General features: G+C 42.5%; 3 protein-coding genes across 8 annotated transcripts; all 3 read left to right on the top strand.

Moving 5' to 3' along the window:
- Positions 1–750: 750 nt before the first annotated feature.
- On the top strand, positions 751–22519 carry LOC120064366 (high affinity cGMP-specific 3',5'-cyclic phosphodiesterase 9A-like). 6 transcript variants are annotated; one of them, XM_039014904.1, is made up of 16 exons: positions 751–862; positions 1134–1188; positions 1498–1568; positions 11491–11575; positions 12052–12112; positions 13122–13196; positions 13399–13485; positions 13638–13742; positions 14347–14429; positions 14614–14770; positions 14946–15059; positions 15285–15389; positions 21633–21761; positions 21867–21962; positions 22080–22137; positions 22238–22519. In XM_039014904.1, exons 3-15 carry the CDS (start codon positions 1547–1549, stop codon positions 22125–22127), a joined length of 1167 nt encoding a protein of 388 aa, XP_038870832.1. In that variant the 5' UTR covers positions 751–862; positions 1134–1188; positions 1498–1546; the 3' UTR covers positions 22128–22137; positions 22238–22519. The 6 variants fall into 6 exon arrangements, with proteins under 6 accessions (XP_038870832.1, XP_038870831.1, XP_038870828.1 ...); XM_039014903.1 differs by having other exon boundaries at positions 813–943; XM_039014900.1 differs by lacking the exon at positions 751–862 and having other exon boundaries at positions 1012–1188; positions 14350–14429.
- A 16894-nt stretch (positions 22520–39413) lies between these two features.
- Positions 39414–48255, top strand: LOC120064364 (ATP synthase-coupling factor 6, mitochondrial-like). Its single transcript, XM_039014895.1, has 6 exons — positions 39414–39523; positions 39949–40054; positions 40631–40733; positions 47539–47602; positions 47705–47829; positions 47916–48255. Exons 2-6 carry the CDS (start codon positions 40010–40012, stop codon positions 47945–47947), a joined length of 369 nt encoding a protein of 122 aa, XP_038870823.1. The 5' UTR covers positions 39414–39523; positions 39949–40009; the 3' UTR covers positions 47948–48255.
- Positions 43076–47532, top strand: LOC120064363 (fibrous sheath CABYR-binding protein-like). Its single transcript, XM_039014894.1, has one exon. The coding sequence runs from the start codon at positions 45663–45665 to the stop codon at positions 46248–46250; it is 588 nt and encodes a 195-aa protein (XP_038870822.1). The 5' UTR covers positions 43076–45662; the 3' UTR covers positions 46251–47532.
- Positions 48256–53011: the final 4756 nt, after the last annotated feature.

Below are 53011 nucleotides of genomic sequence, written 5' to 3'. Positions count from 1 at the left end.
CTCCGTTTATGGGAAATGTCACCTAGTAAACCTGGCTGATTTAACAGTGTGATGAGAACCAGTTCCCCAGTGCAGGGAAGGAAACAAAATAACATCCTTATTTTCAGTCATCACTCACACACAAGAGTACACAGACAGGCCAGCTGAACATCTGGGAAAAAATCCATGAACAGCAGCTTGTGTCTGTGTTCCACATTTTTTTAAAGCTTTATTTTATCAGGCCCAAGATCTCTTGGACAAGGGAGCCCTGCACTTACACTTTTTTACAAATACCACATAATACAAATATTAAACATTCAAGAGAACCAATCACAGAACCAAGAGGTCCTCAATCAACAATGTGAACTGCCCAAGAGGCACCAGTACATCTAGTGGTAGGGTGGTACGGTGTACAATAGGACAGCATTAATGTGACACGGTATACATTAGGACAGCATTAATGTGACACGGTGTACAATAGGAGAGCATTAATGTGACACGGTGTACAATAGGACAGCATTAATGTGACACGGTGTACAATAGGACAGCATTAATGTGACACGGTGTACATTAGGACAGCATTAATGTGACACGGTGTACAATAGGACAGCATTAATGTGACACGGTGTACATTAGGACAGCATTAATGTGACACGGTGTACAATAGGATCAGTCCAACAGGTGCCAGATGGTTTTACTAGTTCACATACCTGCACTTTTATTGGCCTCTCAGGTGAACTTTGGCCATAAGTCTGCACTGCACCAATAGCAGAGCTTTGTTTTTGTCGTTGAGTTATTTTCCGTGTGTGGGAAGGGATATTACAAGTGCCTTGTTAACATATCAAGCTGGTACCATCTCGAAACGCGACTACTGCGTTCAGTAGTAAGACAGAGAAAACACTCTCTCTTCTTTTGCCATCTGTTGTGTTTGTTTCATTCTCTTGTTGTTGCTGGTTTACATAAGGTGTGTGTGTGTGTGCATGCGCGTGTGTGTGTTTGAGTGTGATAAAAGGGGCACTCGATATCTGTTACACCCCCAGGCTATGATATAATGAAATGCTTCAGACGTGTGCAGTGTTGTCGTTACAGCACAGAGAGACGTGTACGAGTTGTGTTTTTCCTGTGTGTAACGCAGCACCATCTTTTTCTTCCAGATAAAGAGGAACTCTTCCAGAATGTATTGACACAGGTGGCAGAGCAGTTTTCCAGGTAAGAGCACTGATGTAGCTTTCGTGGAAATGTTGCCTCTGGCTTGGTAAATGCTTTTTGTTCCCTTGTTCTCGTAAATGTATGCTATTTGTGTGTCACTGTATTGTTGAGTGTGCTGCTTTCAGATAATGATTGCTCTATGTCCCTTTTGCTCTCTCTTTCCCTCCCTCTCTCTCTCTCTTTATCTCTCTCTTCCTCTATCTTATTTTCTCACTCTCTTTTTCTGTCTCTTTCCCTCTTTCTATCTCCCCTGTATTTTCTTTCCTCATCTCTCCCTCTCTCTGTCTGTCCTTCACTCTTTCTTTGCAGAGCGTTTAAAATCAACGAGCTGAAGACGGAGGTGACGAACCGCTTGGCCATGTTGGAGAAGAGAGTGGAGTGTGAGTACTGTGTCTGTCTGTGTGTTTATTTCTCCCTAGAGAGGAGACAGCCTCTGCTTAAATCACAGTATTGTTACCTATCATGGGGAATACTAAGGGGACTACAGAACAAATACACTGAATGCAGAAAATATAACAATACAGTATGGTCCTTTAACAGATGATTTTGTTCTAAGGTGACTTTTAGTTAAAGAGTGACATACAATGGCTAACCCTAACCCTAACCCCAAAAATCAAATCAAATCAAATGTTATTGGTCATATACCCATGGTTAGCAGATGTTAATGCGAGTGTAGTGAAATGCTTGTGCTTCTAGTTCCAACCATGCAGTAATATCTAACACGTAATCTAACAATTTCACAACAACTACCTTTTACACACAAGTGTAAAGGAATGAATAAGAATATGTACATATAAATATATGGATGAGCGATGGCCGATTGGCAGAAGCAGGAATCACTTTCAGTATGTTTATGTATGGCCCGTGTATGAGGCAATCAAACCCTCACTGAAACTGTGCAATAAAGCGTGCAGTGAACATTGTTCTACTACTGTATGTGAGCAGGCATATTTTAATTGGTTTAATCGCCACTCATTAACTTGGCTGGATGGGAAATATTCATAGAAATGGTAGCCCTGGGAGATTGAGTCATAAAAAAATGTCCCTTTAACATCATTAAAAAAAAGGATGTTAAAGGGAAATTTCAACCCTGCTCTATTTCACTATTCACTGAATGTACAAAACAATAGGAACACCATCTCTTTCCATGACATAGGCTGACCAGGTGAATCCAGGTAAAAGCTATGATCCCTTATTGATGTCACCTGTTAAATCCACTTCAATCAGTGTAGATAAAGGGGAGGAGATACGTTTAAATAAGGATTTTTAAGCCTTGAGACAATTGAGACAAGGGTTGTGTATGTGTGCCATTCAGAGGGTGAAATGGCAAGACAAAATATTTAAGTACCCTTGAACAGGGTATGGTAGTAGGAGCCAGGCGCACCTGTTTGAGTGAAACATTGCTGGGTTTTTCACACTCAACAGTTTTCCGTGTGTATCAAGAAGGCAGGCCAGTGGTCGAAACGGGTCAATGATGAAAGGGGAAAATGAGGCTGACATGAATTGTGCAGAGCAACAGATGGGCTACAGTTAGTCAACTGACAGTCCAGTACAACAATGGTGCCCAAAGACCCATAAAAGAATGCACAACTCATCTTACCTTGACACAAATGGGTTATGGCAGCCGACGACCTTACAAAGTTCTACTTCTTTCAGCAAAAAACAAACTGTGGTTGCAGTGAGCTAAGGAACGAAAACACTGAACACTGGAGAATTGGAAAAACATTGCCTGGTCTGATGAATCCCGGTTCCTGCTGTTTCACGCTGATGGGAAGACTAGGGTATGGAGAAAACCACGAGTACATGCGTGTCAACATTGAAGGCTGGTGGTGTGTTTTGATGGCACGTATTGGGCCCCTTGATAAAAGTGGAGCAAAGTTTGAATGCCATAGGATATCTGAAAATCATTTCCAATTAGGTGCATCCCTTCATGGCAGCAGTGTATCCATCTGCAAAATATTTTTTTCAGCAGAATGCTAGGATTGTCCAGGAATGGTTCCACGGACATGACAGTGAATTCAGCTTACTGCAGTGGCCTGCCCAGTCACCAGATCTCAATCCAATTGAGCATCTGTGGGATGAGATGGATCGAGCTATTCGGAGTAGAAGCCATGGAGTCAACATGGGCCAGCATCCCTGTGGAATGCTTTCTACACCTTGTAGAGTCCATGCCCCGACCAATTGAGGCTATTCTGAGGGCAAAATGGGGTGTAACTCAATATTAGGAAGGTGTTCCTAATGTTTTGTATACTCAGTCCATTAATATGTTGTTAATATATTATATGTGTCATAAACATTTTGAATTTCCTCACTACACGCAAATACGAGCGTTTCTGCATTTCATCAGTTGAAACAGGACAGCTAAATATCCTGGTTGTAAGCAAACCACAATATCCGGAATTTGTAGTGATTCCAGGACGTGCATGACCGCCCCGTGGAGGTGTATGTGTGTAATTTATCCTGGTCCAGCTGGTCTAGGCTGCTGCCGCTTCTTGCTGGTCTTGTATTTATTTTTCTCACTGTCTCAACTCCTCTTCAGTGTATTCCAGCTCAAATGAATAGGGCTGTATGTTCCTATGTAAAAGAACATAATTTTTTTTAAATGTCATCCAGCACTTCTTGGAAAGAGGAATCATCTGAATTTGCCATTTGTAGGTAATTATTTAGCAATCTCAGATAGACAGTGCACGGTAACATAACTCCTGTGAACCTGTAAACTAGTATCACACCCGTTTTGAAAAGTCTGCCTTCGAGGGTGTGAACAAGGAAGAATGGCTCCTGTCAGGCTGTAGTCTTTACAATGCCAGGGAAAATGAACCCTGATATCCTGCAATGTTCTGACAGATAGGAACATCGTATGGACAAGTCCAATGGCTCTATTGAACAAGGACAACCATATCTACTTGTGCGATCGGCAAAACACAAAGGCCACAATAATTGCTAGATCAGACAGCAGGCTCAATCAACCAATGACTTCATTAGTTGAACTTTCCCAGCGCAAAAATTCTGAAATATATCTATAGTGCATAATTATCTCTGAAACACTCTCTCATCCCTTATAATCAAATCAACATACACATATTTCACATACACATATTTAGAAGATGTTATTGCGGCTGTAGCGAAATGCTTGTGTTCCTAGCTCCAACAGTACAGTAATATCTAACAATTCACAACAATACACACATCTAAAAGTAAATAATGGAATTAAGAAATATATTAATATTAGGACAAGCAATGTCGGAGTGGCATTGACTAAAATACAGTAGAATAGAATACAGTATATACATATGAAATGAGTAAAGCAGTATGTAAGCATTATTAAAGTGACCAGTGATTCTATGTATATAGGTCAGCAGCCTCTAAGGTGCAGGATTGAGTAACCGGGTGATAGCCGGCTAGTGATGGCTATTTAACAGTCTGATGGCCTTGAGATTGAAGCTGTTTTTCAGTCTCCCGGTCCCAGCTTTGATACACCTGTACTGACCTTGCCTTCTGGATGATAACGAGGTGAACAGGTCGTGGCTCGGGTGGTTGATGTCCTTGATATTATTTTTGGTCTGTGGTGAAGAAGGCGCTGTAGCGCCTTCTTCACCACACTGTCTGTGTGGGTGGACCATTTCAGATCGTCAGTGATGTGTATGGCCAGGAACTTGAAGCTTTCCACCTTCTCCACTGCGGTCCCGTCAATGTGGATAGGGGCGTGCTCCCTCTGCTGTTTCCTGAAGTCCACGATCAGCTCCATTTGTTTTGTTGACATATTGTTGTGAATTGAGAGGTTCATTTCCTGGTACCACTCCGCCAGGGCCCTCACTTCCTCCCTGTAGGCTGTCTCGTCATTGTTGGTAATCAGGCCTACTATTGTTGTGTCGTCTGCAAACTTGATGATTGAGTTGGAGGCGTGTGTGGCCACGCAGTCATGGGTGAAGGATCAGTGAAGTGGAGGTTGTTTCCTACCTTCACCACCTGGGGGCGGCCCATCAGAAAGTCTAGGACCCAGTTGCACAGGGTGGGGTTCAGACCCAAGGTCCCAAACTTGATGATGAGCTTGGAGGGTATTATGGTGTTGAAGGCTGAGCTATAGTCAATGAACAGCATTCTTACATTGGTATTCCTCTTGTCCAGATGGGATAGGACAGTGTGTAGTGCAATGGTGATTGCATCGTCTGTGGATCTATTGGGATGGTAAGCAAATTGAACTGGGTCTAGGGTGTCAGGTAAGGTAGAGGTGATATGACCTCTCAAAGAACTTCATGATGACAGAAGTGAGTGCTACGGGGCGATAGTCATTTAGTTCAGTTACTTTTGCTTTCTTGGGTACAGAAACAATGGTGGACATCTTGAAGCAAGTGTGGACAGCAGACTGGGATAGGGAGAGATTGAATATGTCCGTAAACACTCCAGCCAGCTGTTCTGCGCATGCTCTGAGGACGCTGCTAGGGATGCCGTCTGGGCCGGCAGCCTTGCTAGGGTTAACACGCTTAAATGTCTTACTCATGTCGGCCACAGAGAACGAGAGCCCTGGAGCTGTTGAATTGCGACTCCACTTTCTCTGTACTGACATTTTGCTTGTTTGATTGCCTTACGGAAGGAGTAACTACACAGTTTGTATTCAAACATATTCCCAGTCACCTTGTCATGGTTAAATGGGGTGGTTCGCGCTTTCAGTTTCGCGTGAATGCTGCCATCTATCCACGGTTTCTGGTTAGGGTAGGTTTTAATAGTCACAGTGGGAACAACATCCCCTATACACTTCCTGATGAACTCAGTCACCGTGTCCATGTATACATCATTGTTATTCTCAGAGGTTACCCAGAACAAATCCCAGTCCACGTGATCAAAACAATCTTGAAGCATGGATTCTGATTGGTCAGACCAGTATTGAATAGACCTTAGCGCGGGTACTTCCTGTTGGAGTTTCTGCATATAGGAAGGGGGGAGCAAAATGGAGTTGTGATCTGATTTGCCAGAGGGAGGGCGGGGGAGGGCCTCGTAGGCATCCTGGAATAGAGAATAGCAGTGGTCGAGTGTTTTCCCAGCGCGAGTACTACAGTCAATGTGTTGATAGAAATTCAATAGTGTTTTCCTCAAATTTTCTTTGTTAACAATCCCCAGCTACAATAAATGCGGCCTCAGGATATGTGGTTTCCAGTTTGCATAAAGTCCAGTGTAGTTCCTTGAGGACCGTAGTGGTATCGGCTTGAGGGGGAATATACACGGCTGTGACTAAACGAAGATCATTTTCTTGGGAGGTAATACGGTCGGCATTTGATTGTGTTCTAGGTTGGGTGAACAAAAGGACTTGTGTTTCTGTACGTTATCACAGTCACACCATGAGTGGTTAATCATGAAATATACACCACCGCCCTTCTTCTTCCCGGAGACTTCTTTATTCTTGTCTGTGCGATGTACTGAGAACCCATCTGGCTGTATGGACAGGGACAGTATATCCGGAGAGAGCCATGATTCCATGAAACAGAGTATGTTACAGTCCCTGATGTCTCTCTGGAAGGAGATCCTCGCCCTGAGCTCGTCTACTTTATTGACCAGAGACTGAACATTAGCCTTCTGAGTCAGACTACAAGTCCACTCTGAATACCTCTTCTCTGCCGGCGGCGTCTTGGAGCATGTCACGTTCCTGACCTGTTTTCTGTTAGTTTTGGTATGTGTTTAATTGGTCAGGGCGTGAGTTTTGGGTGGGCAGTCTATGTTTTCTGTTTCTATGTTGGTTTTGGGTACCTGATATGGTTCTCAATTAGAGGCAGGTGGTTTTCATCTCCTCTGATTGAGAATCATATTAAGGTAGGTGTTTTCACACTGTTTGTTTGTGGGTGGTTGTCTCCTGTGTCTGTGTTTGTCGCGCCACACGGGACTGTCTCGGTTTGTTTGTACGTTCGTTCTTTTGTGTAGTCATTTTCCTGTTCGTGAGTTCTTCGTTTTATGTAAGTTCGCATGTTCAGGTCTGTCTACTCCGTTTTGTTATTTTGTTAGTTATTCAAGTTAGTTCGTTTTTTGTCTTGTCAAATAAATCATTATGAATTCACACCCCGCTGCACTTTGGTCGAATCACTACTCCTCCTCTTCGTATGAAGAGGAGGAGGAATTCCGTTACAGAGCAGCCTCTGGGATAAGTTCAATTGCCCAGGAAGGTGCGAACAAAGGATCCAATTCGGGAAAGTCGTATTCCTGGTCGTAATGCTGGTTACCGCCGCTCTGATATCCAAAAGTTATTTCCGGCTGTATATAATAACACAAAAAAACATTCTGGGCTAATTATGTAAGAAGTAACACCCCAAAAAACGAAATACTGCAAAGTTGCTTAGGAGCTAGAAGCAAAGCTGCCATGTCTGTCAGCGCCATCTGTATGCTTTGTAGGGAGACTGGAAAAACACCCCAAATAGTGTCTAGCGGGAAAGTTTCCCTTTAAGGTCAAGAAAAGTAACGTGCACCCCTGAAGGAGGGGGATTTAACTATTTCGTAGGGTTTGAATGAGGTGTTTTGTCTTGAGCTATTTAGCAATGCAAATTTGTTCAGCTTTAAAACGTACTTGTGTCTCGTGGTTGTTATACAGTGTTTTTACATTTCAAATAGTCTACAAAACTGTCTACTAACCAAGTTTGGAGCTTTGATTTGATATGTGACCTTTTTGTTTAACATAATAGACTGACATACCATACATTCTCTATTCACCTGTTATACACGGGGTGGGTCTAATCCTGGATGCTGATTGGTTAAAACTGCGTTCCAGCCAGTGTCTATTCCAAAAGTTACTACTGGCTAAGGCTATGACGTTGAAATGCCCATTTACTGTTCCATCTCACTCTGCTATCCATCAACCCAACCAGGCAATTTATAAACTTTATAAAAATTTCCACTGTAAAAAAGCATCTTAGACATGATCTCCCCTTTCTTTTGGACTAGAATTTGGTTTTCAACAGTGGAGATTTGTATAAACCTTGCTAGCTGTCTCTGTGACATTTGCAACATTGTTTCAATATTGAAATCTCCAGCTGTCCCATAGTAATGAACGAGTCGGGTGTCGGGACGAGACAGAGAGGCATGCAGCCTTTCTCAACCAGCCGAAATCATGAATTAGCATAATTTTTATGGATATGTATACAAAGAAATGTCAATAGAAAAACAGGTAAAATGAAATGCAGCTAGTTTGCTGTCTTTCCAGCTTCAGTCTGAATTGATTGTGTTAGCTGTGTTGTTGACTAGCTCCTCTAAACAGTGTCCTGACGAGAGAGCACATTTTCATTAGCTCATTGTTATAGATGTATCCTAATACATGTCACTAGAAAACAGCTTAAATAAATGCAAATGATGCTACTTTTCTGTTATTCTGGTTTCACTGTTTGACGTGACTGTGTTAGCCCAAGTTGGCTGGCTAGCAAGTAAGGGGATACGAACTGGCAATGGAGGGGCCTCCCGAGTTGTGTAGCGGTCGAAGGTGTTGCAGTGTCACTACAGCATGGGGTTTGATCCCAGGCTGTGTCACAACCGGCCGTGACTGGGAGTCCCATAGGGCGGCACAGAATTGGCCCAGCGTCGTCCAGGTTAGGGGAGGGTTTGGCCGGGGGGGCTTAACTTGGCTCCTTGCGCTCTAGTGGCAGGTCGGGCGCCTGCAAGCTGACCCTTGTCGTCAGTTGAACAGTGTTTCCTCCGACACATTGGTGCAGCTGGCTTCCGGGTTAAGCGAGTGGGTGTTAAGAAGCAGCACGGCTTGGCGGGTCATGTTTGGAGGACGCATGACTCAATCTTCGCCTCTCCCAAGCCCGTTGGTGAATTGCAGCGATGAGACACGATCGTAATTGGGTCACAATTGGATATCACGAAATTGGGGAGAAAAAGGGCTTCTGAAGTTTGACATTTCCAGGTTGAAATTTCTGACTTGATTTTCCCTTACGAAAAATGTATCAGCCTCTACAAAAATGTCCATTAATTATAATCAACATAATAATTCACATTTCCTGTTGCAGCAGGATTATTTTCCTGCTGTAGCAAACTGGCTCAAATTAAGCTCCTACATTAAGCTCCTAGTATTATTTTCTCTACTCTAGTTTAACCTCCTATTATTATCTGACCTCATATTATTCACCTGGACATTGACCAAAGAGAAATCACATAGAAAAACTATAGACTAGGTGGGAAATATGCTTTATCATAAACTTGTACAATGCTAGCTGTAGCCTTGACATGGATAGCCACCGTTAGACACTATACAGTTGAAGTCGGAAGTCTACATACACTTAGGTTGGAGTCATTAAAACTCGTTTTTCAACCACAATTTCTTGTTAACAAACTATAGTTTTGGCAAGTTGGTTAGGACATCTACTTTGTGCATGACACAAGTCATTTTTCCAACAATTGTTTACAGACAGATTATTTAACTTATAATTCACTGTATCACAATTCTGCCTATGAGAGATGAACGTACTTTGGTGCGAAAAGTGCAAATCAATCCCAGAACAACAGCAAAGGACCTTGTGAAGATGCTGGAGGAAACAGGTGCAAAAGTATCTATATCCACAGTAAAACGAGTCCTATATCGACATAACCTGAAAGGCCGCTCAGCAAGGAAGAAGCCACTGCTCCAAAACCAGACTACGGTTTGCAACTGCACATGGGGACAAAGATCGTACTTTTTGGAGAAATGTCCTCTCGTCTGATGAAACAAAAATAGAACTGTTTGGCCATAATGACCATCGTTGTGTTTGGAGGAAAAAGGTGGAGGCTTTCAAGCCGAATAACACCATCCCAACTGTGAAGCATGGGGGTGGCAGCATCATGTTGTGGGGTGCTTTGCTGCAGAGGGACTGGTGCACTTCACAAAATAGATTAAATCATGAGGGAGGAAGATAATGTGGATATTTGAAGCAACATCTCAAGACATCAGTCAGGAAGTTAAAGCTTGATCGCAAATGGGTCTTCCAAATGGACAATGACCCCAAGCATACTTCCAAAGTTGTGGCAAAATGGCTTAAGGACAAGAAAGTCAATGTATTGGAGTGGCCACAAAGCCCTGACCTCAATCCTATAGAAAATGTGTGGGCAGAACTGAAAAAGCATGTGCGAGCAAGGTGACCTACAAACCTGACTGAGTTACAACAGCTTTGTCAGGAGGAATGGGCCAAAATTCACCCAATTTATTGTGGGAAGCTTGTGGAAGGCTACCCAAAATGTTTGACCCAAGTTAAACAATCTAAAGGCAATGCTACCAAATACTAATTGAGTGTATGTAAACTTCTGACCCATTGGGAATGTGGTGAAATAAATAAAAGCTGAAATAAATAAATCATTCTCTACTATTATTCTGACATTTCACATTCTTAAAATAAAGTGGTGATCCTAACTGACCTAAGACAGATGATTAAATGATTAAATGTCAGGAATTGTGAAAAATTGAGTTTAAATGTATTTGGCTAAGGTGTATGTAAACTTCCGACTTCAACTGTACATATGTAGAATCTTAATTTAAGACAGTTTGCAACAGCAGGAAAATAATCCTGCAGCAACAGAAAATTTGATTTATTATATGGGTTATAATTAATGGACATTTGTGTAGGGGAGGATACATTTTTCGTAAGGGAAAATCAAGTCTGAAATTTCAAAGTGGAAATTAAAAACTTCAGAAGCCTTTTTAAACATCAAATACACTACACATTTTAAATTACCTGCATTGCAGGAAAGTTATCCTACGACATGGTGATCGAATTAAGATCCTACATCTATGCTAGCTGTCCTTGACCCTATAGTTAATCATACTGCTGCCTATTTAATCTATTTCTGTCCATTTTGTTGTGTGCAAGGAAGTTTGTTTACACTGTCCCACTCTATGCTCGCTGGCTTCCCTTTGAGCTTTGATTTGACGTGTTAGATCTCTCATCAGATTGTAAAAACAGCTATAAAATCGAATTGATATAGATGGCTTGATATGCCTCATTCCGTCAAAGTACCGGTAGTACATTGGATTTCCTCCAGGTTTTGCACACTACTGTATGTTTAAAAGGCCTTTATGGCCTTCAACTGTTCTGTCACAATTTGTTCCATACACACACGGTGCCCCAGCCTCACTGTGCGGTCCAGTGGGAACATTTAATCAGTAATCAATCTTTAATCATTACATCGTCCTTCACTGTAAAGTACTGCTACTGTGATGGCTGGGGGGTGTTTTGAGGTTAATTTGTTCCGGGTGACTGACTGCTTCAGGCCGAGGTCACCTGATTTTTGGTTATGTAGAATATATTAACCTCTCTCTCTCTTTTTTCTTTCTTTCCCTCTCTCATTCTCTCTCTGCAGTGGAAGGGATGAAGGTGGTGGAGATAGAGAAGTGTCGCAGCGACATCAAGAAGCTCAGGGAGGAGATGGCCTCCAGGAACAACAAGTTAGTCACATGGTTATCTTTGAACCTTGACCTCTAGCTTTGACTTGAATCCTGATAACGATTCATCTTGACCTTTAGCTTTGACCTGAATCCTGATAAAGATGTCCAATGTAAGCCTGAATGGTGTTTGTTTTCTGCGTCTTACATTGAATAGTCTTTCTTAGCTCCTAGTTAGAGGAAGTTAGTAGAGGACGTATTGGAGGAGAAATTCCTCTCCCCTGTCTGTCATTAGCAGGGCTTTAAAACGACTGCCCCCAGATCAGTAAGTAGCCTTGCATGCGCCTCGGCTTGTGCGACCAGTAAGGGCTCATACTGATATTGTTACAGACACTTACATTCTGTTATATAGGCCTACTGATATTGTTACGGAGGCTATCTTATCTTAATATTTAATATTTCATTACAGTCTTCTCACTATGTTGTGTGTGTCTATGGTCGGATTCTATTAATTGGTTACTGCTTGCTTTGTACTGTAGTCATTTCCTGGATGACAACAAGAAGCTGACACCTCGCAGAGATGTGCCCTCTTACCCCAAAGTAAGTGAGTGGTCTGCAAATTCCTCCTACTTCATTGTCACCGTCAGTCTGTGTTTTGTCATTGTCAATGAGCCTGTTATCAGGTATTGTATGTCCATAGCGTCAGAATACCACCTTTGAATGTCCAGAGTCAGTTGTGTGATCCTTTGGTCCTCCGTAGCGCAGTTGGTAGATCATGGTTCTTGAAACATCAGGATAGTGGGTTCGATTCCTGGAAACACCCATACGTAAAAAATGTATGCACGCATGACTTAAAAGCATCTGCTAAATGGCATTCAAATTAAAATAGTGTGAAAGATGCACCTCCTGTTATCAGACACAGCATCAAAGATGATTTCCATTCAAAAAATGGTCAGGGTTCATGTCTGTGTAAGTGGGCGTTCTCTCTCTTGCGTGAGCATGATTTCCCGTGTGAGCTCACGGTTCCTCTGTAATCTCTGGCGTGCTCATACGATAGAGGGAACGCCCACTTACACAGACAAAATTGTTTTCAATGGGAAACTGCCCAACAACAGCCATCTCTGGTCTACTTATTCCCCCCACCCACCCATGCTCACCCGCCCCGCCCTAACAGAAAAACATTACCCTGTGAGATGTCTCGCTTTCATTTCCGCCTCTGACAGCATGTCCCTAGTTAGGTGTACCCATCTTAGATGTGCTAGTGTTTCCCCTAGATTTCATTGGTAGGCGGAGTGCAAAGGTCCTAGTGGCAAGCTGCCTCACTTAAAGAAATACAGGGTGAAACTAACTGAGGTTAAACCTGTAGTCAGGTATGCCCAGGTGTGTGTGTATGTGTGTGTAGAGGTGAGCCCACAGCCAGCGGAGAAAAACAGGGTTAACTGGGAGCTCTGTCGCCTGCAGTACATGCTCTCGCAGCAGACCATAGATGCCCTCAGAAAGCCTGCCTTTGGCCTCTGGCTGTGGGAGTCCAACGAGGTAAGATGCTGACTACACTTTGTTCTTCTCTCTCCGCCCCTTCTGTTCTCTATCTGCATGCGTGTGTGTGTAGTACCACCTGTCTCAGGAGACAGTGGAAGCTCTCAGACAACCCACCTTTGATGTGTGGCAGTGGGAGCCCAATGAGGTGAGGACAGGGGGTTGGGCCCTAGAGGTTCAACTGCCATAGATAGTATACACTCAACTTCCATAAACACTCAACTCAACCATAGAGTTGTTGACCATAGATGATCAACTACTACCATATAACTGTTGATCATATGTGCTCAACCGCAACAAAGTATCGCTCACCTTCGGTCTCACTCCTCCTCCTTGCTTCATGTGACCAGATGCTGAGCTGCCTGGAGCACATGTACCACGACTTGGACCTGGTCAAGGACTTCAACATGAACCCTATCACACTGAAGAGGTGGCTGGTAAGACTGCTAGAGATATCCACAACTTTTCAGAATCTGCTGCTGCGCCACTTGTTTCATGTTACTAGTGGTAGGTTTGTCGTCGCTGTCTGGTGGTCTCACACATTCACTCATTCTTCCCTCTTTCTCTCATCCCCCCTCCCTCCCTGCAGCTTTGTATCCATGACAACTACAGGATGAATCCCTTCCATAACTTCCGTCACTGTTTTTGTGTCACCCAGATGATGTACAGCATGATCTGCCTCTGCAGCCTACAGGTAATACCACAGTAATACCACAGTAATACTAGAGAAGAGAGAAGCTGAGAGATGTGTCTGAAAGATAAATTCTACTCCCTTGGAGATGCTCTCTTAGACAGTAATACTACAATAATACCACAGTAATACCAAAGGTAATACAGACGGTAATACCACAGTAATAATACTACAGTAATACCTCAGCTCTATAAAAGGGCATCACTAATACTGGAGGGATGATAATGAGGGGTTGGTGAGGAAGAATGATGAAGAGGAGGGACGAGGGGGAGGGAGAGAAAAGCTGAGAGGTGTCTGAAAGATAAATTCTACTCCCTTGGAGACGCTCCCTTAGACATCATCTCGAACCCTGTTGTCATGGACAACCATTCATGACAGGTTTATTAATCAAAGCCTATAATGGGCGATTACAAGATGCCCATGTTAATGATGTGCTAATGAGATCTCACAAACACACACTCTTTCACACACCACACACTCACTTACACAAACATGCATGCACCTACGTGTGCACAGTTGCATGATGCGTACACACACATGCACACACACACACAGATGCCACATTAATTGTGAGACTTATAATAATTGTGAATTGTGTGTCTTCCAGGAGACGTTCACCCAGGTGGACATTCTGATTCTGATGACAGCTGCAGTGTGCCACGATCTAGATCACCCCGGATACAACAACATGTAATCCATGCTTTTATTCTCTCTCTCTCTCTCTCTTACTCTACCACTGCCATCTGTCTATCGTGATTCAAGGAAATTAGATACAATCTGTCTATCCCAGTTTGATATAGTCCAGGTTCCATTCAACAAGAAGACATTTGAAAGCAAGCCCCTGTGAGACTAAGTCTCCCTCTCTGTCTCTCAGGTACCAGATAAATGCACGGACGGAGCTGGCAGTACGCTACAATGACATCTCCCCTCTGGAAAATCACCACTGTGCCGTAGCCTTCCAGATCTTCTCCCAGCCCGACTGCAACATCTTCTCCACCTTCGACCCCGAGGCCTTCAAACAGATACGCCAGGTAGGGTGTGTGTGTGTGTGTGTGTGTGTGTGTGGTGTGTGTGTGTGTGTGTGTGTGTGTGTGTGTGTGTGTGTGTGTGTGTGTGTGTGTGTGTGTGTGTGTGTGTGTGTGTGTGTACACTACTACAGCAGTAGTCTAGTCTGTAGTCTGATCTAACCGCCTATTTCTGTCTTAGGGAATCATCACACTGATACTGGCCACAGACATGGCACGACATGGCGAGATACTGGACTCCTTCAAGCATAAAGTGGACAGCTTTGACTTCACTGATGAAGAGCATGTCACTTGTGTAAGGATACACATTACTATGTGTTTGTCCCTACCATAGAATGCGTATTTTCCACTCCCTTACAGTTTGTGCAGTGTATTTGTCCTACTGTCCGATGCAGTAATGCTCTATTTACAACTTCACTATGTATGTTTGTTAGTCCTTTGTGCTGCTATCTATGTGAAAAATCTAGTAGACCCCTTCCCTATACTGAACTCTGCACTGTGTGACCTTTGACCCGCCCAGCTGAAGATGGTGCTGATTAAGTGCTGTGACATTTCTAACGAGGTGCGACCCATGGAGGTGGCTGAGCCCTGGGCGGACTGTCTGCTGGAGGAGTACTTCATGCAGGTATGTGGATCCCTATCTATACTGTACACTTACCTACCTATGGGCTCTATACTCCAGCATTTTGGATTTGAGATGAAATGTTTCATTTGAGGTGAAATTTGTACAAATACTTATGACATCTTCAAATGGGGGGGACTAGATATATGAAAATACCCTCAAATAAAAGGTGACATTCTGTACTGTCACTGAATGTGATTTAATCTCAAATCCAAAATACTGGAGTATAGAGCCAAATAGAACTGTCCAAATACATACAAAGGGGAGTGTTTATGTGTTTTTATATAGTGCATAGCCTACTGTGTAAAGCCCCATATACTGTGTATGTGTTTTTATACAGTACACAGCCTACTGTGTAATTCAAGGTATGTGTCATACCTGCCTCATATCTCAATATTGATACATCAGTCTGTGTGAAAATGGAACAAATTTCATGAAACATTGTATTTTGACATACTATACAGTGCCTTCAGATATATCCCTTGACTTTTTCCACATTTTGTTGTGTTACAAAGTGGCATTACAATTGATTGAATTGTCATGTTTCTAACATTAAAACACTAATATAGTATTCAACCCCCTGAGTCAATACATGTTCGAATTACCTTTGGCAGTGATTACAGCTATGAGTCTTTCTGAGCTTTGCACACCTGGATTGTACAACATTTATTATTTGTTTTATTCTTTAAGCTCTGTCAAGTTGGTTGTTGATCATTGCTAGACAACCATTTTCAGGTCTTGCCATAGATTTTCCAGCCGATTTAAGTCTAAACTGTAACTAGGCCACTCAAGAACATCCAATTTCGTCTTGATAAGCAACTCCAGTGTATATTTGACCTTGTGTTTTAGGTTATTGTCCTGCTGAAAGGTGAATTCATCTCCCAGTGTCTGTTGGATAGCATACTGAAGCAGGTTTTCCTCTAAGGTTTTGCCAGTGCTTAGCTCTATTCCATTTATTTTTATCCTAAAAAACTCCCTAGTCCTTGCTGATGACAAGCATACCAATAACATGATGCAGCCACCACCATGCTATGAAGAGTGGTACTCAGTGTTGTATTGGATTTGTCCGAAACAACAATGCTGCCACAATTTTTGGCAGTTTTATTTTAGTGCTTTATTACAATCAGGATGCATATTTTAGAATATGTGTATTCTGTACAGGCTTCCTTCTTTTCACTCTGTCATTTAGGTTAGTTTTGTTTAGTAACTAAAATATTGTTGATCCATCCTCTGTTTTCTCCTATCACAGCCATTAAACTCTTTCACTGTTTTAAAGTCCAAAAGCTGAAGAAAATGCGCACATCCAGGTACTTTCAGCAGGTGCTGGAGTTGTAGAAAGACTCGTGAAAAACAGAAAGGAAAACGCGGCTCACTGCTGCTCATGCTCCCAGATAATATTTATTTATAACAACGTTTCGACCCTTAGGTCTTCATCAGGCATCAATATCCCAGGTGGGTGTAGAAGGTCTTGTATATAGGGGCAGTCATCAGTGACATCACTTCCTGAAACAGGAGGTTAAAAAAAATGTAGAACACATTCAATGTATCAAAATATATGATCATACTATCATGACTCAGGATATGACCCAAATGCAGAGGAGGAGGCGGATAGTACAGTTCTCATAATATTTATTATACAAGGGGACAGGCCAGGGCAGGGCAGGTCGAGGGCAGGCAGAGGTCAGTAATCCAGGGCAGAGTCAAAGAGGTACAGAATGGTAGGCAGGCTCAGGGTCAGGGCAGGCAGAGGTCAGTAATCCAGGGCAGAGTCAATGAGGTACAGAACGGCAGGCAGGCAGAATGGTCAGAACCGGGAAGACTAGAAAACAATAACTAAAAAGACTCGAAACCGGGGAAACATGTTGGTAATACTTGACGGGACAAGACGAACTGGCAACAGACAAACAGAAAACACTGGTATAAATACACATGGGAAAATGGGGACAAATGGGAGACACCTGGTGGGGTGTGGAGACAAGCACAATACAGGTGAAACAGATCAGGGCGTGCGTGACACATACACAACGAATGTGATCAATATTCACAGTAATATACATACACATACAATATTCAATTAGGATTAACAAAAAATAAAATGTTGGACATATTGAAACTATAAAAACGGTTTCAAGTCTCCTTGTTAAGTCCTTGTTAAGGCCAAGAGGAGTCAGTTTGTTGAGCCTGTGGATCCAGAAAGAGTCCCTTTGAAGAAGTTTCCTCTCAATGTCCCCTCCCCTGCGTGACATCTTGACCATTTATATTCCAATGTATCTCAGAGAACTAATAGAATGTCCAGCTTGTACAAAATGAACAGAAACCATATTTCTTGTCTCACCTGTCCGTATATTGCTATGGTGCTCACTGATCCGTGTCTTAAGGCTCCTACGGGTTTTCTCTATGTAAGACAGACCACAAGGACATTTCCAACATGTAAATAACATTGGTGGATATGCAGATAATCAGGCCCTTTTAACTTAAATCTTTGTCCCATACGGTGGTGGGTAAATGAGTTGCATTTGTACGTGAAGCTGCATTGAGCACATTGGCCACATGTGTAATTACCCTCCGGAAAGTTTCCCTTTTCTCTGGTGGGTAATCAGATTTAACCACGATGTCTCTCACGTGTCTTTGTCTTTTAAAGACCGTATGTGGGGATATTTTAAAATGGGTTTCAATTGTGGGTCAGTATCAATAATGTATCAGTGCTTCCTGATAATGTCCTTAAATGCCTTCCCCAATGTTTCAGTATTGGTGAGTATTGAGTGAAGCATGATGGGACGTGTTCTGCTTTTTCTTGAACTTTTGTTTGAAGGCTTTCCAACTGTGTTAGTCCTTCAAAACGATCATTGGCATGTTTTACCCAATTGCCTTTGTATCGCATTTCCTTAAACCTTTGTGTGAGGTCTGTGGTATATTTCTGATAAGAAGCGTCAGAGCTGCATTTTCTTCTGATGCGACTGAATTGACATATAGAGAGACTTTTAATAAGTGGATGTGGATGAAAGCTGGCACCTCTCAGGGTGTTCCTGTCCGTAGGTTTCCTATAGAGATCTGTAGAGAGGGAGGTTTTGTCCTTAATAACCATCACCTCAAGAAAACTGATTTGTGATAGGTCATAGTTAATGATGAAATGAAGGTGTTCATTCATAAAGTTTAGATAAGCATGGAATTCCAAAAGTTGTTCCTGGGTCCCTGTATAGATCATGAAAATGTCACCCAAATATCTCAGAATTAGGAGAATATTGGAGAGAAAGGGGTTAAGGTCTGGATTCAGCACCACCTGTTTTTCAAACATTCCTAGATATACAGTACCAGTCAAAGGTTTGGACACACCTACTCATTCAAGGGTTTTTCTTTATTTGTACTATTTTCTAGAATAATAGTGAAGATGTCAAAACTATGAAATAACACATATGGAATCATGTAGTAACCTAAAAAGTGTTAAACAAATCAAAATATATTTAATTTTAGATTCTTCCGCTTTGCACTCTTGGCATTCTCTCAAAGGAATGCTTTTCCAACAGTCTTGATGGAGTTCCTACATATGCTGAGCACTTGTTGGTGGCTTTTCCTTCACTCTGCGGTCCAACTCATCCCAAACCATCTCAATTGGGTTGAGGTTGGGTGATTGTGGAGGCCAGGTCATCTGATGCAGCACTCAATCACTCTCCTTGGTCACATAGCCCTTACACAGCCTGGAGGTGTGTTTTGCATCATTGTCCTGTTGAAAAACAAAAAAAACAGCTGGGATGGCGTATCGCTGCAGAATGCTGTGGTAGACATTCTGGTTAAGTGTGCCTTGAATTCTAAATAAATCACAGACAGTGTCACCAGCAAAGCACCATCACACCTCCTCCTCCATGCTTCACGGTGGGAACCACACATGCTGAGATAATACGTTCACCTACTCTGCGTCTCACAAAGACATGGCGGTTGGAACCAAAAATCTCCAATTTGGACTCATCAGACCAAAGGACAGATTTCCACCGGTCTAATGTCCATTGCTCGTGTTTCTTGGCCCAAGCAAGTCTCTTCTTCTTATTGGTGTCCTTTAGTAGTGGTTTCTTTGCAGCAATTTGACCATGAAGGCCTGATTCACGCAGTCTCCTCTGAACAGTTGATGTTGAGATGTCTGTTACTTGAACTCAGTGAAGCATTTATTTGGGCTGCAATCAGAGGTGCCGTTAACTCTAATGAACTTATCCTCTGCAGCAGAGGTAACTCTGGGTCTTCCTTTCCTGTAGCGGTCCTCATTAAAGTCAGTTTCATCACAGCGCTTCAACTGCAGTTGAAGAAACTTTCAAAGTTATTGAAATTTTCCGCATTGACGGATCTTCATGTCTTAAAGTAATGATGGACTGTCATTTCTCTTTGCTTATTTGAGCTGTTCTTGCCATAATATGAACTTGGTATTTTACCAAATATGGCTATCTTCTGTATACCACCCCTACCTTGTCACAGCACAACTGATTGGCTCAAACGCATTCAGAAGGAAAGAAATTCCACAAATTAACTTTTAACAAGGCACACCTGTTAATTGAAATGCATTCCAGGTGACTATCTCATGAAGCTGGTTGAGAGAATGCCAAGAGTGTGCAAAGCTGTCATCAAGCCAAAGGGTGGCTACTTTCCCGTGTGGCTCAGTTGGTAGAGCATGGCGCTTGCAACGCCAGGGTTGTGGGTTCGATTCCCACGGGGGACCAGTACAAAAAAGTATGAATGTATGTACTTGTAAGTCGCTCTGGATAAGAGCGTCTGCTAAATGACTTAAATGTAAATGTACTTTGAAGAATCTCAAATATAAAATATATTTTGATTTGTTTGACACTTTTTTTGGTTACTACATGATTCCATATGTGTTATTTCATATGTTGTATGTATTCACTATTATTCTACAATGTAGAAAAAAAAATTAAATAATGAAAAACCCTTGAATGTGTACTGTAGGTGTGTCCAAGCTTTTGACTGGTACTGTATATCTAGGAATGTTTGAAAAACAGGTGGTGCTGAATCCAGTGATGCCGAAACGTTGGTGATTTACCCAATAAATTACTGGAAGTTTATGTATAGAGTGTGCGACTCTATTTTTATAGCTCATAGTTTAGTCAGCACATAAAATAATTGTCTCTGGGTGTGTGCCAGCTCATGTTTTTTATTCAAGTATATAGAATGGTAACATGAAGAGTACACAGAATTGAATTTTCAGGTATATGGTCCACAGATTAAAAAATATATATATATAAAATCAATAGAGTCTCTAGTATACGTGGGGAGGGAGATCGCCCAGGGTTTCACAAAATGGTTTACAAAGGAAGAGATATTCTCTGTCAGAGATCCGTTACTACTCACAATGGGCCTGCCCGGTATAGGTGGTGTCATGCTCTTGTGAATTTTGGGTAGAGCGTATATGACAGGTGTGTTTGGGCAGTCAACTTTCATATACTCATATTGTCTTTGTAATTTCCCCTCCATTCAAAAATTGACAATTTAACATGGATCAGAGTTGAATTGATTAGTAGGGTTCTTTGGGAGTCTTTTGTAAAATTCATCATCACTAAGTTGTCTCAATTTGTTTTAAAGTCACAATTGGCCTCATGGGGAAATCCATGAGTGTCTTTCTTTCTCTCCAGCAACGGAGTTAGGAAGGACGCCTGTAACTTTGTAGTGACTGGGTGTATTGATACACCATCCAAAGTGTAATTAATAACTTCACCATGCTCAAAGGGATATTCAATGTCTGCTTTTTTTTTTACCCATCTACCAATGGGTGCCCTTCTTTGCCCCTGAAAACATCCTTGGACTTTGTGGTTAAATCTGTGTTTGAAATGCACTGCTCAACTGAGGGAGCTTACAGATAATTGTATGTGTGGGATACAGAGATGAGGTAGTCATTAAAATATATATATTGTACACAGAGTGAGTCCATATGACTTGTTAAGCACATTTTTACTCCTGAACTTGTTTAGGCTTGCCATAACAAAGGGGATGAATACTTATTTACTCAAAACATTTCACCTTTTCATTTTTAATGAATTTGTAAAAATGTGAACTTATTGGATATTGTTGGTATGCCAGTGACACACAATCTTGATTTCATCCATTTTAAATTCAGGCTGTAACACAACAACATGTGGGAAAAGTCAAGGGCTGTGAATACTTTGAAAGTACTGGAGGTACAGTATTTACAATTTGTATAAAGAATTATGGATTGCACTGACATCTTTCTCTTCTCCATCCTTTCCACAGAGTGACAGGGAGAAGGCAGAGGGTCTGCCTGTGGCCCCCTTCATGGACAGAGAGAAGGTCACCAAACCCACCGCTCAGATCGGCTTCATCAAGTTCGTCCTCATCCCCATGTTTGAGACCGTCATGAAGGTGAGCCATGGATGGAGGGGACTATAAAAAGAGAATGTTGGAGTGATAGGACTGTGATGATGATGATGGTAAAGCCTGCCTCCTTTCTCTCTCTGTGTGTCTCAGCTGTTCCCTCAGATTGAGGATGTGATGGTCCAGCCTCTGAGAGAGTCACGAGACAGATACGAAGAGCTCAAGCAGATTGACGATGCCATGAATGAGGTCAGAGGTATTTGTGTGTGTTCGTGTTTTTTATTATTATAAATTAAGAAGGACATGTTTGCATGTTCTTGTGTGCAGCAGCAGTGACTAACAGTCCTGTGAATGTTTCTACTTTAGGTGCAGAAAAAGAAAAGTGAGAACTTGACTATGGGGAAGAAGAAATGAAAGCACAAAGGTAGGTGTTTTTAAACTGGCTGCATTGAGAAAAGTATTTCTATATACTATATGGCTCTGGTGCGGTGTAGATTAAATGAATGTGTGTTCCTCTGTTTTAGCTCAAACTTCCTACGGTGGTAAAGGTTGAGTCAGCATGGCAGTCTGAGGAATGGGACCAGAGGAAGATGGAAACAGACCAAGCTACTGACTGACTGGCCGGATGAACAATCCAAAAGCTTTTATCAGGGAATGTCGACTTGTACAGCAGACTACTTCAGTGAACAATATTTAGATTTTCTCGAGTTGTTTTTTTAATGTTGTTTTATACAGAATGTACAGATTTTTAGTTGCCTTTGTTGTTTCCTACAAAATAAAAGGTTTACTTTAATTATAACCTTTCACATAATGTTTTTTTATTTTGTTTTAAAACATACATTACCATTATTAAAGCTTATTAGACTTATTTCTAGACGTATTAATGTTAATTTTAGCTGTGGATAAGTTTCATATGATTAAGATAGACAGAATGGATGAGGAGCACTTGTTACACTCTCTGTTCTACTCTTTGCCATGTAGCGTGTCAGCCTGTGCACTCAGCATTCTGAACATCCCAAACATCATACACACGTAGCCTTGTTGCTGTAGATCAGAAACGTACCTTCCTTCCATATGCCTCCACTCCCCGTTTACTTTCTGCACATTCCTAGCGAACATAGCAACTATTGAAGGTTTAAGGAGCTGTCAGTGTGGGGGTGACCCATACAAAACGTGACTTAGTCAAACACGATGTTGAAACACCTAAAGCCTTTCAATGCAGAACATACATGCCAAACATACAAGGGTTGGGTTTAAGAAGAAAAGGCATGGTAAGAGAATTAGGGAGGGTAGACATGATCAGAATCCCGTTCCCCTGCTTAGACGTTGCATTCATCAACCAATGGTTGCGTGCCACGTCATCGACTTTGATGTCGGGCACCAGATTGCTGTATGGTTAGCTGATAAGTAAAATACCTATCCAGGCGTGGTGAGATCTGACATGCGTCAACAATGCCTGGGCAGGGGAACGCGCTGATGATGGCAACATACTGTACTTTGACAGTGGAAGGACTTGGGCTCCCAGTGGTCAAGGTATGACACTACAGGCACATCCTGGCTCTAGTTCAGAGGGGTATTAGTATTTCAGAAAGATGGTTTAACAAATTCAAGGTTTCCTGAACATATCTGGCTTGTGTTAACCAGATGAGGGAGTCCAGGATTTCTTGGTTCCAGAACAGATGCTTCTCATTTAAGTTGCTAGGCTAAGTGAAGCGCAGATTGGTTGATCTGGCAACTGCCGCGTGCACGCAACATTTAAAAAGGTCCTCAAGTCGATGACAGAAGAAAGTATTGATACGGAGTCAAAAGACAGCCCAATATTTCACGTCTACAACATACAACGAATATGTTCATATATTTACCAAAACAAGTAATACATCCACTGCCGCAAAAGCCATAGAGGGAGCCTGGCAGAAAATTGCTGACAGACTAAATATGCAAGTGAAGTGGAACAATTCCAATATCTAATAGGCCTAGCTCACACACATGGCTTTTATTGCAACGCTGGTGATATTAAGTGTCAAGGCTATGGCCTAATATGGAAGTTGTTGTAGCCTATGTCACAACTGCAGTGGTAGGCCCATTCTATAGCCTATGTAGGATTAATAATAATGTAATGAATTCATAGTGCTTTTCATGACAACATGGGCAACAATGTGTTCTCTATTTAGTTATAACCTAATGGGGGTCACAGATCATCTGACAAAAGGAAGATCATTGAATTTCATGACTGTTTATGAAAATGATTTGATTTGTGTAGTCTACAGTATTCAATAGCTAACTGTTTGTTTATACTGTGAATCAATTTTCTAATTCTGTAAAAGTCCTCATTGATTATTATATGGACAGCTTGATGGCCAGGGAATGCAACAAATACATAAAAATATATATTCAATGCGATGCAGACTCTTTTTACGGTTGTACACACTGTTGCCTTGCCAAACAGTTGAGCATCGCCCACATTGTACAGGAAACTTCCAGTGGAAAAACATTGCTAAGCAATACAGAGTTTGTATAGCAGTGTGGTATTTGGTATGGGTTGAGTAAATTGACCAGATATATTAGTGACTGTGCGGAAAAAGGTCTAAAGGATGTATTCTAGGTCCAATAGTTCGTTCCCACTAGAGAGCACGGCGAACAATTCGGGATCCGATGTCAAGTGGATTTTCCAAGAAGGGATAGGCGGTAGTGATGAACAAGAATCTGATTGGTGGAAAAGTCTTATATTTATTCACCGGACAGGCTAAAATCACGTTGTAGGTAGCATGTTTGATTCAGAGCATTCGTTGCTATGGTTTCTGATCATGCTATGTTTCTACTGTTGTAGCTAGGTGGAGTAGGCCTACATTGCCATCTAGTGGCCACATCAGGGAAAATTGTTAAAACAAATGTTATTTGTCACACGCGCTGAATACAACAGGTGTAGGTAGACTTTACTGTGAAATGCTTACTTACGAGCCCTTTCCCAACAATGCAGAGTAAAAAATTAAGAAAACTGCTCAAAAAAAAAAAATAGTAACACAAAATAACAATAACGAAACTATATACAAGGAGTACCGGTACCGAGTCAATGTGCAGGTGTGGGTAGGGGTAAAAGTGACTAGGCAATCAAGGTATATAATAAACAAAGTATCAGCAGGGTATGTGAAGTGTGTGTGTGTCGGGGGGGGGGGGAAGCGTCAATATGAATCTGTGTCAGTTTTATGTGTGTGAGCATATGTTTTGTGTGTGTGAGCATGTGTTTTGTGTGTGTGTACTGTATGTATGTGTGTGTTGGAGTGTCAGTGAATGTTGGAGTAAAAACAATGAATGTAAAGTCTCCTCTAAGTCTGACTACTTGGCATTAGAACTACTTAGCTCAGGGGAACATTAGGAGGCAGAAAGGGAGCAGAGTGCATACACACCGCAGGTTAGTTCTGCACTTTACTGAGGGATGATGAGGGGGTGATGTGGTAATTTGTGGGTGCGATGACTCACCCTGACGTGCCTCCCAATGTGGCTGTAGGTTTTCTCTATTCAACTCCGGGCTTTCACTGTTGCACTGCAGAGAACAAACAACACCGGGGCTCTGTGAACAGTACAAACAACACAGTGAGAGTATAAGAGATACAACCCAAATCTTGGTGTTTATGTGTGATTACTAAACCAATACTGTATAATCTTGTGGTTTTTAAGTCGTGTTTGCTCTACACCTGTACCTTCCAGCTGCGGAGGGCACTAACCGCTCCTCTGCCCCTTAATCCATCCCAAGCAGCTGCACTGAGGGAACTCTGGAAAACACATGGCAAACATTGCATCCCAGTTCCATTCACACAAAGCAAGTGTCATCTATGTATATCTTTCAACAATACAGGGTATACATTACTAAAAATTGGAGTCTGTGAGGAGAACACTGACCTCACACTGCACTGCCACATGACGTCCACCGGGAGAGCCAGTGAAGGCAGACCTCTGGGAACAAAGGCAGAGATGAGGATGTCACATGCATAACATGGCTCAGGAGTAAATCTGACATGCCACCCAGCACAAAACAGCATACTGGTGTAGCCATAATAAACTGTCTAAGAAAGGAATGCCATCCTATATAGGACAGCCATATATACATGGAAGGTGCAGTGAACTGTAAGCAATGAGCTCAATGGATTGAAGCTTGGTATGAGTGAGGACGAGGATAGCTATTCAGTATGTGTATGACTGTGAATGGCATAAGTAACACACTCCTTCATGTATCAATGTGAGTGGGCCGTTAATGTGAGAAGTAAAGTGGTCACCTTTTCGGTTTCTGTATCAGAGTTCGGCATGTCCCTCAGCTACTTCAGGTTCTAGCTCTGGAGCCTCCGTCTTGACTTAAACTCCCGCAACTTCATGGTCCCATCATGTCAACACGCACCAGCCCAGTCAGACACACTAGTCTCCAATGAAAATGTTTTTTTTAGTGCAGTAGTAGAGCTTCATCTGGATCAGTACAACCACAGCTAGTCTAGAGAAATCTTATATATTGGGTTTTGATGGGGTAACAAAATGGAACTAAGCTCATGAAGCGTTTATAAGTTATAAGAATAAATTGGTATATATCATGAATTTAAAAGTCCCAAAATGAATGTAGCAATCGCAGATTGCCCCTTTAAGTCGAAGAACTCAATTAATTGATGCGTAGCAGTTAGTTTAAATCTCACCCCTGATCCAGAGAGTAGCCACTGCGGATGTCCTGGTGGGGCCAATAGAGAACTGACAAACCTATGGAGAAAAACACGTTAAATATCAAGAAATTACCGTTTTAACCGACTGCTTAATGATTAATTGTTAAATTCTGTTTCTTTCTCGTGGCCATTCTGACAGGTACGCCAGCCGTACTCACTCTAAGTGTCCCAGGCAGAATGCCTGGATGTTGTGTGGGGCCTTCAGGTGACTGACTGACCCTGATCTTCTCATCGCGTTCAGCTTTGATGACATGCTTGTTGTTGACATTTAGGGTCTAGAGGAGGGAGGGAGATATACCAAACAGAGGCAGTTCCTTATGGAGTTGAACCTGCTCTGTAAGCTTAACCTATAGCAAGCCATGATCAACAGGGGATTATAAAGAACATTTCTTGGGGATTCTTGCTTAAAAGGCCAGGCACCACAGGCGAATAGGGATTTTTTTCCCTTTACTCTCATCAGACAGAAACTTTACCAGTTGAAAGTATACATAAATACAATATATTTTTGTATTAAATTAAATTAATTTTAAATTAAAATATGCGAATGAGACATTGCTTCAAGGCAGAATGTCTTGAAGACTTATACAGAACAGTTTATCAAAATATTGTAATTTCATGGAATTATTTTAAAAACACTTCACATGTATGACAGATGCATATCTTGCATATATTTACAGATAAAATGACACTCAAAATCAAAAAGACAAGATATAAAAAATATAAAACTTTTACAAATACATCAGCACGTTTAATACATTTGTTTAATGCAAAAGAGCATATGCTTTGTTGGGCAAATATGCAGGTTTGGGCAAATTCGCATATCACTTTGCTCAATTTGTCACATACAAGGCTTTTGTATGGCTGTTGAAATGTGCAGAACATTAATCAGCTATGCCTGCCACATATGTAAGGCCCTTGGAGTTGTTGCTGGTCCCGCTTCACTTTCTTGACTGTGTCATCAATCAATCAAACTTATTTATAAAGCCCTTTTTACATCAGCCGATGTCACAAAGTGCTATACAGAAACCCAGCCTAAAACCCCAAACAGCAAACAATGCAGATGTAGAAGCACGGTGGCTAGGAAAAACTCACTAGAATGGCAGGAACCTAGGAAGAAACCTAGAGAGGAACCAGGTTCTGAGGGGTAGCCAGTCCTCTTCTGGCTGTGCCGGGTTGAGATTACAACAGTACATGGCCAAGATGTTCAAACATTCATAGATGACCAGCAGGGTCAAATAATAATAATAATAATCAGTGGATGTAGAGGGTGCAACAGGTCAGCACCTCCGGAGTAAATGTCAGTTGACTTTTCATCGCCGAGCATTTATAGGTTGAGACAGCAAGTGAGGTAGAGAGAGAGTCGAAAACAGCAGGTCCGGGACAAGGTAGCACGTCCGGAGAACTAGGTCAGGGTTCCATAGCCGCAGGCAGAACAGTTGAAACTGGAGCAGCAGCACAACCAGGTGGACTGGGGACAGCAAGGAGTCATCAGGCCAGGTAGTCTTGAGGCATGGTCCCAGGGATCAGGTCCTCCGGGAGAGGGAGAGAGAGAGAATTAGAGGGAGCATACTTAAATTCACACAGGACACCGGATAAGAGATGAGAAATACTCCAGATGTAACAGACTGACCCTAGCCCCACGACACACAAACTATTGCAGCATAAATACCAGAGGCTGAGACAGGAGGGGTCGGGATACACTGTGGCCCCGTCCCACGATACGCCCGGACAGGGCCAACCAGGCAAGATATAATCCCACCCACTTTGCCAAAGCATAGCCCCCACACCACTAGAGAGATATCTTCAAACCACCAACTTACTACCCTGAGACAAGGCTGAGTATAGCCCACGAAGATCTCCCCCACGGGACGAACCCAAGGGGGGCGCCAAACCCGGACAGGAAGATCACGTCAGTGACTCAACACACTCAAGTGACGCACCCCTCCTAGGGACGAGATGGAAGAGCACCAGTAAGCCAGTGACTCAGCCCCTGTAATAGGGTTAGAGGCAGAGAATCCCTTTGGAGAGAGGGGAACCGGCCAGGCAAAGACAGCAAGGGCCATTCGTCGCTCCAGTGCCTTTCCGTTCACCTTTACACCCCTGGGCTGTACTACACTCAATCATAGGACCTACTGAAGAGATGAGTCTTCAATAAAGACTTAAAGGTCGAGACAGAGTCTGCGTCACTCACATGGATAGGCAGACCATTCCATAAAAATGGAGCTCTATAGGAGAACACCCTGCCTCCAGAAGTTTGCTTAGAAATTCTAGGGACAATAAGGAGGGCTGCGTCTTGTGACCGTAGCGTACGTGTAGGTATGTATGGCAGGACCAAATCGAGATAGGTAGGAGCAAGCCCATGTAATGCTTTGCAGCTTAGCAGTAAAACCTTGAAATCAGCCCTAGCCTTAACAGGAATCCAGTGTAAAGAGGCTAGCACTGGAGTAATATGATCCAATTTTTGGGTTCTAGTCAAGATTCCAGCAGCCGTGTTTAGCACTAACTGAAGTTTATTTAGTGCTTTTTCCGAGTAGTCGGAAAGTAGAGCATTGCAGTAGTCTAATCTAGAAGTGACAAAAGCATGGATTAACTTAACTGCATCATTTTTGGACAGAAAGATTCTGATTTTTGCAATGTTACGAAGATGGAAAAAAGCTGTCCTTGAAATAGTATTGCTTGGTTAGTCAAAAGAGAGATCAGAGTCCAGAGTAACGCCAAGATCCTTCACAGTTATATTTGAGACGACTGTACAACCATCAAGATTAATTGTCAGATCCAACAGAAGATCTCTTAGTTTCTTGGGACCTAGAACTAGCATCTTTATTTTGTCCGAAAAAAAGTAAAAGATTTGCAGCCATCCACTTCCTTATGTCTGAAACACAGGCTTCCAGGGAGAGCAATTTTGGGGCTTCACCATGTTTCATCAAAATGTACAGCTGTGTATCGTCCGCATAGCAGTGAAAGTTAACATTATGTTTCCAAATGACATCACCAAGAGGTAAAATGTATTGTAAAAACAATAGTGGTCCTTAAAACGGAACCTTGAGGAACACCAAAACTTACAGTTGATTTGTCAGAGAATAAACCATCCACAGAGACAAACTGATATTTTTCCGACAAATAAGACCTAAACCAGGCCAGAACTTGTCTGTGTCGACCAATTTGGGTTTCCAATCTCTCCAAAAGAATGTGGTGATCGATGGTGTCAAAAGCAGCACTAAGGTCTAGGAGCACGAGGACAGATGCAGAGCCTTGGTCTGACGCCATTAAAAGGTAATTTACCACCTTCAAGAGTGCAGTCTCAGTGCTATGATCGGGTCTAAAACCAGACTGAAGCATTTCGTATACATTGTTTGTCTTCAGGAAGGCAGTGAGTTGCTGAGCAAGAGCTTTTTCAAACATTTATGAGAGGAATGGGAGATTCAATATAGACCTAATATAGGTCCTGCGCCTACGCTTGGCACATTCCATTAAAGAAGCATCAGCTCTCACAACACGCCTCGCATCCTCCTCTCTGATTGCTTCCAGTGTCACCAAAGTAGTGAATCCACAATTTGTCTATCACATTTGATATAGCAGTGGCTCCCTCATTGAATGTGGCTACTGCCATACTGGCTGCTGCATCAATGCAGCTTTTGTCCACGAAGACAGTTTTGGGGCATCGCGACCACTAGAGTTCAGACTTTCATTTGCATTCTGGGTTCCTCCGTGCTACATTATTTTGAGGAGGTTATCATTTGACATCCTATGATATAAATGTACCATTTTCTCTGCAACCTCTCCATTAGAAAATGTATGGTCTTCATGGTTTTTGTGACTGGGTGGATCTCACCATTTTCTAGGGCTCGCTGGTACCAGCGCCAATGCACACCTATCCCGTAGTTGGAAGTGAATCCTCTCTTGTGCCAAGTGCCATCGAAGGATACATGAATGTCTATGATGGAATCCTCATCCTCCTTCAGCAACTCTGCTATGTCTGGGTCTATATCTGCGTATTCTCTTCTAATTAGCTTTGCAGCCCTCTCCATTGTCTGTAGCCCTCTCTGAATCTCTGCAACTACAGCGCTTATGTATGTCAACATTACAGTCATAACTGCAGGACTAAATATCAGCATGTTACCCTATGTAAATATTAGCATATCAGTATTTACTTTATCACAGTAGGCTACAGCCCTATGACACTGTAGGCCTATGTTACAGTCTATAGTTATGTTTTCCTATCACTCTGTTTATTCACTTTAAATACATTTCCTGGAGCAAGGAAATAAACATTATTTATACACAGCAAGTCACCTGACAATAATGGGCTACACTCCCTTTTTATTTACCTGTCACTCTCCTGTCATGTCTCTAATACGCACTGAGAAGCAAGGAAGAAATCCCTAGGACTTTGCTTATTTTCTTCAGAGCTGCATAACCAAGTCCAAGTTCGTGGGCTAGAAGAACCATCCTCACGTTTATAGAAAATGCCACATCTCCCCTGCTAGAGCACTCCTGCAGCCTGGAGGAAGTGTAAACACTTGTGTGTAAACACAGTGTATTAGTCTATAAATAAATCTCTTTGACAAAATTCGTCATCTCTCCCATGTCTTATTCGACTAGTAGTTGTTCTGAAATGTTTATTGCTTGCCTAAATGTTACTCCCTCCTCTATGTTTAATATAACACACATATATGAATTATTAATTTTGGTTGCCTATCCTGATGTGAAGTTTGTTCTGTTGAAAGTATTTGACTCTGATGTGTGCCACAGAAAGTATTTGACTCTAGCCACAAAATTAAGAAAATTAGAAGGGGGGGGGGGGGGGGGGGTGATTTCGGCAAGGCCATTTTCTTGCCGGTAATCTGTCTGGCCCTGTGGCCTTGTGAATGTTGAACTGTTTAAAGGTCTTACTCACATCGGCTCTGGAGAGCGTGATCACACAATTGTCCGGAACAACAATGATTCATTGTTACTTGCCTCGAAGCGTCTGTTAGGCTCGTGTCACTGGGCAGCTCACGACTGTGCTTCCCTTTGTTGTCTGTAATATTTTGCAAGCCCTGTCACATCCAAAGAGCATTGGAGTCGGTGTAGTACAATTCAATCATAATCCTGTATTGACACTTTTCCTGTTTGATGGTTCATCGGAGGGCATGGCGGGATTTCTTATATGCTCCCTGGTTAGAGTCCTTCTCCTTGAAAGCGCCAGCTCTACCCTTTAGCTCAGTGCGGATGTTGCCTGTAATCCATGGCTTCTGGTTGGGGTATGTACGTACGTACGGTCACTGTGGGAACAACATCGTCGATGCACTTATTGATAAAGCCAGTGACTGATCTGGTGCACTCCTCCATGCCATCGGAAGAATCCTGGAACATAGTCCAGTCTGTGCTAGCAAAACAGTCCTGTAGCTTAGCATCTGCTTCATCTGACCACTTTCTTATTGACCGAGTCACTGGTGCTTCCTGCTTTAGTTTTCGCTTGTAAGCAGGAATCAGGAGGATATAATTATGCCAAATGGAGGGCGAGGGAGGGCTTTGTACGCGTCTCTGTGTGTGGAATAAAGGTGGTCTAGAGTTTTTCCCCTCTGGTTGCACATTTAACATGTCTGTAGAAATTAGGTAAAACTGATTTAAGTTTCCCTGCATTAAAGTCCCCGGCCACTAGGAGCGCCGCCTCTGGATGAGCGTTTTCCTGTTTGCTTATGGCCGTATACAGCTCATTGAGTGCGGTCTTAGTGCCAGCATCGGTTTGTGGTGGTAAACAGACAGCTACGAAGACGATAGATGAAAACTCTCTTGGTAAATAGTGTGGTCTACAGCATATCATGAGATACTACTCTAACTCAGGCGAGCAAAACCTTGAGACTTCCTTAGATTTCGTGCACCAGCTGTTGTTTACAAACATACATAGACCACCACCCCTTGTCTTACCAGAGGCCACTGTTCTATCCTGCCGAAAAAGCTTAAAACCTCCCAGCTGTATGTTATTCATGTCGTCGTTCAGCCACGACTCGGTGAAACACAAGATATTACAGTTTTTAATGTCCTGTTGGTAGGATATACGTGCTCGTAGCTTGTCTATTTTATTATCCAACAATTGTACATTGGCTAATAGGACCGATGGTAAAGTTAGATTACCCACTCGTCGTTGAATCCTTACAAGGCACCCAGACCTTCGTCCCCGATATCTACGTCTCTTCCTTCTGCCAATGACAAGGATGAGGGCCTTGTAGGGCGTCTGAAGTAAATTCTTCCCGTCCGACTCGTTAAAGAAACAGTATTACCCCAGTACGGGGTGAGTAATTTCTGTCCTGATATTTAGAAGCTCTTTTCGGTCATAAGACACAGTGGTAGAAACATTATGTTCAAAATAAGTTACAAATAAAGTGAAAAAACACACACAATGGCACAATTGGATCGGGGATTGTAAAATGGCAGCCATCTCCTCCGGCGGCATTATATATACATGTTGCTTATGAGTGCAATTCACACTACTTTTGGATTATAAGTGGATTTTAAGGCTTGCATGAATGTCCTGTTTAATATAATGTTTGTGTCATCATCGCAAATCAACTGCATTGCACTTAAAAAACACTTCAACTTCAACCAGTAAAATGGCTATTTGGCTAGCTTTTGCTACAGCCTGTATCAATGAGTGTTAGCATTATAGCTAACCACTGCTGCATCCAAAATAGTTATTTTGCAAAGATCACAACCAAATACAATCTTAGTGACTGTTCAAGCAAGAATCAAAACAGCATTGTAAGTGAGAACCCCAAAAATGTATTTTATTTAGAATAAATAAAAGCCTAGATTTAAGTTATGTTGAACGGGCGCAGATGGCGATAGCTTTCTTACTGCCGCCAAGAGACGCTCGCATCTATGCGTGACGTCAGTGTGTCGTGTACTGAAAAATGGTCTATTGGAAAAAGCATTACTTTAAGGATCCAAACAGCTTTTGATTTACAATACCAGTTTCCTTTTGTAGTTGAAAAACTTCCTGTTAAACTGGCTGATTTCCACAAAAAATGCTTAATTGTTTGTCCCTTCTATACAAACAAATTTTCCCCTCATACGTATGTTATATGAAATAATCTTGTCATAAAATAGAAAAACAAGTCACTGTTTTTAGAACATTGGTTTAGGAAGGACATTTTACTTGTGGGCCAGCTGCTCAATGTTTGAGCTCCCTGTCTCACCAAAGGAAAATGAAATGATGTGTAAAGCAATACCAGATGGTGTTCTAACCCTTTAGAAACCAACTGTGGTCAATACAGATCCATCACTTGTAAATTCAACCATAGTAGTTAAGTGCCTCGATTACTGATAATTACTTTTCAACAAGCCAGTTCGTCAAATTTCTGCCCCGGTCAACTGTAGGTGCTGTTACTGTGAAGTGGAAACGTCTAGGAGCAACAACGGCTCAGCCGTGAAGTGGTAAGCCACACAAGCTCCCAGAACAAGACCGCTGAGTGCTGAAGCTCGTAGCGCATACAAATCGTCTGTCCTCGGTTGCAACACTCACCACCGAGTTCCAAACTGCCTCTGGAAGCAACGTCAGCACCAGAACTGTTCGCCGGGAGCTTCATGAAATGGGTTTCAATGGCCGAGCAGCCACACACAAGCCTAAGATCACAATGCACAATGCCAAAATTCAGCTGGAGTGGTGTAAAGCTCGCCGTCATTGGACTCTGGAGCAGTGGAAACGCGTTCTCTGGAGTGATGAATCGCGCTTCACCATCTGTCAGTTCGACAGACGAATCCGGGTTTGGCGGGTGCCAGCTGTTCCGGACGACTGTATGATCACGCTCTCCTTAGCCGATGTGAGCAAGACCTTTAAACAGGTCAACATTCACAAGGCTGCGGGGTCAGACGGATTACCAGGACGAGTACTCAGAGCATGCGTGTACCAACTAGCAAGTGTCTTCACTGACATTTTCAACCTCTCCCTGACCGAATCTGTAATACATACATGTTTCAAGCAGACCACCATAGTTCCTGTGCCCAAGAAAGTGAATGTAACCTGCCTAAATGACTACCACCTCGTAGCACTCACATCGGTATCCATGAAGTGCTTTGAAAGGCTGGTCTTGGCTCACATCAACACCATCATCCCGGAAACCCTAGACCCACTCCAATTCGCATACTGCACCAACAGATCCACAGATTACGCACTCCACACTGCCCTTTCCTAACTGGACAAAAGGAACACCTATGTAAGAATGCTGTTCATTGACTACAGCTCAGCGTTCAACACCATAGTGCCCACAAAGCTCATCACTAAGCTAAGTACCCTGGGACTAAACACCTCCCTCTGCAACTGGATCCTGGAATTCCTGACGGGCCGCCCCCAGTTAGTAAGGATAGGTAACAACACATCTGCCATGCTGATCCTCAACACAGAGGCCCCTCAGCGGTGCGTGCTTAGTCCCCTCCTGTACTCCCTGTTCACCCACGACTGCGTGGCCAAGCATGACTCCCAACAACATCATTAAGTTTGCTGATGACACAACAGTGGTAGGTCTGATCACCAACAACGATGAGACAGCCTATAGGGAGGATGTCAGAGACCTGGCCGTGTGGTGCCAGGACAACAACCTCTCCCTCAACGTGAGCAATACAAAGGAAAAGGAGGGCCGAACACACCCCCATTCACATCGATGGGGCTGTAGTGGAGCAGGTCGAGAGCTTCAAGTTCCTTGGTGTCCATATAACCAACAAACTATCATGGCTCAAACATACCAAGACAATCGTGAAGAGGGCACAACAACACCCTTTCCCCCTCAGGACACTGAAAAGATTTGGCATGAGTCCCCAGATCCTCAAAAAGTTCTACAGCTGCACCATCGAGAGCATCCTAAGCGGTTGCGTCACCGCATGGTATGGCAACTGCTTGGCATCTGACCGTAAGGTGCTACAGAGGGTTGTGCGTATGGCCCAGTACATCACTGGGGCCAAGCTTCCTGCCATCCAGGACCTATATACTAGGTGGTGTCAGAGGAAGGCCCAAAAAATTGTCAAAGACTCCAGTCACCCGCATCATAGACTGTTCTCTCTGCTACTGCACGTGTAACAGTATAACTTTAGTACGTCTCCTCGTCCCGACCTCGGGCGCGAACCAGGGACCCTCTGCACACATCAACAACTGACACCCACGAAGCGTCGTTACCCATCGCTCCACAAAAGCCGCGGCCCTTGCAGAGCAAGGTGCAACACTACTTCTAGGTTTCAGAGCAAGTGACGTAACTGATTGAAACGCTAGTAGCGCGTACCCGCTAACTAGCTAGCCATTTCACATCCGTTACACTCACCCCCCTTTCAACCTCCTCCTTTTCCGCAGCAACCAGTGATCCGGGTCAACAGCATCAATGTAACAGTATAACTTTAGTACGTCCCCTCGCCCCGACCTCGGGCGCGAACCAGGGACCCTCTGCACACATCAACAACTGAGGGAGAGAGGAGGAGGAGGGAGGGAGAGAGCATATCTCACTAGTGCAGGTCAGGAACAAAGAAAAAGAGAGACAATGAATCTAAGACTCTTATAAAAGCCTCTGAGTTGTTAGAATAAAAAAATGTGAGTTGTTGACCAATATGCTACTATAAAAGTGAAAGCGGGTACGATATATGTGATATATCTTACACATACTCTGGACAAAATTTGAGTTTGGACAAAATTTGAATTTGTCCAAACTCAAATTTTGTCCAGAGTATGTGTAAGATATATCACATCGGGGTCACCATTACTGTAGTGTCGAATTACAGGAAATTAACTTTAATATGCACATGTTTCTCTCCGCCGTCAAGAGGGGTGCCATAATTTGAGGGCCCACTTGTTGGGGGGGCCTCCCAACCAAATCTCCCCAAGAGGCTAGAGCCGGCCCTGCTCTGGAGCATCAGTTTCATATAAAGTGTTAACAAATGTTCTTGTGTAGAGATGACACACATCCACTGCTAATTAGGTCCGGGACGATACCAGTATACAAAACACGAAGCGGATTTAACTACTTTAGGAAAACAGACATAATGTTGGAAACAAATATCATTATGTTGTCATCTTGAGTAATGTTCATTTATTTCCCAAGCTATATCACACAATATGTTACATACAGCAGGTTTTTAAAGGACCAAAGAGTGAGATCTGCTTTGTGTTTTCATTTTTGCCATTGAAAATATATTGCGATACTGGTATTGTACCGGCCCTAATACTAATTTTCAATCTGTCACTGGCGCAGGCGGATGTCCCCACGTGCTTCAAGACCGCAACCATTGTACCAGTTCCGCAGCAGTCAACCGCATCAAGCCTGAATGACCTCCGACCTGTTGCACTCTCCCCCACGATCATGAAGTGCTTCGAAAGACTGGTTTTTGCCTACTTTAAGTCCGGTCTCCCTCCAACACTGGATCCCCACCAGTTTGCCTACCGACCGAACAGGTCTGCAGAGGATGCCATTTCACATCCGTTACACTCACCCCCCTTTCAACCTCCTCCTTTTCCGCAGCAACCAGTGATCCGGGTCACGGCACCAATGTAACAGTATAACTTTAGTACGTCCCCTCGCCCCGACCTCGGGCGCGAACCAGGGACCCTCTGCACACATCAACAACTGACACCCACGAAGCGTCGTTACCCATCGCTCCACAAAAGCCGCGGCCCTTGCAGAGCAAGGTGCAACACTACTTCTAGGTTTCAGAGCAAGTGACGTAACTGATTGAAACGCTAGTAGCGCGTACCCGCTAACTAGCTAGCCATTTCACATCCGTTACACACGACACATCCAAAAGGCTTCTTAACAGCTTCTACCCCCAAGTCATAAGACTGCTGAACAGTTAATCCAGGTGGCCATTTGACCCCCCCACCACCCTTTGTTTTTACACTACTGCTACTCGCTGTTTATCTATGCATAGTCACTTTACCCCTACCTACATGTACAAATTACCTCGACTAACATGTACCTCCACACATTGACTCAGTACCGGTACCCCCTGTATATAGCATCGTTATTATTATTTTATTTTGTTACTTTAGTTTATTTAGAAAATATTTTCCTAACTCTATTTCTTGACCTGCATTGTTGGTTAAGGGCTTGTAAGTAAGTATTTCATGGTAAGGTCGACTACACCTGTTGTATTCGGCACATATGACAAATAAAATTTGGTTTGAAATGGGTCAAATATTGCACCCTTAGTAAAAAAAGAAAATGTTGGGGCCTTTAGTGACTGGAAGCACTATACAGTGTGTAATCTTCATATAGGGCTAACCCTCATGAATGGGAATGCAAAAACATATATATTTTTGCTGACATGTAATCACAGATATTGGACTTTTAGACGGTCCCTAAACCATTTAAGTGCTAGAAATAAGCATATTGCCTAATTTTCGGCTCTGTTAAGGGAGGAGTTAGACCATCGATAAAAACAAAGGGTGTACCTTGCTCTCTTCCATCATCTGATCCTACACTAGATACAGTGCATTCAGAAAGTATTCAGACCCCTTCCCTTTTTCCACATGTTGTTACTTTACAGCCTTATTTTAAAATGTTTTAAATATTTTTTTCCCGAATCAATTTACACACAATACCTTATAATGACGAAGTGAATAGGTTCTTCGAAATGTTTGCAAATGTATTACAAATAAAAACAGAATTACCTTATTTACTGAAGTATTCAGACCCTTCGCAATAAGACTCGAAATTGAGCTCAGGTGCATCCTGTTTCAATTAATCATCCTTGAGATGTTTCTTCAACTGGATTGGAGTCCACCTGTGGTAAATTCAATTGATTGGACATGATTTGGAAAGGCACACACCTGTCTATATAAGGTCCCACAGTTGACAGTGAAAGTCAGAGCTAAAACCGAGCCATGAGTTCGAAGTAATTGTCAGTAGATCGCCGAGACAGGATCGTGTTGAGGCACAGACCTGGGGAAGGGTACCAAAATATTTCTGCAGCATTGAAAGTCCCCAAGAACACAGTGGCCTCCATCATTCATCATTCTTACTGCACACATTATGTTAATTGCTGAAAAGCTTTAAGAGAAAATATAAGTCATATTTTCAGGGTCAAAATCAGGTGCAATATTTGACTAATTATTGATGGCAATAAATGCTATTAAAAATAGGGTTTTATAAATCCTTGTGGATTAGTAGAATATTGAAATAAAAGACAGGCATACTTCTTATTTGTTCAATTCTGAAAACAAACGTACTTAGTCATAATATATCAACAAATCAGCTAATTCAATTGCCAGGGTTAGAGCTTCCAATCCCGTTCTATTCATTCATATTTCTATGGTAGGGACGTCTCAAGGATTCGTGATAGCACCCACCAGCACAGAAGCAAAGACAGTACAGTATGAAGATAATTAGAAACTGCTTCTCCAATATACATCCTCGATTACGCTTGTGGGCGATGCCATGGCGACATTGGCGAGCTAAACTCATGCTCAGAAACACATAATCGGGTCTAACGGTCGAATCTAGTTTGTTCCTTTAGATTTCGATAAAATTAACCAAGGACGAAATGTTAACTTCTCTCATTTACTAATCAAATCCCGACCTGGTCTGCTTCACAAGCGTTTCCGGAAGTTTTGTGATGTTGCACCTCTGGGTTTAGAAACTCTGTGACAGATGTGCGAAAGAATTTGTCGCATCTTATTTACGTCATCAAAGACCAACATGTACACTCCTTTGAATTATGAACTAAGCTTTGTTGCTTTAAAATAACAAGGGAGAAACCTATTGCCTGAATACAGATTTACATAACTCATGTCAAGATGAGTTGAAAAACTGTTTCATGTGTTATGCAGCTGGACCTGAATACAGAAGCAGTATGAAAACAAAAGGAAGTGCGGAAAACAAACTTGAGAGTTTCCATCAACTGTGCATTATAAATGTTCATATTATGTTGAAGGTTATATAAAAACTGTTGCACACTGTTACACTGATAGAACAATGGGTTAGTTATAAAAAAATACTTGCTGTTATCTTTGCCACAAGCACTTTCATTGCACTGATGTGTCCCAGACTGGAGGAGGGGGCGTGTACTGTCACTGGTTGAGCTTCTGTTACGTAAGCCGCTTGATGCTGTGACCACCGGGCAGGAGCTTCAAGATTTGCCCTTCCAGACCTATTGGTAGATATCCTATTTTAATTCTAACTTCATAGCTAGGCTATAGAAATATAGTAAATATCCACCATTGGTGTAACCTTAGTTTGAGGATGCTTCCTGACTATAGAAGCCATTGAACTTTACTAAAGTTGGTAAAACTTTCACTGAACTTATGGCAACGGCATATTGACCCTGATCTCACGTTCGTAAAGAAGAATTAAACTACAAACAGGCAATCGCATAAATGATCAATCATGTAATCGTTCTATATTGCAGACGTGTAATAAGTATTGTTGTGCACTGCTTCAATGCACACGTTTGATATTTGTTAATTGTTGTGTCGCAAAATGAACTAACTTCCCTAACAATGATCACATGCATTCTGTTATAAAGTGTTGATAAAAACAATTATGGAATATATATATATTTGTTTTGTTATTAAAACACAGAGGCAGACTGTGGGCCCAAGATAAAGCAGTGTTTCCATAGGAAGGATTTTAAAGCGCAAAGATGGCGGCTTCCTTGCTGAGGATAGGGCGACTTGGCTCTCTCAAGGTAATGAAATGTCATGCACATAACCACAGTATTATTTAAAGTTTTAACACACCATTGTTTTCGAAAAGACACCTATAATAACCTGCTCCTTTGTTTTTCCATTTGTGCTGAGAAAAACATGAGTTGTGCGCTTGATTGGATTTTAGAAACATGGAAAGCGCTAGCAAACGTTAGATAACTTACCTATCCAGCTAGCGTTAGCTGTATACTTTTCATATCAAGTGCACACGTGGTTAATTTAGAATGAGAAAATATTGAGTGAGTAAATAAGTTGTCAACGTATATAGCTATATCAGCTATTTATTTAAGATTGTGACCGCTCGCTAACTTTCTATACGTAAACGTTGGTGTTAGCTAGCTAGATGGCTGGGCGGTGGGGCCTACTCGCCATGGCACGAAGCTAGTATGAGTACACTTAGCTAGTCTTCTGCTATAGCTAACATCTCTGCACTTAAATGTAATAGCAACCAACTCAACATTGAACGTTAACAAACTGCAAATCTCAAGTTTTGTCTGACGATTATTAGTTTGTTGCAGTCATGTGAATTATCACTAATTCGTGTGTACTTTGATCAGTGCGTGCAGGCGGAGAGCTGGAACTCTTTGAGAGCTCCTGCAGCTGTTGCCCTATGCACGAATGCTGGTGGTCCCAAGAAGCCCAAGAAGAGCAGTTCAGAGAGTAAGTACAATTATTTGTAGTGTATGATACTTGAGCAGATTAGTGACGTGGAGTTCACGAACGATTGGTTCTTTTTGAACAATTCTTTTGACGTACTCGAGAGTCATGATTAGTTGTGCATTTAAGCATTTCGTGACACTCGAAATAACATCTGCTAACCATGTGTATGTGACCAATAAGATTTGATGATTTGAGTGACTGGTTCATTTAAGTTGTTTGTTTGACCTGCTGACAGCAGGGTTGGTATATGCTCCTGCGGCGCTAGAGTCCAATCAAATTGTATTTTGTTAAATGCTAAGTAAACAACAAGTGTAGACTAACAGCCGATGTGCTGGGGTACGAGGTTGAGGTAGATGCAGTGCCTAGGGAAAGTTTTTCCACATTTTGTTACTGTACAGCCTTATTCTAAAATGAGTCCACCTGTGGTAAATTTAAATTGATTGGACATGATTTGGAAAGGCATGTAAGAGCAAAAACCAGGCCATGAGGTCGAAAGAATTGTCCATAGAGCTCCGAGACAGGATTGTGTCGAGGCACAGATCTGGGGGAAGGGTACCAAAAAATGTATGCAGCATTGAAAGCCCTCAAGGACACAGTGGATCATTCTTAAATGGAAGAAGTTTGGAACCACCAAGACTCTTCCTAGAGCTGGCAGCCCGGCCAAATTGCGCGATCTGGGGAGAAGGGCCTTGGTCAGGGAGGTGACTAAGAACCCGATGGTCACTCTGACAGAGCTCTTGAATTCATCTGTGGAGATGGGAGAACCTTCCAGAAGGACAACCAACTCTGCAGCACTCCACCAATCAGGCCTTTATGGTAGAGTGTCCAGACGGAAGCCGCCACTCAGTAAAAGGCACATGACAGCCTACTTTGAGTTTGCCAAAAGGCACCTTAAGGACTCTCAGACCATGAGAAACAAGATTCTCTGGTCTGATGAAACCATGATTGAACTCTTTTGCCTGAATGCCAAGCGTCACATCTGGAGGAAACCTGGCACCATCCCTACGGTGAAGCATGGTGGTGGCAGCATCATGCTGTGGAAATCCTGTTCCAGAGCGCTCAGGTCCTCAGACTGGGGCAAAGGTTCACCTTCCAACAGGACAATGACCCTAAGCACACAGCAAAGACAACACAGGAGTGGCTTCGAATGGCCCAGACTTGAACCTGACTCGAACATCTCTGGAAAACCTGAAAATAGCTGTGCAGCGACGCTCCCCATCCAACCTGACAGAGCTTGAGAGGATCTGCAGAGAAGAATGGGAGAAACTTCCCAAATACAGTTTTGCCAAGCTTGTAGTGTCACACTCGAGGCTGTAATCGCTGCCAAAGGTGCTTCAACAAAGTACTGAGTAAAGGGTCTGAATACTTATGTAAATGTATTTCAGTTAATTTTTTATAAATTAGAAAAAATGTCTAAACCTGTTTTTGCTTTGTCATTATGGGGTATTGGTGAGGGGGGGGGACTATTTAATCCATTTTAGAATTAGGCTGTAACGTACCAAAGTGGAAAAAATCAAAGTGTCTGACTACTTTCCAAAGGCACTGTATATACAGTACCAGTTAAAGTTTGGACACACCTACTCATTCAAGGGTTTTTATTTTATTTTTACTATTTTGTACATTGTAGAATAATAGTGAAGACATCAACTCTGTAATAACACATGGAATGATGTAGTAACCAAAAAAGTGTTAAACAAATCAAAATATATTTTAGATTTTTTAAAGTAGCCACCCTTTGCCTTGACAGCTTTGCACACTCTTGGCATTCTCTCAACCAGCTTCGCCTGGAATGCTTTTCCAACATTCTTGAAGGAGTTCCCACATATGCTGAGCACTTGTTGACTGCTTTTCCTTCACTCTGCGGTTCAACTCATCCCAAACCATCTCAATTGGGTTGAGGTCGGGTGATTGTGGAGGCCAGGTCATCTGATGCAGCACTCAATCACTCTCCTTCTCGGTCAAATAGCCCTTACACAGCCTGGAGGTGTGTTTTGCATCATTGTCCTGTTGAAAAATAAATTATTTTCCCACTAAGCGCAAACCAGATGGGATGGCCTATCGCTGCAGAATGCTTCATAACTATGAAATAACATATATGGAATCATGCAGTAACCAAGGAAGTGTTTTTCTTAATTTTTGGGGGGGTTAAGTCTTTTGTATACCACCCCTACCTTGTCACAACACAACTGATTGGCTCAAATACATTAAGGAAAGAAATTCCACAAATTAACTTATAACAAGGCTGGTTGAGAGAATGCCAAGATTGTGCAAAGCTGTCATCAAGGCAAAGGGTGGCTACTAAACAAATCAAAATATATTTTATAATATTTTTGGGGGGTTACTACATGATTCCATGTGTTATTTCATAGTTTTGATGTCTTTACTATTATTCTACCATGTAGAAAAATACATTTCTAAGGTTGCTGCGTTCTAAGTTGGTGGTCATTTTATATATTGCATTGATGGTATCGCATTTCTATAACTAAATAGTTCGCTTGGTTGCAAATATAAGACTACATAATGGCAGTTTATCGGACAGAGGTCTCTCTTGAGCTATCACCAGCTTTCTACTTCCTTAGGTACGGATAACGTGGTTGGCAGAGTTAGTACCATGGATAGTACATGGATTTTGATTGGTTTACGGTTAAGTTCTTGGCTGTGTTTGCCTGTCCAGCTAGCAAACAAAAAAGCAATTGTTTTGCAAGAATTGACATTACCAACAAATGGAAATATGTTCAGAATAAATAGACACGATATGCAAAAACCAGCTCCTCCCTCGACAGATCGATCATCTCGAAAGCTAAAGCACATAGCTTGCTTCGATCCACCGCCTAAACGTTGAAGTTTGACTTCATGCATCTCTGTTTTCACAATGCCTGGCTGTTGCCTCGACAGAATTTTGCTATGCGGATTTCATCACTGCTAGCTTGAGTTAGGTGTTTTATTTTTTTAATGCACATGACTGTGGCAATAATCAGAGGCTTTGTCCATGGTAATCTTGTAAACAATTCATTTAGACCCTACGTTTATTTGAAATGGGTGTTTATTTGCTGAAATATGTCCCCATGCTCTGAGTTTAAAAAAAGAAGTTATGATACTTTGTTTTTAAGCACACTTTTACAAGTCTGTCACAAGTGACCGCTCCAATAAGCCCCCTATGGTGAGCAACATTTGAATGAGAGGCTTGTAGAATCATGACTCAAGTTTAGTTCATTGTTCGCCAGTAGGGTGTCCTGCGTGCTCTGGGCATTAACGGACTCGAATGAATGAAATTAGTCTAAATATTTGTTATTTTGACTGAACGAGACAAAGATCAGAGTCACTAAAATGAGCCCAACTTCCCATCACTAGAGCAGATGTCAATTCTTGAGCATAGTGAGTGCGCTCATTGTGTTCAAAGTATAATTAGGCAAATAGACTGACTAACTCCGTAAACTGACCCTTTTAGCATTGTTTTGTTGGATATTTTACGAAGGCATCAAATACTTGGCACACCATGACAAAGTGAGAGACTAGGCTGTGAACCATCCAGAGATTTCATTTAGCTGTAATAAAAGGGCCCAGTTCGGCATTAATCTGTTGCTCCAGGAAGAAGAGGATGAAGACACCCAGTGATGGCAAGACTGAATAAACACCCCAATCTAGCTGATTTAAACACCTCACTTGTGACATGACCACCCCATTTGTCCCAGAAGATTTCTATTTGTAGTGAGACTTTTAAATATTAAGTATTGTGGAACATTTCCATAACTAATCAAGAACACTCCATAATCCTGCCTTTACTGAAGATTGACCAGCACTGTCATTATGAAGTTGCATAGAAGAAAGGTTTGCCACATAGAGAATACATTTTAAATAATAATTAATAGGCCTATAAATCTGTTATTTTTCAAATACTTGTATCCTTAAGTTGAGTTGTCAACGAAAGTTAGTTTTATCTATTGGCCAATTTTTGTTTAGTGGCACATAAGCACTTCAATTATGAAACTATACTTTGATTCACATTTTGGGTTTTTAATATGGCCCTCCCACAGGAGGCTGGTGAGAGGTGGACAGTTCATAATGATGTCTGGAATGGAGTGAATGGATTAGTATCAAACTGTGTTTTTATACCGTTAAGTGTGCTCATTCCAGCCATTACTATGAGCTGTCCTCCCCAATTAATGTGCCACCAGAAGTCCATTTTAATATTACAACAACACTTTTTGTACCCTTGCTTGAAATTTGGCACTTGTCTAGTCACCATATGTGTCTTGCAAAGGGACATTCTTGAATAGTCTGGGGGTAGCCATGTTGTGCTGGGTAAGTTTCGTCCACATTTTTATGGAAAAGTTGAGGCATGTTGGTGTCCAAGCCTTTTAGACTACATAGAGTATGAACAGAAGTAAATAAATCCTTTGTTTTCCCCCCTCCTCCGTCCTAGAAAAGTCCCAGGGCAAAACATACTTCGATATAGAGAAGCTTGTCCCACACAGAACATATGTGGAATTTCCCAAGAAAGACGTGACACCAGCAGCTGCTGCCGCAGCAGAACTTGCTACCACCCCCAAACCTTTTGAAGCAGTTGCCGTAGAGCCAGTTGTCGCCGCCGCTGAAGCTGTAGCAGCTCCCGTTGCAGTCGAAGCCACACCTGTCGTCGAAACCGTTGCTCCCTCAGGTGAAGCAGTTGCTGAAGCCGCTGCCCCTACTCCAGCCGCTGCCCCCGTTGTTGAAGCCATTGCAGTTGAAGCCATTGCAGTTGAAGCCATTGCAGTTGAAGCCGCTCCCGTTGTTGCTGCTGAAGCTGCCCCCGTTGTTGAAGCCATTGCAGTTGAAGCCATTGCAGTTGAAGCCGCTCCCGTTGTTGCTGCTGAAGCTGCCCCCGCTGTTGAAGCCATTGCAGTTGAAGCCATTGCAGCTGAAGCCGCCCCCGTTGTTGCAGCTGAAGCCATGGCAGTTGAAGCCACCCCTGCCTTTGAAGCTGCTGCTCCTGCTTCAGCCGAAGCTGCCACACCCTCTGTTGAAACTGCCACTGAAGACTCACCTTCTGTCGAAGCCGTTGCACCAGCAGATGAAGCCCCAGTAGAGGTTGCCCCTGCAGAAGCTGCCCCTGTTGAAGCTCCGGCTGAAGCCCATGTTGAAGCCGTAGCAGAGGCTCCAGTAGAAGCTGACCCAGTTGAAGCTGCTGCAGAAGATGTGGCTGAAGCTGCCCCCGCTGAAGCTGCAGCCGAAGCCCCTGTTGTAGCTGAGCTTGTGGCTGAAGCTGCTGCAGAGGTTGTAGCTGGAGCTGCCCCCGTTGACGCTGCCACTGAGGAGCTGGTAGACACCGCCCCTGTAGTGGCGGAGGCTGCAGGAGAGGAGCTGATTGCAGAGGCCCCGGCTGATGCAGTACCGATTGAGGCTTCTGAGGGTATACACCCCCCCCCCTCCCCCCGTCTAAACCCTTCTCTCCTCTCTGTGGATCCTACAGTCTACCAACAGTCATATTTGTATTCCCATTTGATGTTAATATATTATAACTGTAAGGATAACTTGTAAAGATACCCAAAATCACAAAAGCGCTTTTTGTTCTTGCATTGGGCAGCTTATTGGCCTACCTTTTTTAGTGGGCTTATTTACTCCATAATCTATTTTGCTATTTATCCCTTAACTACCACATTTCTACATTGCAGCCATGTAGACTCAAGCCACACAACCCCATTCTCCTCTGTGTATTTGTGGTCCTTCTGGGATTGTGTGCATTAACTTGTAACCATGCTGCTTTGACCACCTTGATGCATGCATCTGGGTGCATCATCATTTTCTCATGGGTTCATCTGTGATGGCCTGCACTGATCTGCTTGGCTCAGTGTCTTTCTGCACTTTATTTTGCCATGTTTTTCCAGCACTCACTAATTCTGAACTGCCCTCATCTTTGTTTCTCAGCCTTTCCTTTCTATTTTCACTTGATCATTGTGATGTCATTTACCTGCCAATTAATTTATTTGCACAACTCCTCATATCCTCCTCCTCTATTCCCTTCACCAAATATTGTTACAAAGACTTGATTCTCAATGCCCCTAATTTTGTTTTTTTATCATTAAAACTACTGTTTGGTGTGTTTATGTTAAAGATTATTTGTACGGTTAATGCTAAAGTTACTGTGTACTGTCAAAAGTAATGTTATGGTCATACTAGCCAACCAGGGTTTTGGCCTGTCTGTTGCCTCTGGGCAGCTACTGACGGATTACATTGTGAAATGGGGTCTGATTTCCTACTCTTCCCTTGTCGCACTTGTTTTACCCAGGAGGTGCATGATATCAGTTATCTGTAATTGATCCCCTCACTTCTGTATTTGTTTGGTGCTGTATGAGATTACTTTGGAAATGTCAAATTTCCATCCACTTTGTGGTCAATGCACTCGGTGAGTTTGAGTTTGCACCTTGGTTGCTGTGTGTGGAATTAAACATGAGTAGGGGAAGAGGTTGTCAATTATTACCTTATTTTTTAAATGTACATGAATTGGTTATGCAGGGATATAAATTGCACATCTCAATCTCAAATATAGATCCAGTGTCTGCCAAGTGATGCTATGAACTTGTGATGCCTAGCATGACACAGAACTTATTTAACCTGTTACCTGACCTTTCACACTCAATCCTTTCCTCTCTTACCCCTGTAGATGCCATACTGTCTACCACTCCCAGGTGCTGTTTTTGTGCATGAGGGTTTAGGTCACAGATGTGATTAGTTTTATTTTATTATGTGGTTTAAGCCAAAGGGGCATGGTCAGAGTTGGAATTTCTGTGAATGAATGGAAAATAATTTTATTTTCTTGGACTCTCAGCTCAACTGGACCCCATCCAGAAGCTATTCCTGCATTCGATCCGCGAGTATTCCTCAAAGAGCGCGTAAGTGACAGATGATTTTGTTTTGTGGCTAGCGCTTCGGTTTTGCTTACAATCACACCCTTTGTCATCAAGCTGACGTTTAGGCCTATTTTTCTCTCTCAGGGCTAGTGGTGGTTTGGTAGATGCAGGCCCTGCATATGAGAAGAACTTGGCAGAAGAGCTGACTAAACTCCAGAGGCTGTATGGCGGTGGTGACCTCACAGCTTTCCCAGAGTTCAAGTTCCCAGGTTAGTAGTTTTATAAAGGTCATGAACCTTTTTTTAAAATGCGTTACATAGAATTCTCATCTCACACCCTTTCTCTCCTTCTTCAGAGCCCAAGTTGGAGGAAGTTGCTCCCAAGTAAACATCACCAGTCAACTTTTCTGTTGTCTTTTCCTGTCAATCTGTTCTTTGAAGCGGACATCTAGTAATAAATTACGTAGGCTACTATAGCAAATCAAGGCTAAAATAATCATTCATTTTGTTTGTGGGGTATAGAGCTGTTTCCGTATATCTAGAGATTCTCTTGCAAATTAGTCTGTATTAGACGCACGTGTTGGAGGACAAGCTGATGCTGCGCTTTGAGCTGTGAAATATGCTTTTGCATAGGATGAAGATCTAGAAATGTTTAAGTTGGATAAGGGGAAAAATAAACTGATCCATATTGTTTTACTTTTGTCTCCGTTGCATGTTTCATCTGAAAGTGGATCAATATGTTGTACGTCATCATTGTACATCACATGCAATGCTTAAGTCAAGAGACTACCCATACACAATCAGTGGCCAGTTTATTAGTGACACCCATCTAGTACTGGGTTGGAACCCCCTTTACCCCCAGACGGCCTGAATTATTTGGGGCATGGGAACGTTGCTCAATTGGGATCATGGGATCTAACGTGTGCCAGGAACTTTTCCCACACCACTGCCAACAGCTTGTACTGTTGACACCAGACAGGATGGGTAATGGACTCATGCTGCTTATGCCAAATCCTGACTCTGCCATCAGCATGACACAACAGGAACTGGGATATGTTGCACCAGGCAACGTTTTTACACTCCTAATTGTCCAGTGTTGGTGATAGCGTGCCCATTGGCGACGCTTCTTGTTTTTAGCTGATAAGTGTAGAACCCGGTGTGGCAGTCTGCTGAAATAGCCCATCCGTGACAAGGACTGACGAGTTGTGCGTTCCGAGATTCCGTTCTGCACACCACTGTTGTACTACGCTGTTATTTGCCTGTTTGTCCCGCCTGTTAGCTTGCATGATTCTCTCAATGAGCTGCCGTTACCTGGATGTTATTTGTCGCACCGTTCTCGGTAAACCCAGACACTGTCGTGCATGAAAAGCTCAAGATGCCTGCTGTTTCCGAGATGGCGCCAATGATCATACCACGCTCAGTCACTTAGGTCACTCGTTTTGCCCATTCTAGCGTTCAATCGAACAGTAACTGTCTGCCTGCTTTATATAGCAAGCCACGGTCATGTGACTCACTAGAAGCTAACTATTTTTGTGGATTGGGTGGTGTACCACTCAGTGTATGTATTGTACAACTGCACATAAATTCCTATGAATAAGCTGAGTACAGATTTGCCTTAACCTTTAATTACAGATGCTGTATGTCCACATATTAGATTTGGGGTGCCGTACATTGATGGAACATAGCAGTGGAGGTTGCTGAGGGGAGGACGGCTCATAATAATGGCTGGAAGGGAGCAAAATGAATGGCATCAAACACAGGGAAACCGTGTTTGTATTTTATACCATTCCACTAATGCTGCTCCAGCCATTTCCATGAGCCCATCCTCCCCAATTTAAGGTGCCAGTGTAACGGATGTGAAATGGCTAGCTAGTTAGCGGGTACGCGCTAATAGCATTTCAATCGGTTACGTCACTTGCTCTGAGACCTGAAGTAGTGTTGCCCCTTGCTCTGCAAGGGCCGTGGCCTTTGTGGAGCGATGGGTAACGATGCTTCGTGGGCGACCGTTGTTGATGTGTGCAGAGGGTCCCTGGTTCGCGCCCGTGTCGGGGCGAGGGGACGGTTTAAAGTTATACTGTTACATTGATGCTGTTGACCCGGATCACTGGTTGCTGCGGGAAAAGGAGGAGGTTGAAAGGGGGGTGAGTGTAACGGATGTGAAATGGCTAGCTAGTTAGCGGGTACGCCCTAATAGCATTTCAATCGGTTACGTCACTTGCTCTGAGACCTGAAGTAGTGTTGCCCCTTGCTCTGCAAGGGCCGCGGCTTTTGTGGAGCGATGGGTAACGACGCTTCGTGGGTGTCAGTTGTTGATGTGTGCAGAGGGTTCCTGGTTCGCGCCCGTGTCGGGGCGAGGGGACGGTTTAAAGTTATACTGTTACACCACCAACCTCCTTTGAAGTGTATACTTTTTTTAATAGGGCAGCAGGTAGCCTAGCGTTAGTCTTGGGCCAGTAACCAAAAGGTTGCTGGTTCGAATCCCTGAGCTGACTAGGTGAAAAATCTGTCTGTGCCCTAGAGCAAGGCACTTAACCCTAATTGCTCCTGTAAGCGTCTGATAAATCACTAAAATTTACTTTTTATTTGGCCCAAATTAAACATTTGCGAAATCAAAGTAGTAGTGGAGAAGGATGGAGACACTTGGAAGAAGGAGTCCAACAGCGAAATTGAAGAATTTTGAGAGTTTAATTCCAGGTTTGGGGTCAGAAATGGCTGGAATGAATAATATTTAAATTCCATGCCAAATTGCCAGTTGGCAACCCCACGTCGCTAACAGGATTAATTGACGCACAAACAAACATTACAATAATTTACTGATATTTCTAATGTTTTTTGCAGTGCGCAGCACATAGTGAAAAAGAAATCAATACATAATAGTAAATATGGTTATCCAAGCAATAATTATAACCCTGGAGCAGTATACAGATAAATGAAACAGAAATAAATCACTTGTTTTCCAAAGAATCTAGCCGGTAATAAGGGAGACGGTGGTCGAGGAATATTGGCACCAAGTACAACAGAATGCGCAACATCGCCGGTGAAAAGAGCCGATAATAAGCCGCATGAGCTACTGTCGCCTAACCATTGAACGCCTGACTAACATCTGAGTGACACCTGCAGGGCCTGCTCTAGGCTTTTGGGAGCCCTAAGCAAGATTTGGTTGGGGGGCCTTTCGTGACAAATAATGTCCCCCTGCCAAAAAGTGTCCCCCTCTGCGTCACAATGGGATTCGATAAACTATTAGCGTCCGTTGCTATATGAACGGTGTGATGACTACAGCCTAAAATTACTCTCTTTTCATCCCCACTATATTAAACAAAGCTGATTTCTGCAATAATTTTGGTATTTATAAATAACTTTTGTTTAGCTAATAAGATGAAAACATAACTTCAAACCACTTTTGGGTACCATTTCAACAACATGAAATCAATGTATTACGTTGCTATGTTTTGGAAATTGCAAAGAAAGCGTGTAATCTGCTTGACACAATGTTACTTACCTTACAGATCACAAAGTCATCTTATTTCCACTCCATTCATATGCAAATCAGTTTGATTCATACAGGGGGTTATCTGGCTGACATGTTTTTATTTTGAGCTTCCATTCCCTTGTTTTTCTAATATTATTTCAGTAGTACTCTGATTCATTATTTTTCCATCTCGCATAGCTCATTAATACACCCCTGTGGCTGAATATATATTTATATATTTCTTTTAGGTCCTAGGATACAACAATTAATAATGTTGAACTAGCAAATACCATCAAGGGATCTGTTACAATTTACAGCAATGAACACCTGGTGAAACAGCTGTGAAAACCAAGCTGGCAATATTTACGATTGAAATATATCAACTTTTATCTTTTTGTGGCACAGGCGTGTGATTTCATTTATTTTAACCGATTTTGTTTTTGTGCACTCACATGGCAATCAGACTGAAAAACTTAATTATGGTGTGTGGAAAAGAGAGGTGGGTGCTGTGTGATTGGGAGGTTAAGCCTGTCACTTCACAACAAACAGCCAGTCTCGGAAGGGGGACTTGAAGAAGTCCATGTGAAGTCCATGCACTGCTGCTCTTTTCGTGTTTGCAGTGCTAGTGTTTGCAATTCATCTGTGTATCTCACATGATACGGCTAGCAAACTTTATTAGCAGATAATGACATGACAACAGTAGCTTTAGATGAAGTAATGTGATTGAGGGGATGGGATGAGTGGGTAGATTATTGGACAATCAGACGTCATGAGTTGCAGCATTTCATCTGGAGGAAGAGGAGAGAAAGAGTTAAAGGATGAGGAGAGAGGGAAGAGGCAGAATCAAAAGGCAGGTGGCTGTGGCTAGTTCTCCTGTCAGTTCAGCCAGTCTCAGTCAGAGGTGGTGGGATGGAAAAGAAAACAAAGGATACTTCATTTTACATGGGTCTGCTTTAGCTGGAAGCCCTATTACACCAAATAGGTACAGGCCGAGAGAAGGTTTTACACATTTTTACCCAGTTTAATTAAGGCCTTTAACCCCCTACTCTATATTTTTAGTGTTTGACCTGATGGGGCTTGGATAGGTGTATCAATATGGTGATGACTCAAAACTGCTGTGCAATGGACTCCGGGACACTTCTGCCATATTACATACACAAATCTAGAGCCTCCAGATATGCAAACACTAACTAGAAACCAATGTCCAATTCCATACCAACCCTGGCCTAAAGTTTCATTTGGAATTGGGCACAAAAGATATATGGCTAGGGAGAAGGGGTTTTAAGGACCAGTAAGAAACTGGGCAACTGAACAGTCAATTTCAGTCAATAAAATGTTTACTTGCAATGAATACATTTAGAATGCAAATGTATACATTTACAGCCAATTCGACAAGTTTAAAATATTTATCAGCAAACAAATGGTAAAATATACAAATATTTACATGCTTGTAAACGTTACTTGAAATACAATACATATACATGTGCTATATTTACCAACCAACTTACCAACTTCACAGCCAATGTCTGCAAGAAAACACATCTTTATACAAATTAAAACAATATTACAACATGATTAAGGTTATTTACTCTAACATACGTTTTACAACAAGATGCAATGTAGTAAAATACCTACCGTCTAGAGGTGGGGAGCCAGCCAAGCAGTGACAACAAGGGTGGGGAAAACATCAGACAAAACAGATGGCGGGCGATGGACAGAAATTCATGCACATTGACGACATGAGACAAACAAGAGACATAAAAAAGCTTGCCGCATCTCCTGCACCAGGCCACCTCCTAACCTTCTCTCACGTATTTCCGGCAGAAGCAGTGGACGCCGACCTCTGTTGTGTAGTGTGTGGACACCTTGGGAGGCCTGGACCCAGGACTGGGACTGGAATCGGGACTGGGAAATGGTGCCAGACGCCCAGCTGAAAACAAGAGAAAATATGTTTTCTCATGGTTTTCTGATGGTATCGTGCCA

This window comes from Salvelinus namaycush, chromosome 19, assembly GCF_016432855.1.
Source record: "Salvelinus namaycush isolate Seneca chromosome 19, SaNama_1.0, whole genome shotgun sequence".
NCBI lineage: Eukaryota > Metazoa > Chordata > Actinopteri > Salmoniformes > Salmonidae > Salvelinus > Salvelinus namaycush.
The sequence above is the reverse complement of the archived record's forward strand: the minus strand, read 5'-3'. Positions and strand labels throughout refer to the sequence as shown.

What these genes read in the sequence shown, in the direction of transcription:
- LOC120064366 (XM_039014899.1), top strand. Translation starts at nt 1,031, where the DNA reads ATGAAATGCTTCAGACGTGTGCAGTGTTGTCGTTACAGCACAGAGAGA. An exon ending in GGCTGTGGGAGTCCAACGAG is followed by an intron (nt 13,049 to 13,398) that starts GTAAGATGCTGA and finishes TCATGTGACCAG; the next exon opens with ATGCTGAGCTGCCTGGAGCA. An exon ending in TCTGCCTCTGCAGCCTACAG is followed by an intron (nt 13,743 to 14,346) that starts GTAATACCACAG and finishes TGTGTCTTCCAG; the next exon opens with GAGACGTTCACCCAGGTGGA.
- LOC120064364 (XM_039014895.1), top strand. Translation starts at nt 40,010, where the DNA reads ATGGCGGCTTCCTTGCTGAGGATAGGGCGACTTGGCTCTCTCAAG. An exon ending in CAAGAAGAGCAGTTCAGAGA is followed by an intron (nt 40,734 to 47,538) that starts GTAAGTACAATT and finishes TTGGACTCTCAG; the next exon opens with CTCAACTGGACCCCATCCAG. An exon ending in CCCAGAGTTCAAGTTCCCAG is followed by an intron (nt 47,830 to 47,915) that starts GTTAGTAGTTTT and finishes CTCCTTCTTCAG; the next exon opens with AGCCCAAGTTGGAGGAAGTT.
- LOC120064363 (XM_039014894.1), top strand. Translation starts at nt 45,663, where the DNA reads ATGGCAGTTGAAGCCACCCCTGCCTTTGAAGCTGCTGCTCCTGCTTCA.